This window comes from Eublepharis macularius, chromosome 1 (assembly GCF_028583425.1).
Source record: "Eublepharis macularius isolate TG4126 chromosome 1, MPM_Emac_v1.0, whole genome shotgun sequence".
NCBI lineage: Eukaryota > Metazoa > Chordata > Lepidosauria > Squamata > Eublepharidae > Eublepharis > Eublepharis macularius.
Window position 1 is genome coordinate 99,419,003 of NC_072790.1, and position 72,089 is coordinate 99,491,091.

Genomic DNA, 72,089 nt, shown 5'->3' on the forward strand with positions numbered 1-72,089 from the left:
TGTTTTTTTTTTTTAAGTTTGGATTGTTTCCCCCCTTCCCCACTTATACGGCTTGCAAGGAAATGGGGAAAAAAACAATTTCTTGACTCTGGAATGCTTTCCATTTTGTTGCTCAGTTGTTTCTTACTGGAATTAGTTCCTTTATGAGGAGTAGGGGCTGAATGAGTTAACTTTTTTGTGCAGATTTTGATAGGTCAGTGGAGGTAATGTTGAGTTTATACAGTAAAGCTTGTCCTGATACGATAGAGTACCATACGGCAAATATTTTCAAGTTTAAAGAAATAGCATTAGCAAGGAGCCAAGACATAATTTATCGCACCCACGGGCCGTCATTCCAGTCAGGGGCCTGTTATTCCAGTCCCAGAGCCCTTCTGGTACACCCAGGGTCCGTCATTCAAGCATAGAGCCTGTCATTCCAGTACCGGAGCCCTTCTGTCACACCCAGGGCCCGTCATTCCAGTCAGGGGCCTGTCATTCCAGTCCCCGAGCCCTTCTGGCACACCCAGGGCCCGTCATTCCTGTCAGGGGCCTGTCATTCCAGTCCCTGAGCCCTTCTGTTACACCCAGGGACCATTATTCCAGTCAGGGGCCTGTCGTTCCAGTCCCAGAGCCCTTCTGGCACACCCAGGGGTCGTCATTTCAGCATGGGGCCTGTCATTCCAGTCCCAGAGCCCTTCTGGCACACCCAGGGCCCGTCATTCCAGTCTGGAGCCTGTCATTCCAGTCCCAGAGCCCTTCTGGCACACCCAGGGGCCGTCATTCCAGTCAAGGGCCTGTCATTCCAGTCCCAGAGCCCTTCTGGCACACCCAGGGCCCTTCATTCCAGTCAGGGGCCTGTCATTCCAGTCCCAGACCCGTTCTGGCACACCCAGGGGCCGTCATTCCAGCATGGGGCCTATCAATCCAGTCCCCAAGCCCTTCTGTCACACCCAGGTGTCGTCATTCCAGTCTGGCGCCTGTCATTCTAGTCCCAGAGCCATTCTGGCACACCGAGGGCCCGTCATTCCAGTCAGGGGCCTGTCATTCCAGTCGCCGACCTGTAAATCCAGTCCCAGAACAGGTTATCTGAGCCCAGACACTTTCCTTCAAAATCCATTCCACGTTTTCTTTGCACCTCTTTTTTTGCTCTACTGTGTTTCAATGGAGCCCATGCAAGTCAATGGGTATTCCAGTTTCCCATTATTTCCTATGGGCATTCAAGCCTCTCCCATTATTTCCAATGGGCAATCCTGTCATTCGTTTTAGTACATCCCTTTCTGCGCTCACATCTGTGCAGGTCAGGATTGCGCAACAGGAAGGGGTGGGGATAAATTCTCCATGTCATTGGCTTTGAATTGTACATGCAATAAAAGATTCATGACCCTTTCCCCATTCTCTACAGTTTGTAAGTTTCAAGTGGTCACAAGATGTTATTTCCCTTCTAATATGCAGTATTGAAGTAAAGCTAAAAATTGGCAAGCTCAGCGTCTTCCTAACACTTTGCTTAAAAGCTACAGGACACAGAGGGGGCATATAAACCCTACGATATATACTTAAAAATGCCCTCTGTGAAATATAATTGCTATTGTCCAATCCTGCATACGTTGCTGTGCGTTGAAATCTAGCCCCATGTCAGTGCAACCGTTAACTGCATGTTTGTTTATTCAGACTTCAAGTATGATGAATAAATAAAAACTAACTGTTCTTTAGACACTTTCCATCTGGAATAAATCAATTTATTGCTAAAACGAGGATATTGGCCTTGCGCCAGTCACTCTAATGGTCTTCAGCTGTGCCCATGCATGTTTGTGCGTTTCCCAGGCCTTTAATCAGGGAATATGTAGAAATGCTGTTATATAGATCTCCTACTCTAGATGAGCTTCCAGCAGGGGGCAGCTTTGCTCGGACACTGCTGAAATAGGCAGCTCAACCAGGATCTGTGGGGAAAGAATCGGCAAGGCCAGATCTTGAGATGTACCAGCAGTACCCCAAAACCTCTCAGGCCCAGCACATACCTCAGAAGGGAGGCAAGGCTCAGACAGCAGACTGCACCTGGGTACAGGCCAGAGGAGGAGGCCAGTAGCAGCTGGGGCCTGTGCGGGCAGCCTCTTAAAACTTCTGAGGAGGGCAGGGCAAAAAAAGAGAAAGACTAAGGAGGGAGGTCTTTGGCACAGATTCCCTTCATTCACTTTGAGGCCACTCCTGAAAGGAGGGTGTGGGGGGAACCCCAGGGCCAGCCCACTCTCGGGCCACCCCCATTATTAGGCTGACCCAGGTTTTGGGAGGGGGATGCTAGATTAAGGAGGTTTGGGAGAGGCAGCTGGCAGGAGAAAGAAGCAGAGGGAGGAAACGGTGCCACAGTAGCTCGTGCTCCATATTCTGAGGTCCATCCATACCTGGACCAAAAAAAGGAGATGCTGGAGGGTGCCACCCCCACCCCGCCAGCCTCTGACCCAGTGCTGGGGGAGTCTGACACACACCCCTCACTGAAGTAGCCTGGCCTCATTCACTGAGAAGAAAAAGTTACAGGGTTGTGAAGGGTAGGGAGAAAATGACAGTGGTATGTAGGAAGCCACTCCACGAGATGCCCATCCTGACAATAAGTGAACTTAAATTATTGTACGGTCAGGCCTAAAAATTTTTTGCTGGTATCACTCAACAAAACAGTTTTTGCTTTAATGTGGTCTCAGAAGAACACTGTAACATAGTATTCTGTTTTAGAAATAACTTTATTATATTTTGAGCCACTCGTAATTTAAATGACCCTCTGGGAAAGCACCCCCCCCTTTTTTTTTGCTGTATAGCACTGCATAACATTTTAGTTAGCTAGCATTAAGTTAGGCTGCTTGCTTCTCTATACAGTGAAATATCCATTAAAACCTTCATCTGTGAGATCAGATTGGTCAAGAAAAGTGGAAAAAACTGATCGAGTTTTGGTTTCAGTCTTATATTGTAGAACTCCATACTCCACATGTTCCTCAACCTTAATAAGATCAATCACCCTGAAGTGTTTCATATCCCAGTACTTGTGGTTTTTAAAATAAATTGCAATATATACTCTAATCGTACAGGAGGTCATTTTTTAAACTCAGTTGCATATTCAGGATGAAGTAGAAAACTTACATACATGGTATTTTCTTACATTTTCACCCTGGTTTTTTGCTAGTGTTCTATTCCTGGATTTTCAAAGAGAAATACTTTATAAAATGGCAGGGGAGTTGTGGCAGCTGATGCTATACACAATCAAACCCACTTAATATTTCTTTGACCTATTGTGGGTCTAGTCAATCCCCATACTAGATTATATTACTGGGCATGTGATATGTGGAACAATCTTGTTGTAAAGGTAGCAAGAAGAACCCCCTCCCTGGATGTTATCCTGAGAAGCTGTGGCTATTCCAGAGCAAGGAAAGGCAAACAGGAAGGAGAGGCTGGTGTGGAGCTATTGATAAATGATTAAGAAAGGAAGAGGCCTAAAAAAAAACTTCTGTGGCCTCAACTGAAGGGAGTGTCAGGGAGGAGATGAAAGACAGAAGTGGCTCTTTGCTAACTCCTCTCTTTCAGAGAGTACAGAGAAGTGCTGAGAGAACCAAAGCATAACACAATAGCAATGAATCCCCTCCCCCTTATCCCTCCTAAGCTCAATGGGCATAGCGGGTATTGAAGCCGATACATGTCAGTGAAGGGAGAAATGCAGACACCTCAAGAACTGGAGAATGGGCAAGGGCCTTTGTTTTAAAACCTCTAGTCATATGAATACCTTAAAATGTATATATGCAGAAAATATCCCACAACTCTGCCATGTCAGTCATGAAACTGAAGACCTGGAGAGCCAGGTCCTGCTCTGCAAAGTGTCCTGGGGCTTACCTAACTTTCCACACAATGCCACATTTTGTATGTTTAAACAGAATGAAACAAAGCAATTATTCATAAAATCCTCTTAGTATTCTGCTCATATTTTGTAGTCTTTAAGATCATAAAGACAAGATTTTGCTCTTCAGGCCTCTGGGTTGATTCCCATCTTCTGCCAGATGCAGTTCTTTTCTGCATGTTCCCCTTCTCCTAGAAAGCTGGTGCTGGTGGTCACAGGACCTGCATGAAGAAAAAGCCATGCGGGATTGTAGGCTGCAATAAGGAAATGGTCCCTCCCCCATCTTCTGCCAGTGTAGCAGCCTTGATGCTATATGAGTAGATAAGAGGGGGTGCTTTCATTCAATTACTTTCATCACTGCCACTCCCCTACTTCTGGCTTGCATACTTTTTTGTCTACTCAGGTCTTGCAACCTCCAACATCAGCTATTTGGTGGTCAAAATGGACTACTGAGTAAAGGGATTTGTGGTTGTGACTAACAGGACACCACCCAGCCAGGGCTTATATGAATCCAGAGAAAGCATATCCTGATCCAATGGTTGACTGTAATCAATCACAAGGCATGTCTGCACATTTATTTTAAAGTATTCTCGTGTCACTTCCAAAGCCTGTAGAGGTGTATGTTCAATCCATATACATTGTTTTAAGATTTTAAGTGAAATGAAGGGAGGGAGAAAGAAGTCTGGTGTAAGACCTTTTTGAGGCAATGGTTTTACCTGTGCAAAGCAGATATGACTGAGACTGTTTTGCTAACAGAATTTTGTTAACAGAATATCATATTCGGTATTCAAACAATATGCACGCCATCTGCAAACCCTACAAATTTAGGTTTCCATAAGAAGTTGTAGCCCTACTTTTTCTTAAATGACCAGACTTCTAAGAAATGAATCCAAAGCCTAACTCTGCACCTGTCACTTACAAAGAGATCACTGCTCAATTACAATAGTTTTTTCCTCTGCTCTGCAAGCTCTGCCTTAAGGCTTTGGTGCATGAAGGCACCAAATCACAGTCCTGCCTTTGTTGTCAACACAGGGTTGTAAAATGAGGTGACAAAAGAAGGCAGAAGGACAGGAAAGATACAGCTCAAGTATTTTTTATGAATCTCACAAAACACCTCTTAATATAAACATGATTTGTTCCAAATATTACCAAGATACTTCAGAGCAACTCCAAAAGATTTTCTGTAAGTGTCTTGTTTTTATATCTCCTTTCTTGATATGGCAAGAGAGTTCATAGAATACAGCTCATGTACTATCGATGCTATTGGATACTGCCAGTAAAGGAGCTTAATACAAAACATGATAACTAAGATGAAAACAGCACTGTTAGTTGTCTAAGCCACGTGTCTCTGGGCTCAGCATCTCAATCTTTTCTGATGCTGTACCACTCTGTGCTGCAGGATGTTTTTCTGTGCCACTGTTGGCACCCAATTCTGTAGCTTCTGCCCAAGTATTTGTCAGTGGTTTTCCAAGAGTTTCTGGCAGCATCAATGTTAATAATCCACTCAGAAAGGCCATGATTCCAACAATCATCTGAAAGAAAACAGTTCATTAAAAAATGTTAACTGCAAAGAAAAGGGAAAAACGTGTTGATCTATTGGTAGGAATACGCACACCTGTGGAAACTGCACATATTTACAGCTACTTCAAGTATTCAAGAACGAAGCTAACGTTGCCAACACACTTTCAAGTTTATCTTACTATAAGAGCTAGAAACATGCTTTTTTCTTTTAAATGAGCACTCAAGGCACTGACTTCTACAGTGTGATCACTGAGTTGAGCAATATACACAGATAAAGGCTGGGGCTCAGGGGTAGATGTATTATTTATGCAGATGGTCCAAGGTTCAGTCCCTGACATCCCCAGTTAAAGGATTTCAGATGTTGGGAAAGACATTATATGCTTGAGACCCAGGATAGCTGCTATTAGTCATAGTAGACAACAGTGAACTGCATGGACCAATTATATAATATGAAACGAGGCAGCTTCATATGCAAGTCCCCAGTAAACTTGCACTTTTGAATATATAATTATAGGTATACCTACCTACAATGATTCAAAGTGGCTCACAAAGAAAAAAATACAAACAATATAGGCCACAAGGGAAAGAAGTACAAGTGTCCTGCAAGCACACGAGGCAGTTTCTGCACCTGTCTGCCTGAGTAGAGGGCTGACGCAGTCAGGCTTGGCAAGCCTAGTAAAATAGACACTTACCTGTGGCATAAAAATCCAAACACTTGACAGATAGACACAGAAAGGTGCCACCACACTTCCTACACGGCACATCATGCTTCCACTTCCAACAGCAAGGGACCTGAGCAGTAAACAGACCACTTGTTTTAAACAAAGACTGCCAGGTTTTCCCACAGCTCTAACTGTAAGGAAAAATATGTTTCCCTTACCTTACAACTGTTGGATAAAGCTCTGCCGTATACAGATAAATAAGGCCAAACGCAACACCTATTGCAAACTTCCCGACCATATTTGCTATGATATTTAGTATTCTGAAATCCTGTTAAAAGAAAACAAAATTTATAAAGCAATCCTCCCATTATATTCCAGATTTTTATATTTACGTTATTTTTAGTCCAGCTTTCTTACTGAGGCTCAAGGCAGATTATGCAGCGTAATTTAATACGATCAACAGCTGCAACATTCGGTAAATGATACAATAGGGTGTAGACTGCAGAATTTTGAAAAAAAGCAGAAATCTGATACATAGCTGAAACAATGTTGAAACAAAACAAGCAATTTGACATGACATAATAAATGACAATAGCAGACAGTGTACAATAGTATAGTCTACAGTCCCTATTTCTTTATCAAATCATCTCCTTAAACCATTTCCTTACAACACAGTCCTATTACCTGGGTAAGAAAGCCTTCCTGAATAATTCAGTTTTGCATAGTTTGTGGAAAGCCAGGGAGAGGGGAGTTTTTCTGACCTCTTAAGGCAAGCCATTCCATAAGGTGGACAGACTATTCAGATCATAAGCATGATTAACACTATGAAATCTGCTCACATGGATAACAGTTCATAATTTATGTTTTCTTTTATTAGCCTATTTAGTTCAAGCTCTGTATTCAATCATGAAAGGACAACATTTTTTATAAAGATTTTAGAATTCGTATTGTGAAGCCAAAGGCTGCAGCTTTATTTATTAAATTCCAACTAAGCATACACAATGTCACCCTCTGCAAAGGGATATTGAATTAGTATTGGATCTGCTCTGTACATGGAACATTGTGACTATTTACTTAATACGTTTTACAGTACTTGGCCCAATATTTTAAGCTGCAGCATCAGCAATGGCTTACAATTGGTTGCAGTGACAATCCTTTGAGCCAACCAAGCCAAGATATCATCTTAGGGTTTTTGCAGCGTCACCATAGCCAGATACCGTCACCATAGCAGCAGCATCAAGCTGCATGACAGAGAATTGGGCTGAGAGGGGATGTAATGGCCTGGGGACAATTAATTTCCACAACATAGCTGAAGGTATTTTGAGCCTTTCAAGGTCAGCTTAAACAGCACAATCATTCGAACCCAATGCATACACGTAAGCTTTCATAATTGAACAGGCAGATCACAGGGTGGATTTGAGCTCCTTGCACTGCAGAACAAGATGCAGTGTATGCTGTGCATTTCTCAAGAGGATACAGGTGCAAGGCACTAACCTGAGGTATCAACATTAACAGAGCACAGATCACAGCACTTGATATGAGGAATGGGATCAACGTATTCCTTCTTCCCAGTTTGTCCATTCCTATGCAAGCGATGACATATGCAGGAAGTTCCACAGCACCTGCCATTAGGCAATGAACTTTATTTTAAAATGCATAACCCGTAGCTATTTTTATGCTTTGCATAATTTTGATTTGCTGTCTATAAAATAGTGCTGTTTCTTTAAAAGATTTGGCATCATGTAGTGCCTAATAGCATACATTTGCTCAAGGAAGCCCAAGTCTGAAACCAGCCATACATTCACAATGTGATAGCTCAGCTCTCCTCATTTGCAATGTGGGGATAATAATGACAGTCTGCCTTACAGTCTTGTACAGATGGCTAAGATAATGAATGTGCAATTCATTTGCCACTTAGGAAAAATGCTGCATGCACACACTAATTACTAATAACCAATTTTCCATGTGTTAAACCGTTACCGGCAAAAAAAATATATGCTGCAGCAGTTTAAAGAGGCACAAGCTTCATTTGCCTTTAATAGGCACAATTGCCTAAATGAATTAAGAGGTGACCTAAATAAATACACACAGAAACCCCCTCAGGATTGCTGGGTAACTGGAACTTTTATTATTTCCATCCTAATCCTAAACACATCCAAGCAACAGAGAAGCCTATCAAACAAACTGAAATACTTTGATATCTAGTTCATTTCAACAGAAGTGACTGGTTCTCGTGCTTAACTTGGACTTGAAAGTATTTTAGTTTGGCTGGCTCATCCCTTGAGTGTGTAGCTCAGAGAGGTCAACCAGTTTGACACATCTCTTCTAAAGATATTTTGCCAGTCTTGTAAATTAACAGTTTCACAAATAACAACAGCCAGAACATATTCACTATGTATTGCAATAAAAAAGCTTCTTCATTAATTTTTCTTAAGCAGATCCCTAAAATATCAACTGATAATGCCACTTGGAAGGTATGTGGCAGCTCAATCCTGTCTTCTGCTTCAGAGGTTATGGCACAGATACTTGTGCTACAACACAACCCCCTATACAAAGCTGTCCAGTTTCTCAGAGGCCCTCTATCCTTATTTCTGTATCTCTTTGCCAGCACAGGTATGCACCAGTGCTTGGTTGTTAGGGCTCGCTTCCAAGTCCATTAAGATGCTGTCCTAAAGGGATATAGGCTGGCCTGCATTCTTTATTTTCAAGATTCTTCTATTCTCTATGAGAGGGAAGGATATAGGAGACTGGGCATAAGGGTGTATAGAGGTACACATTTACACACCCCTATGCAATGCTGAACAGATGTTGACCTGGCTGATGCCTTTTGTGTGGTCAGGTTTCTGAACAGCTTTGCATAAAAGCCCTAAGTCAAGCTGCCTGCAACTCGACTGCACAGCGCTATCTCTGTGGTCAACCATGCAGGTGAAGTGCTGCATTTGAAATTGAAATGGCTGATATATTGCAATTTGCATGGGAGAACTGGGCCTAGTTTGGAAATCATTCATGATAGTAACAATCACTAGACATTTATAAAATAAATGATTGTATCTCGTTTGCAAGTAAATTATACCAAACAATATTTACCTATGAGGAAAAGATTTAAATATTCATTGCCTCCAAGGTTCACGGAACTGAGGGAGAATACATAATATCCTAAACTCCCAGTGAACCAAACCAGCCAAACTGTAATGGTCCTTCTTGCAATGTGCCAGTTACGAAACAGATCTAAGATGTTGTGCTTCTTCATGGGAGAATGGTCATTATCACCAGTTGTGCTACTGACTAGATCGCCTTGGAGTGAACACAGTTCAGAAATTTTACAAGGAGTGCTTACTTTATTCCACCTTGCCATTACATTAATTACTTTTTGGGCTTCCTCATATCTTCCTTCCGTGAGCAGCCAGAAGGGAGTTTCTGGGAGTGTCCAGCAACACAAGACAAAGGGGAGAGTTGTTATGGAAAGGCATATCTGGTAGACCCACCAGGTCGCAGCCAAATAGCCTACCAGGGCCACAACCATAATCCCCACAGCAAAAAATGCATGGACATGCATGGATGCCCACGTGCGAGCCTTTATGCCAATAAATTCCGTCACATAAACAAACACTACAACCAGATAACCGCTTGAAACCTAAGGGGGGGGAACAGAGAAAGAAAAATGTTTTTAGTGCACAGTCTTTGTATTACAAGAATAAAAGGCAAAGATTAATGTTAAAAACTTCAACCAACAAGAGCTAATATAGCAAAGTGGCTAGAGTGTTAGACCAGGATCAGGCTCTAATCTTTGTCAGGGTCCAACAAGACATAACTGAGACCACAGATCTGCATTAGTCTGTTAGACTCCAGTTATAGCTGCACCCATCCCCAATCAGATCAGGACAATGTGGGGACGGGAGGGGGGGGGGAACCATTCCACTCCGTACATAGATGCAGTTTCTGTAATCAAAACTAAGGCCAAAACACTTTCATTAGTCTTTTAAAGGGGGAAAGAACTGATCCCCTTCTTTAGTCAACCTTTTGTCTTTGACAGGGCTATAATACTGCAGTGGCCTCACTCGCAACTAAAGAAAGAGTACAGTGGTGAAAGGGTTACAACCTGGTCTCTCTCTCCCCCCAGCCCTGCAGCCACAATCCAAAATACTGCAGTGCAAAATAAGCTTTAAAAGGTATCAGGATTATCCAGTGATATGTGTATTTCAGCAGCTCATCTGTTTCAAGAGTTGGTTATGAAACCCCCTGATTGGTTTTCTCAGCCTGGCTAACCTCAAAACAGGCAAAACCCAGGACAATCTCAAGTCCACTGCCCTTGCTACCTGAAAGTGTGTTAAACAAGTATTTTCTGCTGCTCAAAAGATTTATGAATCAATGAGCTTCTAAGGGAAGGGAAGTGTGTTATACAGGTGTAACAAAATAGTAAATATTTAAGTCCCATTGATTTCAAAACAGAGATGTATATACTTAACTCTGTGGCTGATATTAGTGCTTAGCTTTGGCTCAGCTGTGCCATATACATTGGTGTGTTCTATATCAACTTGTGTAAAATGGATAGGCACAGATAAAATCTACAGATAAAACAAGAAGTAGTTCCTGTGTGTGAAGAGTTACATATACACAGTGAGGTTCTTAGATTTAATTTGTTTTACAGTGCAATTACACTCTACATATCCTAACTCTGTTTACGATTGCACTGTTACTCGATTGAATTGGTCTATTGAAATCCCACTGAAATCTATTTAGTCCGGGTTCAAATAATTTGGTATAATAGGATTGAGGACTGCAGCCATGCACTTTTGGTGCATTAAGGGAATTCTGTTTTACAAAGAAAGGAAGAATAAACATTTGTTCTTACCATTGCAAGGAGGAAACGGACAATCACAAAACTATAGTAGTCAAATGTGAATGCCACTGCAATACCAAATAAAAACTGTCCGGTACTTGTAAACCATATTACAGGTCGTCTCCCCATTCTGTAAAATGCATTAAAACATAACCATAATTGTTGATATTGCAAGCATGGCATTAGAAAAGAATTTACAACTATTTAATCATTGCCCTGCTTAAACAGAACATCCCATGAAGTTGTTTTACCACAATAGTCCCAAATTGTATGCTTGACAGGAAAGAACAGAAATAACTGAAAGACAGGATAAAACAGATTTCTATTTATCTCTTTTTAAAGAAAGGAATGATTTCTGTTATTTCTTCCCCCTTGGCACAGAGCCCATGGCATGTAGTAACAGACTGCATCCACAGAGCTGGGATTCTCCATTCTGTATTCAGTGCTACAATGGCATATCCACATAGGAGTTTTCTCCATCAGCTGCCATTTTAACCATATTTATAGTCCACATTTCTCACTGAGACACAAGGTGGATTATGTAGTATAAGTCAATATGATCTATGGCTGGGATATTCAATAAACAATGCAATAGGATATTGGATAGTGGAAAATTTGAAAACAAACTGAAACCTGATCCAGAGCTAAAACAATGCTGAAACAAAGTGTAACCAAGCAGAAATCTGACAGAGAACTAAAACTAAAACAATACAAAGTGTAAGCAACAGAAATCTTATATAGAACGAAATAATACTGAAACAAAGCATAAGCAGTTTAAACATGACGTGTTAAACAATGGAGAAATTATCTAGTAGGAGCATACTTACAGCAACAGAGAGTACAAGGTAGTATAATCTACAGTCACTATCCATTGACCAAAGCATCATTCTGAGCCATTTTGTTATAGTATAGTCCTCCTACCTGCATACAAAAGCCATCCTGAATAATTCGGTTTTGCACAGTTTGCAGAAAGCTAGAAGTGTGGGAGCTTTCCCGATTTCTTCAGACAGGCTGTTGTATAAGATTGGAGCCACTATAGAGAATGTGTGTGTGCATGCATTTGTTGATTTTGCCCATTTGCACGGTGGCACCTGAAGATAAGCAAAGCTGCTATGGGATCATAGGGAAAAGATGGTCCCAGATATATGAGGGACCAAGGCCATGAAGAGCTTTGTAAGTGATAGCCAATACCTTGAATTGAGTCCAGTAATTGATAGGTAGCCAGTGGAGTAACTCTGGAATGGAAGTAATATGCATGCTTTGCCAAGCTCCTGATAATAACCAAGCTGCAGTAATCTGCACTAACTGGAGTCTCCAAGTGGCCTTTGAGGGGAGACTTATGTAGAGTACATTACAGTAGTCTAGTTTTGTTACCATGGCATTGATCCAGGTGGCAGCTGTGTCAAGTTAGGGAGCCATATTCCAGGCTAGACTGATTTGGAAGAAGGCATTTTTTGCAGTTGCATTAAGATGCTTCTGTAGCAGCACTGCTGAAACCAGTATAACCCCTAGGCTCTTTACTGAGTCATGAAGGGTCAATTTAACCCATCAAAAGTGGGGAGCACAATGTCCTTCATGATCTCCACTTTCCAAACAAGCATCTCTTCCATCTTGTCTGAGTTCAGTTTCAATTTGTTCACTTTTAGCCATTTGACCACAGAAGTCAGGCAGCAACTCAAGACCTCTACTGAATCACTTCGGAATTTGGATAGTGAGATACAGAGCTGGGTGTCATCTGCATATGTATGACATCCAATCCTAAAACTACAAATTATATCTCTTAAAGGCTTTATATAGAAGTTGCATAACATGAGGTATAAGATTGTGCCCTGTGGAACCCTGCAAAATAACTCCCTCCCTCAGTTGGTCGCCCACAACAACCTTTCGATTCCATTCCGTGAGGAATGATTTAAACCAGTTCAAGGCACATCCCCTGATACTCACTTCTGCCTCTCAATATCTCAACAGGGTGGCCTGATCTGCAGTATCAAAAGCTTTAGATAGCTCCAGGAGGACCAGTAAAGAAGCATGGCCTTTGTCTACATTCAGAGATCATCAACTAAAACCTCCAGAGGCATCTGTGCCATAGCCCAGCTTGAAACCAGACTGAAAAGGGTCCAGAGTGCAAGATTGGTTTATAAAGGCCTGGACTTGGTCTGTTACTGCCCTCTTGTTCACTTTGCCTAGAAAGGGCAGATTAGAGACTACGCGATAATTGGTCACATTATTTTTGTCTAGGGATGATTTTTTAAGTAGTGACTGAATGACTGCCTCTTTGAGTGGCCGTAGGAAGGTGCCTTGAGTTAGTGACTAGTTTACGATAGACATCAAGGGATCATTTATGTGGTCCTTACAGTAGCTATGACAGGTGGATCCAGTGCACAAGTAATGCCACAATCTTGTTCTGGTAGTTCAAGTCCTATCTGAGAGGCTGGTCTCAGAAGGTGGTGCTGGGAGATTCCTGCTCTGCCCCTTGGCCATTGGTCTGTGTGGTTCTGCAAGGTTCAATCTTATCCCCCATGCTATTTAATATCTATATGAAGCCACTAGGAGAGGTCATCAGGAGGTTTGGGCTGCAGTATCATTAATATGCAAATGATACCAAGCTCAACCTTTCTTTTCCATCTAATTACAAGGATGTTGTTGATGTTTTGAACAATTGTTTTGAACAATTGCTAGGAGTTAGTAATGGGCTGGATGAGGGTGAACAAGTTGAAATTGAATTCTGACAGCACAGAAGTTCACTGGGTTAGTAGAAAAGCTGCACGGGAACTTGAGATCTCTCCTATCTTGGACAGGGTTATACTTCCCTTGAAATGCCAGGTTTGCAGCTTGGGAGTGTAGCTCAACACTGCAGTCACCTTAGAAAACCAGATGGCTGCTGTGGTTCAGTGTACTTTTGCCCAGCTTCAGCTAGCGTGTCAGCTGAGCCCATTCCTAGCTCATCCAGATCTAGCCACAGTAACCTATGCTGTAGTTCAGGGCCGGCACCAGAGTTTCTGGCGCCCGCAGCCACGAGCGCGCGAGCTGTGCGTGTGCACACCACTGACTGTGTGATGACCTCACGTCATCACGCAGCGCGAGATGGATGGGGCGGCGCGCGGAAGCTTCTCTGTGCTCCGCACGCCGCCCCAGCAGCTGCTCGCAGCTTCTGCATCCAGCTGGGGCGTGTGGGGGCGGAGGAGTGCACAGCAGAGCTGGAATGGCTGGCTGCAGCAGTAGCTGCAGCCAGCCAGCCCCATGCCACTGCCGCTGCCACTGCCACGCGCCCCAGCCGGGCGCAGAAGCCCCGAGCTGCTGCTGGGGCAGCAGCACAGGGCTGGCTGGCTACAGCAGTAGCTGCAGCCCAGTCATGCCAGCTTCGCTGCACGTGCCTCAGCCCCCGACACCCCCTCTGGTGCCCCTCCAGTTCCCTCGCACCAAGGCAACCGCCTACCTGGCCTCCATGGGCATACTGGCCCTGCTGTAGTTACATCTAGGCTGGCCTACTGCAATGCACTCTGTTTAGAGCTACCCTTGAAAAGTGGCTGGAAGGTGCAGCTAGTGAAGAATGCTGCAGCTAAAATGCTGGGTGGGGCCAGGTATTGGGAGCACGTGACCCCCAAATTCAAGAAATTACACTGGCTACCAATCTGCCCTCGAGCACAATTCCAAGTGAGTTCTAGTCTGTAAAACCCTATATAGCTTCGGACTGGGGTATCTAAAGAACTATCTTTCCCCATACATTGCTGCCTGGGATTTAAGCACTCCTGACTGTCTCATCAGCTAAAAAAGCTCACTTGGTGGGTACACAGAAGCAACTGAAGACTTTTTTATTTAAGCCTGCTTTTAATTAACCTTGTTTCTGCGTCTATTGAGAATGATTTTAAACTTTTTATTTATTTAAGTCACCTTGAGTTCCAGCAATAAACATTTTAAATGCATAATCAACAATAATAATAAATAAATGGTACCAATGTGGGCAAGACCTTTAAATATTGTGCACCTTCCTGTCCAGATTACAAGCTGACTTGCCTGGACCGTGTTCTTTTAGAAAAGAGCATAATAAACCAAGTTTGAATCACAGAATGCTGAGGATGGGGGAAATGGATAATTAGACAACAACATCACGTGGATGCTCCCAGATTCTGTGAATTAGATCTGATCAGCTTTTCCACTGGAGAAAAAAGGACAAGTGATCCCCCACCCAAAAGGCCTCTGCTGGGAATCACAAGACCTGCATGGACAAAAACCATATGGGATGAGAAGGTGAATTCCACAAGATTGAATAATAATGCTGGCTGGATCCAACCCTGTTATAGTATCAGGAATCATGCATATCACTAGGTTCTTTATGCTTGCATGCCTGATTTCAGTTGTTAGATTAGGATCATATGACTGATACAGAACAGATGCTTGGCAGTGTCAGCTCTATCAGTCCCGAATCCCGATCCCTTGTTTTGAGGGCTGGGGACTGAATCCAGGTCACCTTTAGCAGTTCCAACCAGTGACATCACCAATAAACTTTTTAGCACTGTGCTGATCAGCAGGTAGGCCTCGCAGTTACTGACACTTAGCACACAGCACAGGTCGTTGGACTCCACTGATAGACTTTGATGTTTCTGTCTGCAAGGTTTTGTTTGCTATTCTCAAAAGATGCAGATATGTGCATTTGCAGCAAGTACACCAGTGTGGAAACATTATCACGGCTGCTCTTTCAGCTGGGATTGTGTTCCATCTCCTCCAAACCTTTTCCTCTGCCCCACAGAGTCCATCAAGAATCACCACGAGCAGAAGAGAAGGGGCTGAAAGGCCAATACTTCAACTGTTTAATGGCTTTTCTTTTTAGAATTTCCCCACCTGTCCTTTTGGGGGTTAGCCACTGAGAGAAAACTTTTGGAAAGGAAAAAAGAATTCTGTATTATGACCTTCCCCCAAAAGTGGAATGATGCAAACAAAAGCCAAGGAAGGATTTGGATTGAATTTGTGAAAGATTTTCTTCTGTCAATGAAACCTCTCACTTAGCAGAAGGGAGTCCCTTGTGTCTAGCCTTCTGTGTGTGCAGAAGTGTGAAGGAACTGAATTTCTCAGTCACTTTAACTTTCTCTTATTCTCTATAATATATAACTTTCATATAATATTAAATTCAATCCCTTATGTTTTACTCAACTACCATTATTCGCTAAATTTACTGATATTATTTATGGCCTGGGCTGCTTCCACACAGAAATGGTTCTCCATGTAGCTCTTGTTGATTCTGTGAATGCAGAGGTATTTGCAGGGACAAGACAATATCCATGGATATCCATGGAAGTTTCCCCTGCGTTTTCTGTGTCATACACCTCTGTGGCTGTTATTTCCCTCTCTGCCACTGGAAGACTTTTTTCAGACTTTTAAAAAAAATCAACAATAACTATATCACTATAGCAATATAATAATCTACTGCAACAGTATACTCGTTTCTGGCTTTTTTATTTTTAAAGCAAATGTCCAGTTCTTTTGGTTGAGGAGTTATAAGCAGAAACACACTGGATGAATGTTTCTCCTTATAACTCCACAACCAAAAGGGCTACAGATTTACCTTTTTAAAAAATTAAAGTGGGGAATAAGTACATTGTTGCCATGCTTTAACACTATAGCGCTAGAGCTACGGCCCTCGGGGAGGAGAGAGGCAGCCATAGGGAATAAGATAATGGAAACAGTGGTGATGCCCATAGAATTTGTGAAAATACACACCTCCCTGTCTAAACAATATCCATAAGTGCTTTGACTGTGATTTTTCAAAACAGATCTTTCCAAACTAGATGTGAGAAAAATAAAAAAAGGAAAATGTAGAAGGACAAACAGGCAATATTATGTGGAGGTTCCTGAAACAACTACACACTTAAATCTAAAAATACGTATATTGTTTAGAATAATTCTAGAACATATTTTAATGAAAATATAATGGAAACGAGTTACAGAGGCTCACCAGTTTTTAACTTGGGCACAAAACTATGAGGATCTGCTAGATGAGCAGAACATGCTGTCCATAAACAACAGGGGGAAAGCTAAAATCAGCATGCTAAATGGAAAAGCAAACAGCAACATCCTGGCAGAGAAAACAATACGCCTAAGGAGCAGTCCCTTTCTGCATTGCATGATACTGGAATGTGCTGCATGATAGTAGTCTGCAAAACAAAGATTGGACAGCCTATTTTGACTAAGCATAAATGCACAGGGCCTTGTTCATTTTATTGCCTGAAGATGTAGTATTGCAAATAGAGGAATGCAAAAGGCCATATTGTGTCTATTGAAGAAAACAATGAAAAAAGATGGGACAACGTAATATCCTATATTATTCACATCAGTAATATGGAATATGCAAACATTATGGAAGATAACGAATTATTCAGTATAGTGAAAAACGAAGCAGATTATAATGGATTTCAAATGGATGTCCCCCATTAAATAAGAAACAAAATGTCATATGAGATTCAGTGAAGGTATCAAGTGATGCGCAATGGCAGAAAATACTAACCTCACATATACTTATGGGGTCAGAATTAGTTGACTCTTGAGGAAAGATCTTGGGGTCTAGGTGCCTAGCTCACAGAAAATGTCTATTCTGTATGCAGCTCAAGAGAAAAAGGCAAATTCTATTAGGGACTATTACAGTATAGACATGCAAAAATAATTTTCCACACATTGTATGATTAACTTATGGAATGCCATAAAAAGTAGTGATAGAACCTAACTGGCATAGACAGATTAGTGAAGAAGAGATTTATCAATGGCTATTAACCTTAATGGCTAAATAGAACTCCATGTTCAAAGTTCATTAATACTGGGAACAAACAACCAAGAAAGGTTCTTGTCTTCATGTTTCTTGAAAGGCTTTTGGCTGACCATTGCTCGAAAAAGAATGCTGGACTACATGAATCTTTAGACTGATACAGCAAGACTCTTCTTATGTTCAATGGGAGCACTAGGAATTTGTATGTGCAGAGAGGGAAGGAAGAGAAAGGGAACATAACAGAAACAAGAAAGGTGGAGGGTACAAAAAAAGGAAAAGATTTAACAGAGAATGGATTAATAGAAAGGATTGGGGTTGAGGTATATCAAAAATGCTTCCAACACAGAAAGGAAGGGTGGTGCTTCAGAGAGACTGGGTCCACTTGCAATAGATGGAGTGGGACTGGCGTTTGCAGAGAAGGCTGAGATCTTGGGGTCACTCATGGACCCAGTCCTGCTGTTTGAAAAGCAGGTTAGTGTAGTGGCCAAGAGTGCCATCTGTGAGCCGCATTTGGTTACCAATTCTTTCCTTTCTTAGACCCAGCTGATCTGGCCATGCAGATCCATTCTTCTGTAACCTCACAGTTGGATTACTGTAATGTGCTTTAATTTGGCTGCCTCTGCAGACATCCCAGAAACTGGTTCAGAATACAGCAGCCCAACTATTGCCAGTTCTAGCTATTTAAAAACTGCTAGACTGGCTGCCGCCTGACCTGAATAGCTCGATCTAGTCAGATCTTAGAAGCTAAGCAAGATCAGCCCTGGTAAGTAACTGGATGAGAGACCACCAAGGAAGTCTAGAGTTACTACATGGAGGCAAGATTTGGTGAACCACCTCTCTTGTCTTGAAAAGTCACTATAAGTCGCCTGTAACTTGATGGCACTTTCCCCCACCACACTGGCTGCCAGTTTGCTTCCAAATTCACTTCAAGGTGACAAGATGTTAATTAAAGCCTTTCACAGACTAGGGCCCACATATCTAAAGACAGCCTCTTCCCCTATTTCCCTGTCTGCCAACTATGGACCTCAGGTTGTCACCTACCAGTTGCTCCTCTACTTAAGGTAGCCTGCATAGTGTCAGCCAGAGTTTGTTTCTTTCCTATAGTAACTCCCACCTTATGGAACAGGCTCCCTGAGGAGCTGAGGAGGCACAATCTCTAGACATTTTTTTGCTAGGGCTTTTGATGGGGGGATAGGTTGTAGGCATTTTAGGGAAGGGGGTGGTTTGAAGTATTTTATATGCTTTAATTCACAATTTATAAGCTGCCTTGAGGTTTGTATTTTTTACAAATATTTAAATAAACAAACAAATAATAAAAGCTGATACAAATATGAAACTGTTCCTCTGAGTAGTGGTGGAGAGTGCCCTCAAGTCATAGCTGACTTATGGTGACCCCTGGTGGGGTTTTCATGGCAAGAGACTAACAGAGGTGGTTTGTCGGTGCTTGCCTCTACAACCCTGGTCTTCATTAGAGGTTTTCCATCCAATTACTAACCAAGGCCAACCCTGCTTAGCTTCTGAGATCTGATGAGATCAGACTCACCTGGGCTATCCAGGTCAGGGTAGGCAAGAAATTACCCATATCTTATTGCACACAACTAGCACCTTATTTAAACCAGGTTTGCTAATTCATGTATACTCTTAGCACATCAAATATTCTTAGCACAGATTGACACTGTACTGGCATGCTAACTTTGTACATATAATGGTTAAGAACCTGGAGCAGTGAGTACCAGGTACATGCAGCAGTGCTTGGGCAAGTTCTTACCTGAATTGTGCCCAAGTTTAAACTGAGTGTGAATGAAAAGCATGGAGAGAAAAAAGGCAAGGGTTCACCAAAGAATATGGACAAGATGAACATGTAAGAAGCAGCTGCTTGATCCAGATAAGATGAGGCTACCTGATCTGGTATGAGGTCTAGGTGTCAGAGGTTAGGTGGATTGGTGTTCATTCATTCAGGGCATTATACACGAGGCTATCTCAAGGCCACTCAGTGAATTTCTCTGGTGAGTGGAGATTTGAATCCAAGTCTCCATGCTAGCTTAAGCAAATTCAGTACTATACCTGTCAGCAATGTCTCCAAAAATCACAGCTCCAAAAAGGACTCCCAGCATGAATGTGGGCTGAGTTAGTTTTGCAAGCCATTCCCGCTGACAGACTAAATCCCACTCTGTGACAATGGTGCTCTGCCATTTGGTCCGGTCATAGATGAATCCATCAGTACATGTAAAATCAGTCTTGTTGCCATTGTATTCATAAGTGAAATCCAAAACATCCTCTCGTCTGGACCTGCTGCATTGATTAAGTTCCCAAACTTCTCCATTTTCCAGGTGGACCACTATATAACTTTGTGTTGATGTCCACAGCGTCCAAACATCCTCTATTTTTGAAACAGATGAATTGTAAATCAGAACACTGCTCACATTTCCAAGGACACTGCATACAAATTTTGGCGTAACAGCCAAGAAGACAGAAGCTAAGTAGTGGATGCCACAAGAAATAGACTGAAAGGCAACTGCCAAATAAACCCACGCCTGGTATCTGAAAATGAACATAGATCACTTGTTAAAATTATATTTACCATACAAATTATACTGTTACCCACTGAACATACATATTTGTTTATGAGAAAATCCCATTTATTTCAAGCACCTGAATGATAGCCATCTGTTGGAGAAGATGCAGATACAAAAACAAAAAAAAGAGTTTTGTGACACCTTAAAGACAAATATATGTATTGAGATATAAGCTTTCTTGGACTAGAGTCCACTTCATCAGTTATATCGAACATGTTCAAAATTAAATAACAATAAGGACACCAAGGTGTTACTGTGTACGAATTCAGTACAGGTTTATATAATCATAAATATATCAATTAAGTTTTATAGTATTTGTTTTACAATGTATTCACTGCACAAATAATATACCAACAATAATAATGTTGTAATCTAGTTACAACTAGAGTAAAAAAATCCAACTAACAATAATACATGCAATTAATGGATTCCATTCACATAAATAACAATTTTCCAAAAGTTGTACTTTGAGCCCCAAAACATAAATATAACAAGCTTTCCAGACGTTGTTTCCCATTTTGCATCTCTTCATCAGATAGGACTTTTCATGATGTGTCATGAAAGAAACTAGAATGTAGACTTGGAAGTAAACAATCAAACAATAATGCAAACATTAGCCATAATACACATTTGTGTATTTCAAAACAAGTCTTTTGCTGATTATGATTACTATGTTAAACAGTAAAGTTTAATTAGCTTTGGTTACAAGCAGATTACAATGCACCTGTTGTAAATCATCTTGAGTAGTGTTATTTAACATAGTAATCAGCAAAAGACTTGTTATTGTTATTCATGTGAATGGAATCCATTAATTAGTTGGTATTTTTGACTCTAGTTGTAAATGGATTATAACATTATTGTTATTGGTATATAATCTGTGCAGTGAATACACTGTAAAACAAATACTATAAAACTTAATTGATATATTTACGATTATATTAACCTGTAAAGAATTTGTACACAGTAGCACCTTGGTGTCTTTGTTGTTATTTGGTTTACAACAGTGTTCCTATTTGTAGTAATTCACGTGTTCTAAATTGGCAGATTATACACACAAACGGGCATAAAGAAGAATGGTAACAGTGGAGTCAAAAGGCACTGAGATGCAAAAAATAGACAGTGACACAGATTCAACAAAGCTTCTGGACTAAAGAATATTAAGCATCCCTAATCATACTTGTGCCTCCTGTAGTCCAAAGGTTAAAGACTAACAAAATCAGACTCTTTCTTGACTTGATCTGAGGGGGTGCAAGCAAAAGAGGTGTGTGACTTAATCAATCAAAAGTTGGAAAACTGTATATAAATACTCCTGCTGTGTGGTCAAGGTCAATAACAACTTTCCCTAGATCATATGGATTTGCACTCTCCGTTTAAGATAGGATACAAAACCTTACCATCATGTGCAAAAGGACCATCTTAGCACTTTGGCCATTTTTAACAGTAGTAGAATTCATTGTGAAATTTTCTGGTTCCTTACAAGATGATAACGCTGTAACGATTTTAACGTTGAGTGTGCCTTTAAATGCTTGGTGTGGTACAGATGAAGAATGGGGGTGAAAGAGAGGGATAAGTGAGTAAGATGATTGGCTGATGACTGAGAGTGGGCGGAGTGAACTGCTGTTTTTTGTTACTGAGCAGCAGGGGTCATTTTGTAGAAAAAGAGCTGGAGGAACTAATTAGCATAACTCATCAGCATAACTCATTAGCATATGCCACACCCCTTGACATCACTGGAAATGTCATTGGCGTAGCTGATTCGCTTATGCCACACACCCTGACATCACCTATCCTGGCTGCTCTGGACCCAATCCTGGCCATTCAGGGCCGAAATTGGGCCCAAAATGGCAAAAAGGGGCTGAAAATGGCCAAAAAGGGGCCCAAAATGGTCAGGATTGGGCCACTGCTGAGCGGGAGAGTGATCCACCACCCATCAGAGACCCAATCCAGGCTGTTTCGGCCCCAATCCAGGTCGAAACGGGCCCAAAATGGCAGAGTCAGGTAGGCAGAGCCACCTGGCATGTGACCTCTTTGGGGAACTGCCAGAACTGCGTTCCTGCGCGTTCCCCCTCAAAATGAGCCCTGCTGAGCAGAGAGAGAACATTCAGTCTGGGCAGAACAGGCAAGCTGTGTGCAGTCTGAAACTGTCTATGCATTTCTGAGAGAAATATTGATCCTAGTTCAGTTAGGCAACCTGTGTGGAAGCCTGAACTTTGTGTGTCTGTGAGAGAACATTCATTCTAACTAAAGCAGACAAATTGTGTGTGCGCCTGAGAAAGTCTATGTACATTTGAGTGAGTGATTGATCTATCTGAAGTAGATCTATCTGAAGTGTGCGCGCGCCTGAGAGAGATGGTTTATGTATATCTGTGTGACTGAGCATATGAAAAGAAACATTAAGAACCGATAACTATCTTTGAAACCATCAAGCTTAAGAAATAGTATCAGAGGAGTTAGCCGTGTTAGTCTGTAGCAGCAAAATAAAAAAGAGTCCAGTAGCACCTTTAAGACTAACCAATTTTATTGTAGCATAAGCTCTCGAGAATCACGTTCTCTTCATCAGATGCATCTGAAGAAGAGAACGTGATTCTCGAAAGCTTATGCTACAATAAAATTGGTTAGTCTTAAAGGTGCTACTGGACTCTTTTTTATTATGAAATAGTATGAAAACAATACGCTTCTTGTAAAAGAAAAGTTTATTTGGGGGGATTTTTCCATTCCAGAGTATATATTCTTCCTACATCTCACTCCTTCCCTCAGGGCCACGTAGTCCCATGAAGGAGCCTGATGTTTGGACACGTTATTAAAGAGGAAATTTAAATTAACTATCTTTGAATATAATTACTGGTGGCAGCAATCTACCCAGAGGGTGTAAGAAGAGGGTTAACGGCAAAATCTAACTAAAAAAGAAAGGGAGTCAAAATAAACACCCTCACAAAATAGAGTTCTTCGAGCAAAAGAAGGAAAAGTGGGGTGTTGCGCTAGAATTAGAATACAAGCTGTTTAGAAAATATGGTATTCAGTATAAATCACTTTCAGCCCAACTACTTGGAATTTTCAAACCACTCCCTGAGGTGCAGACACATGCGTAGTTCCGCTTCTTGCCTCATTTGTAGAGATGCTCACACAAGAAACTACATCTACTTTTAAACACTGAACATTAAAAATATAGAAGTTTTTAAAAACTGTAACAATATAAAATTAGTCCTTATCTAAAGACACCTTATCTGAATAACTGTGGTCACAGGGCAAAGCTACATTGAACTGAAAATCTTTCAGCATTCATTTCCCAAATGTTCTACAGTTCAAAATGGCTGGCTCAGACTGACAGGCTCCAGTCCTTTCTATGCCTGTTCAGGTACATGAAAGATTGATCTAAGGTAGAGGTTCTCAAATTGTGGGTCAGGAAGGACCCCAAAAGAGGTCACATTTCTCTTGTAGGTGGTTTGCAAAGCCTGGTGGGGGGAACAGCTGAGGTGCCAGAGGAGCAGCTGAGAAGAGGCTCTGCAAGGTTGGAGAAAATTTGCCTTTGCTTCTGCATCATGGATGAAATTGTCATGAAATGCAGCCTATAATGCTATATGTTTATACTATATAATATACTATAATATACTACAAATACTACATGCTCCGTGGCACAGAGTGGTAAACTGCAGTACTGCAGCCCAAGCACTGCACATGACCTGAGTTTAATCCTGGCAGAAGATGGATTCAGATAACCTGCTCAAGGCACTCAGCCTTTCATCCTTCCGAGGTCGGTAAAATTCCTGGGGGTAAAGTGTAGATGACTGGGGAAGGCAATGGCAAAACACCCTGTAAAAAGTCTGCCAAGAAAATGGCGTGATGCGACATCCCCCATGAGTCAGTAATGACTCAGTGCTTGCTCAGGGGACTACCTTTACCTTTTACTATATAATATACTATAAATACTGTACATTTATAAATACTAAATATAAAAAATAAAAATATAAACGGTGTGAGATTTCCATGTTTTAGGAGAGTAGCACGGAGTTAATTTTGCAAGTGAGTACCAAAAGAACAGCAAGTTTAAAAATGGGCCCCACTTCAACAAGTTTGAAAACCAATAAACTAAGCAGCAACTGTAAAGCTTACTTGGTAATGCCACAGTCCTATAAAGCTTCTTGCATATGCTTAGCTATAACAATCTGCAGGAAATTCCCTCTTTACCAGGACTAACTGGTGTGGGGAAGGGCAATCCTTTCCTGCCCCAGCAAAAAGGTCTCAATCCAAATTAGGCCTCCACAGCTGCTTTTAACGGGAAAAAAGATACCTGGCAAACCAGTCATGGATCTCCAGCATCTCATCGAGGTGTGGCAAATAAGGCATGTCACCTGTCCTGCTATGTCACCTGTCACCTGCAATCTTACTGCAGGGGCTGCCTGCCTGCAATACATACATCAGTTCTGCATTATTACACTGCGGCACAATCAAGGAACTGCTGTGGGGTTGGGTGCAGGAATAAAACTTTCTCATTAACCAAATATAACAAAAATGTGGTTCCCTTCAGCAGATAAATTATTATTGATCTCCAAAACCAGAAAGCAACAAAATGTTCATAAATATATACTCACAGCATGACAAACACACAGTCATCTGGAATGACTTCAATAAAATACTAACCATTTCAAGCAGGCTAAAATATACAGCAAGGGAAAAAGAAATACAAAAATTCCATCAGAAGGTGTTGCATTTTCCTGCTTTAATCAGAAAACCTCAAACCACAGCACCAAAAATACTTTTCTTACTTCAGCTGCATGACAAAATTGCATACTTTCAGACAACCTGGATTCTGTTGGGCAGCGCAGTTTTGAGGGGTGTTTTCAGAGTGAAGAGAACTCTCAATAACTGATCACCAATGTAAAGTGTTGCTTTTAATGTTTTTTTAAAAAGATGGAAAATGTTCTTTACACAAGCCAAAGCAATTTTGTACAAATATATTCGTAAGTTTCTTCCTTTAGTTTACAAAATTATCTGAAAGCAGAGTTGGGTGCCAATGAGTTTGGCAGGCTGTAGTGCATGAAGACTTCATGCTACTTTGTCACTGGGTGTCACAAAAGCCTGGCTGCAGCAGGGCTAGCCCAAGGGATTTTAGTGCCCTAGGCAAGTGGTGAGCCAGGCAGCCCCCGCCATGAGCCCAACAGACACAGAGCTGCTGCAAGCAGAGCCAGGCACATCCAAAACCAGTGGGGGGCCTTCTCTTCTTCCTTCCCTGCCTCAGGGGATGGGGCAGAGGAAGGCAGGATGAGTGAATATATCTTGGCTGCCCACCAACTGGGTGCAGGCATGGTGCATGGTACTGCCACTTGCTGTGACACACACTTCCTGCAAACGTCCCAGCTGATGCAGCTGCAGCAGTATGGCACATGAGCTGCTGCTTGTCACAGCACAGTAGCCACTGCTCTGAGGTCCTGGCAGAAGGCCCTGGCCTGGTTATCCAAAGTCCAGTTGCAGCAGCAATAGTAGGGTGCCCAGAAGTGCTTGCTGCAGCATGGCAGCTCCTGCTTCTGTGGCTTCTGTGGCAGTCCCTTCCTGATCATCTGTAGCCCCACGTCAGCAGCAGTGTGGTGTAGCATCCAGGGCTGCTGCTTGCTGTTGCACAATACGGCCACGACTCCAAGGCCAGGGGGACAGCTGATCCTGTGATGCTGCAGGAGGGCTGTGTTGGCACCACTCCATATCTTGGGAAGGCTGGCACCCTAGGTAATGGCCTAGCTACATTTAGTGGCCTTTAGTCATCTCTCAAGGTGCAAGTAGTGGCACACACATTCCTATTTCGGCTGACTAAGGTTACTCAGTAGAATATAATTCTCAGTATGAACCTGCAGAGCTCTGATATTTGTTATCCAGTTAAGCCATGCCATTTTGGGAGATATTCCTGTGGTGACTATGACAAGTAGATAAAATACAACACAGAGAAAGTTGTATCTGCAGCAGTTATGTGAACATCTCTCTATACCAGTATCTATAATAGTATGATCTATCTCAGTAGCCTTCAACCCACACCACATATTACAAACAGCAGTACACCTGACCATTTCGCTTTTTGTGCAACAACAGTTTTCTATGCAAGTGACCAAGGTAAGTCATTTGCGCAGTATTACTGGGACTCAGCTTGCTACCAGTAGAGGTGTATGAGAAAGAGGAAAACTTGACTTAGCCCATTGCCACCTCCCAGACCTCCCAGCAACCAAGTCCACTCTGAGGCACTGGCACTCCTGAGCACCACGGGAGCTTGTGGTGCTCCCAGCCGATACTTTCACACCCCATGTTGTGACAAACAAAAATCAATCAAATACCAAAATGCCAGTAACAGTAAACTGTAACAAAGAACCCCCAAACCAACCTGTACCTGACAGGCTGGCTGAGGACTAGAGGCCAGTCACAGAGGTCTTTGGGCCAGTGCACAGGCCCCTGAGATGGAGACTCACCACACCATGGCAGAAGATGGTGGCCATCACACCAAGCTCTCCATCAGAGCCCTGCAAACCCAGCCCAAGAGACTCCGGGACTGAGGCTTGTGAGTACTTAAGGAGCTAACTGAGAAGGGAAGGCTAGCCCAGTTCCTTCAGATCTTGGAACCTAAGTAGGGTTGGTGCTTGGATGGGGGACCACCAAGGAATGCTCTGCAGAGGAAGGCAATAGCAAATCACCTCTGTTTCCCACTTGCCTTGAAAGCCCCTTGCTGGGATTGCCAAAAGTTGATTGCAATCTGACAGCACATATGTACCTAAGGAACTGACTCACAATTATTAACTGGGTCATGAATGATGCCGCAGGCAGCCATTAGATTGGAGGTCAAACTCCCTTTCTCATAATGGACTTGTCAGTACTGTACAAGCCTCATAGGCCAACTGCCACACAAGTCGTGGGTTAGGATGGAATCCTGTAACAGGAACAGCAGGTGGCATTCTGGAGCAAAGAAACTGCAGGTGGGGAGAGTAATTATTATTTATGTATTTATTTAATTTATTGCCAGCCCTCCCACAAGCAGGCTCAGGGCAGGTTACAACAGTATAATAATACGAAAATAGAACATTTGGATTCATTAAAATACATTAAAATCAGACTCATCACTATATACAGTCAAACCCCAGATGGTAGCCACCTCCACTCTTTCCAACATAGCATAAACAGAGGGGAGAGGGGATACAACTGGTGTTATCACTGTGACTTCTCATATGAGGGGACAGATGGTTATGTAACCTTCCCCCAGCAGACCAGTCAGATTCCCAAAGAAACCTTAGGCTGGCTTTAACCATACGACTGGCGGAACATCTCTGTCTTTCAGGCGCCTAAAAGACCTAAGGTCTTGGCAGGCCTGGGTATCCTCCAACAGAGAGTTTCACCAGGTTAGGGCCAGGACTGAAAAGGCCCTAGCCCTGGTCAAGGCCATTGGAGCCTCCCTGGGGGCAGGGACCACCAGTAGTTGTTTTCCTGCTGATCTAAGTGATCTCCAGGTACATACGAGGAGAGACGGTTCCTCAAGTATGCTGTTCCCAGTCCGTTTAGGATTTTTAAAGTTTAAAACCAAAACCTTGAACTTGATCTGGAACTCCACGGGGAGCCAGTGCAGTTGCTGCAAGATCGAATGTGTGCCCTGTATGTTATACTCATCAGGACACGTGCAGCAGCATTCTGGACCCGCTGTAATTTCCGGGTCAGACCCAAGGGGAGCCCTGCGTAGAGCGAGTTACAGTAATCTAGTTTGGAGGTGACGGTTGTGTGGATCATTGTAGCTAGGTTGTGAGTTGACAGATGGGGTGCAAGCTGCCTGGCCTGCTGAAAATTTTAAAAAAAATGCAGACTGGGCAACTGCCACAGCGTGGCCCTCTATCGATAGGGAAGAGTCCAGCGTCACTCCAAGACTCCTGGACAATGGAACAGGCACAAATGGTGCCTCATCAAAGGTCGAGAGCCAGATTCCCAAGTTCAACGGCCCACGGCCCAAGTACAGGACCTCCATCTTCGCTGGATTCAGGCTCAGCCAGCTTTGCTTCACCCATCCAAACACAGCCTCTAACGCTCTCACCAGGACATCCAGGCAGTCAGGCTGGCCATCCATCAACAAATACAGCTGGGTGTCATCCACATATTGGTGACAACCCAGTCCGAAACTCCATACCAACTGGGCAAGGGGGCGCATATAAAGACTGAAGAACAAGGGGGAGAGTATCGCCCCTTGTGGGAAGCCGCACACCAATGGTTGGCATATGGATACCCTCTCCCTGAGCACCACCCTCTGTTCCCAACCGTGGAGAAAAGCGACAAACCACTGCAAGGCAGTCCCTTGAATTTTCACATTGGCAAGGCAGTGGGTCAACAGGTCACAGTTGACTGTGTTGGACACTGCACCTCCTCCCTATTGCTTTTCTGTTCCAAATTCTTAGCTCCCAAAGTTGCCTTCTTAAAATTGATATGAGACAAATGTTTTACTTAGGCCTCACATCCTTTTTAAGTGAATGCCCAATGAGACTTCTCCGGCACAAGTCACCCAGCAGTGTGGGGTATTTGAGGTATGTGCTCAGCCACCAACCGTGTCCCCAGCACTCCCTGAACCCCTGCATGCTTTTGAGCTGTTCCAAAGGGACTCAGTTTTTGTGGCTTGTTTCCAGCACTCCAGGTGAGACTGTAATTGCCCAGGTCCTGTTACCTAATTTTACCTTGTGTCACTGCGCAGGAATCAGCCTTTGCCACAATAGATCAGGGATTGGCTAATCATTATGCCTGTGCTACACAGAAAGGCAGACAATGTAAAGGTTCTACAATAATATTATTTTCTGATGTTTTTGGTAAAGAGATTACAGTTATTAGCTCTAGTTGCACCAGTCTCCTTTATAAATTCTCTGCATCTGGAAGAATATAGAATAAGCATAGTTTTAATAACAAAAGCAGCAGGATAACAAGTATAAGTTTTTCTTTTTCATGTATTTTTCATTCCTTTGCTGCATTTTAGTGACTATTTCTCTATATTTTAGAAGACATGCCTAACAGGAAATCTTTAATGCATAAAGTATTAAAGCTCATTCAGACATCATGGTTTAAGAAAATGGCTTAACGTGAAATGGAGTCAGAAAGATGTATGCTCATACTTTTTTAACGAGTACATATATAAGAAAGCAACAGCCAACATGTTCATTTTCTCTATCCCACCTCCCAGGTCTACCTATTTTTCTGAATTGTTGTAGTTCTGGGTTGCTTCTTTAAGAACTGGATTTTGGTACAATTACACCTAACTCAAAACATAGTAATTTTGTGTCAGGTGAGAATGATGAACGTATGTTTCAGCCATCACTTAGCAAGTTTCTGCACCCCAAAACTGTAGGGTTAAAAGTAACACACACACACACACACACACAAGGCTGGTACATGAAACAGCTGGGATGCAGGTGTCCATAAAAAAACACATATTCAGATTTTATTTATGAAATGTGTATCTAACCCTTTCTCCAAGGAGTGTCCTGCAAAACTATTCTAGATAGTTTCTTGAGAGTAATAAAAATTCAACACAGGTGGTCTGGAATAACCACCACTGAGTCACAAATTGTTTTTTCATACTAGCAGCTATCAAATGATATTCGCCCAAGACATCACAGAGGTCATGTTTTAGCATACAGGTTCACTTGGTAGAGTTAAGCAGGCAACATGTGCATTAATCAAAATATTCAAGTAGTTTCCCACCAAAGGGATTATAAACAATGGTACTCAATTCAACTATTCTGGCAAGCACCAAGATATATGAAATCAAATTTTTAAAACATGATATTATTTAGAACCTGCACAACAGCCATCTTGCAAAAGGCAAAAGCCATAGCTTCCAAGTACAACCCTTTTCACCTAAAGATTTTAGACATATGAATGATTTGTGGGAATCCTCCCATTTTAAAATTTGTACATGAGTAATGATCTGCATGCAAAGTATTATAAAAAACTTGTATATCAAAAAAGTAAAAATGATTATTGATAGAAAATAATCAAAGTCAGATTTTTCTATTCTCGTTAGCTGAACAAATAATATCCAAATAAGTCAGCAGCACCAAAAACATAAATTACTAAATGCAAAAGAGTAAAACGATTATTTATTGCAAAATGTTTGCAATATTATTATTCTAAAACATCTCCTACCTAACTATCATGAGCTGGGCAAGCAAAGGTTCTAAGATGATGATGACGACGACGACAGAAGTGACCCAGGATTTCTGGGCCTACCATTATTCATCTTCATCCCTTTGTTTAATCCATCGTCAAAGAAAAATTATGCATTGACTCAAAATGCAGTGTTAATCATATTTACAATTGTACAACAGCAATCTCTTTAAAATATTTTGCTTGGTTACATAGTCAACTTCAATAGCTGGAATGGAAATTTAGCTATAATTCATACAAACTATAAGAAACTGGAAGGATACTTTTCCTGTTTTCTTTTTACACTGAAATACTATCAAATGTTATTTGCAATGAATAGCTGCAAACCCCCATACCACTAGACCAACATCTTTGTTCTGGATGTATGTGCCAGCAATTCTGGCTGTGTGAAATTATCAAACATATCTAAACTTCTGCTATCAGAATAAAGATTTAAGATCTAGGATGGCTAATCTGTGAGCTAACAAAAACAGAACAGGCTTCAGAGTGGGACAGAGTGCTTTGCTTTGCAAACAAGTTAGAGATACTAACTAATGTGAAAAGGCAAGTGACTGAAGAAACAATACATATGAAACATACTCAAAGCAACTGCAAAGAACATGTTTTCTTGGCTGAAAAACAAAACTGTAGTCCAGCAGCATTTTTTAGATTAACCAGAATTTATTCCAGTATTTCTGATTCAGTAAAATGAGCTCTGACTAAGGAAAGCTTATGATGGAATAAATTCTTATAGTCACTCAAGTGCTATTGGACTTCTGTTTTATTTGCTGCTAAGACTAACATTGTTTCGTGATTCCTGGCATATGTATTGTCGAAGGCTTTCATGGCCGGAGAATGATGGCTGTTGTGGGTTTTCCGGGCTGTACTGCCGTGGTCTTGGCATTGTAGTTCCTGACGTTTCGCCAGCAGCTGTGGCTGGCATCTTCAGAGGTGTAGCACCAAAAGACAGAGATCTCTCAGTGTCACAGTGATGGAATGGTTCTTGTGTCCCTGCAGCGTAGGAGAAAGGTTAAAGAACAGAGTAGATGTGCTTTCTTGTTCCGAAGTGTTTCCAATCTCCGGGTCTGTTGGAATGTTTCCTCCCCGTAGAGGTGTTCAATGCATTGTCGAAGGCTTTCACGGCCGGAGAACGATGGTTGTTGTGGGTTTTCTGGGCTGTATTGCCGTGGTCTTGGCATTGTGGACAAGTTTACATCGGGACCACAAAGCGTAGCATCCAGACAAGAATAAAAGAACATGAAAGACACTGCAGACTTGGACAACCTGAAAAATCAGCAGTGGCTGAGCATAGCCTCACTCAAACAGGGCACAGTATCTTATTCCAGGACACCAAAATACTGGACAACACTTCCAACTAGTTTGTCAGACTGCACAGGGAAGCCATTGAAATTCACAAGCATAAGCAAAACTTCAACAGGAAAGAAGAAACCTTAAGAATGAACAGAGCATGGTTTCCAGTTCTGAAAAACACCAGGCTAACAAAACATTCTATCCCCGACAATAGCCCTGCAGAGAAGATTAGCACATCAAGTACCAATCCATATGCAAAAGAACCTCCTCAGGATACAGTGAAGCCTCCCGCCATTAGCATTCCACACCCTGGGAAACTCTTACAGGATGACTCAGCTCAACCCCACCCCTCCTGAGTAGATACAAATGACCTACATCTTTTCCACACTGTGACACTGAGAGATCTCTGTCTTTTGGTGCTACACCTCTGAAGATGCCAGCCACAGCTGCTGGCGAAACATCAGGAACTACAATGCCAAGACCACGGCAATACAGCCCGGAAAACCCACAACCACCATTCCTGGCATAGTTTGGCATATTGTACTGTTTTAATTAATTTTAAGTAACCTTTACAAACTGTGATAATGGATTTAACTGTTTATTAGTTGATGTTTGGTAAATTGTGACGGCCTATGGCTATAGACAATAAACTCTTTGGAACTTTGGACTAACATGGCTAGCCTGTGGGAATTTTCTTAATCACAGTTTCTAAATATGCTTTTTCAGCATAACTGTGTCCAGGAGAATTACTTAATCAGATTTAGGACTAATCCCTGGTTATATATATTTTTTACTCTTTATAATGCAAGACATCTGCTCAGAGTACAATTTTCAGCAGGAAACAAGCATGAGAGGGAGAGCGAAAGATTCTTAACATTGTCCTTTTTGCCACTTACTCCTTGCATTGGAACATGAAAGTATCCTCTCTACCAACAACTTTTTGCATTTCTTACTTGGACAAACACACCTATGAGTTACTGATTCTTGTGTAGATGAATGGCAAATCTAGGTTACAACCAGTATATGCAAACAAACACACTGAATACACACACACACACAGCTAGTGAGAAACTAATTTTAGATTTCGTAACACACTGCTTCTTGTTCACCTCACTTCCCTGTGTGGTGAGAAGTTCCAATGTTCAGATTCTTTTGCATGAGAGAAAACTAGAGTTATGGTGCAATCTTAATATTTGCTTTGTGGTATTTGTTTTATTCCAATAGAGCCTAAATCGGGCCAAATATCCTCAGGGAGCAAACCATGACCCCCCTCCCTTCTCCAAGACTCCCCCTCCCAAGTTTCTGCTGACTTCTGCTAGAAACTCAGCTCCCCATCCGTCAGTCCGTTGGCCCCCCTCCCCAGTAAAGTCCTCTTTCTCATCTCTGCAGGTGCATTGCCCTTATAAAACGAGCCAGAGAAACATAAACTTGTTTTGTCCTCCATGGTGAGCAAGCGGTCCAAATTATCAACACTATTGTGACACAATTATTTACTTGGAAATTATCCAGCACAACATTTAAAAAAAAAACCCTCTGTGGAAAACTCTTACTACTTTACCCTGCCAAAGCAAATATACTCGGGGAGAACCGTTGAGTCCTAAAAGCACGTAGTCCGAGAACTCCACCAAACACATTTCTGAATTCTTCCTTTCGCACAGAGACATATACAGAGACCTCCCCGCTCCCAAAGGGCTTTGCCGCACACCGACAGAGAACCGGCTGTCCCCCTCCCCAAATCACGCACATTCTACATTGATGTGAGTGTTGCCCCTAACGCTTGTGCCGAGAGCCAGACCTAACACGGGGGGGGGGGAGTTCCTTGGGGCACATGAAGCACAGTCGGTTCTAATCTTCCGTGATAGCCCCTCACTTTAAGAAACGAAGGACTGAGCGCAACGCCGAACGCCTTCTCTGAAAACTCTCTCCCTCCCTCAATGCAGTTTGCACGCGGGGACTCGAGGTCCCTCTGGTGCCCACTACGAACTCTGTCACGTGTCTCCATATCCCGAATACCCAGGACACGGACGCTCCCGAGTGTGCGTGCGCGCGTCAAGTCGCTGCCGCCTGGAATTCCCTTGCTAGCCCTCCTCCTCCTCAGTAGAGTGTGGGGCGGGCGGGTAGGACTAGAGAGCCCAAACTGATCGAGTGCCCGCTCTTGTCCCCGGCCTCCGGTCGCCGCGTGGACTCTTTTACCTGCCGAAGTGTCCCAGGGAGTCAAAGAGGAGCTCGAAGTTGCGAGCCATGGCGGGGGCCGTAGCCGGTGTGCGAGAGGGCAGGACAAAGTCCCATCTCAAGCACTTCCCAGCGCCCCCACCCCGCCTGCCTGGAAGGGGCGGCTCCTTGTTCCTCCCACCCGACTGACCCTTCAGGCAAGCAAGTGGGCCACTCTAAAACCCTCCGCAGGCGCTGGAGCCGGTCCAAGTCCGCCTGATTCCCTCGCGCCGCCTGTAGACTCCCACATGGGAGGAATCCCAAGGGGGGGGGGGGCAGCAGCCAGTCGGCTAGCCGGTCTCCTCCAGCCACCCAAGCACCCCATGGTCACTGTAGCCGTGAGGCCAGTCATCTCAGCGAAGCCCGCAGGCCTTTCCTTCCCTCACAGGCACTCGCAGAAAAAGCAGCTTCGGGGTTTCCTCCAACCAATGCAACTGGCATGTGTCTCCACTCCCCTCCCCTGTCGCACCACCTTTCTTCCACCTTCCAGCAGTGTTATTTATTTATTTATTTATTTATTTATTTATTTATTTATTTATTTATTTATTTATTTATTTATTTGACTTCCAGTTTTATTTAAATTTTTATTTACTTTAAAAAAATTTTTTTTAAAATTTACTTTACTTTTCTACCTAATGGGGACCTGAAGCAGCTTACATCATTCGGCTAGGCTAAGAGAGTGTGACTGGCCCAAGGTCACCCAGCAAGTTTCCACGACACAGCAGGCAGGCAAGCAAGCAAGCAAGCAAGCCTTTATTGGCATATAGGGCACAGCAGGCAATCCAACCTGTGTTGCCCAGATCATACCTAACCCATCACCCTAGCCAGTACACCACTCTGGCTCTTGTGAGGAGTTTGGAAAGCTTGAAAGTTTGCACGTTGTTTTCTGTAATGCTGGTGGGTCTTAATAAAAGATATGTCATGGCTTCTTTTCTTGGGTGGGAGGGTTAGGCAGTGGTGTTGCTGCTGCTGTTGTTTTGTGGGCCTTTGGTTTATTTTGATTGCAGATTGTTTGATTGTTAAATACAATCCCATTAGTTTTTTGGTTAATGGCTGCTTCACATCAGATCACATAATATTGGAATAAAATGAATTTATATTAAACACACATAAATCTGAAACTGAAGCTAGTTTATTAGATCAGCTTTGTGCTGATAGTTTGCTTGCAAGGGAAAATATCCTTGTGTTTCAAGGCCAATGCACCTGCAAGTTACTCCACACTCAATGTAAATCTATACTTTTTAAGAGCTGGAGTGGGGATAATTAGAGAGAAGAAGGGATGTGAACACACAATGGTAAGGGACAGGGCCTGGACTATAGCAGTGGCACCACAGCAGAGTCTTGCTAAGCAGGAATATAGTCATACTTACAACAAAGCCCGTTGTGGGGAAAAAATACAACGATCTTTAGAAAGGGGAGGGCGGGCAGGCAGGCATTCGTTCCTCCTCCGTCACTGATTCCAGCTAGTGAGGGGGGGTGGGCATTGTCATCTGCTCCATGCCTGATGTGCCTGATCTCGGCCACGTGAAGGGGTGGTGGGATTTGCTACCTGCTCCATGCCTGATACATGCTAGGTAAAGGGGGGGCATTGCCTCCTGTTCTGCGCCTGACTACGGCTGGGTGAAGGGGGGGCAGGCATTGCTGCCTGCTGCAAGCCTGATCACAGCTGGGTGAAAGGGGGTGGGCATTGCCACCTGCTTCCCGCTGGGTGAAGGGAGGAACAGACACCGCCTCCTGCTCCGTGCCGGATCCTGACAGGTAAAGGAAGGTGGCGGGCATTACTACCTGCTCTGCTCCTGATCCCAGCTGGATGAAGGGGGTGCAGGCATTGCTGCATGCTTGGCTCCTGACTCCGGCAGGATGAAGACAGGGTGGGCATTGCTGCCTGCTCAGTGGCTTATTCTAGTAGGTTGAAGAGGGCGGGCATTGCCACCTGCTCTGCTCTTTATCCCAGCTGGGTGAAGAGAAGAAGGGCATTGCCTCCTGCTCTGCACCTGATCCCAGCCAGGTAAAGGCGCAAGGTGGACATTGCCACCTGCTCCACTCCTGATCCCAAATGGGTGATGGTGGGGGTGGGCATTGCCACCTGCTACGCCACTAATACCAGCTGGGTTAAGGCAGGGGACGGCATTTCCACCTGCTCCACTCCTAATACCAGCTGGGTTAAGGTGGAGGATGGGCATTGCCACCTGTTCTGCTCCTAATACCAGCTGGGTTAAGGTGGGGAGAGGGCATTACCACCTGCTCCACTCCTAATACCAACTGGGTTAAGGCAGGGAGTGGGCATTACCACTTGCTCTGCTCCTAATACCAGCTGGGTTAAGATGGGGAGAGGGCATTGCCAACTGCTCCACTTCTAATACCAACTGGGTTAAGGCGGGAAGTGGGCATTGCCACCTGTTCTGCTCCTAATACAAGCTGGGTTAAAGTGGGGGTGGGCATTGCCATCTGCTCCGCTCCTAATACCCACAACAGAAAGGTCTACAGAGCATCAATTTGCAATTAATTTGACAATCACTTCTATAGCAAAAAAGTGCCAAGTGCTTTTATGTTTTACAATTCTCACAGAACAAAAATGCACCAACCAAATGGCATAAACTCCCCCAAAGTTTGCAGTCCCAAGATAGCATGGCTGGAGCCTCCACCTTTGTATATATCATCAGGGAGCCGATTCTTTGCTTACTTGTACTTGGGAATCCAATTTGAGATTTATGAAAGATCTTCCTAATTAATTTGAATTGACTGGAGGACTGAGGACTGTGTTGTGTTGTGTTATTGTCACCTATTTCTAATGCTGTGTGTCATTTACATTTACAAAGATTTTGTATAATCTAATTACATTTTGGTACTGTATCTTTATATTTACCACAGTAGGTTGTTGTTCTTCAGTCTTGTTCGACAAGACAGTGCCCTTTTCTTGTGTTATTTCTAGGCTTCCCTCCATGGCAGCGCCCTCTGGTGGTGCACCAGGTTATAAAGTGAGTTGTCTGAAATACGCTTTCTCAATTATATAGTAAGATATGGCCACAAGATGTGGAAAAGGTGCTGAACCATGAACAGCAATAGTGCTTGGTATAAAGCTAGGCCCGACATATATGGATGGTAAATATCAAGTAAGGTGGAAACTCCAGCAGGATTTAGATGCATGTGCTAAAATCTCTAGGAAGGGGGAATTGAAAGATGGCTGGAGGCGGGTGGGAATTCACAGTTCAACTGACAGCATTGTGTGGACACTCCATTTGCCACTGCAAATGCATTTGCAGGAGCCATGAAAGCAATAGGGAGAATCATCGCTTCAATTAGATAGTTGTAATGACAGACAGAAAAACTCCAAAAACATTTATGTAATACCTCTTTATTAGGCCCAACCAAAATAGCCCAAAGCAGTTAGTAAAACAGTGGGCAAAAGAGCTCACTGTTATGTCAAGTTTGGTTGTTCATAAGAAGGTATTACATGCCTGTTGTTTCTGGAATTATCCTTCTGACTAGACACAATCTGCTCAGTTAAAGCAGCTGAAATAGGCATCTCTGCCACTATTTTTAAAAGTACCTTGTAAAAGCCAGCCTTCATTTGGTAATACACAAAGCACCATCTGTAGTGAAGATTTCAGACTCCATAGCCTGGCAAATCTGTTTACATCCTATCTTTTACAAATACAGTTGGGTCACCTGTTATTGAAAGAATCCTACCCACCCCACCCCTCAAAAAATCACTAAAATGTCTGATTCCCAACAGTAGCTTTTCAAAAATTTTAACCTCTTATTGCTTTTGTATTTAAGCATGCATTGCATTGTTTTTGTGGCTTTTGTTGTTTCTTTTTAAGATGGGGGAGTAGTATTTGCAATGGCTGGGGGAATGATGTGGGTATGAGGTCTTAGGAAAAGATGAGAACATACAAATTCAGAAAATCCTGTGGTTACATGGCTGGGTTGTGGATCAGCTTTCTGCTAGTTTGACTCCCACTATTGCTATGAACTTTGCAGGTGCCCTTGGGTAAGCCACTTCTATCAGCACCAGCTCCTCAGATGGAGATAATAATAAGATTGACTTTGAGCATGGCATTAATCTGTTCAGAAGGGTGGTATAAAAGCACACTGTTGTTGTTACTCTCTTTCCCCCTTTTTATTTTTATGTATTAGCAGTGCAATCCTGGGGGGGAGTGACAGCCAGCATATCCCTGACTTACACCAGCATAATGTTCCTTCCTTACACCAACGCAGCAGCCCAGCACTGCTCCGCTTGGATCCTCTGTCAGTGCCCGGTCACAACGGCTGGGTGTGGACGTAACTAGAGTGTAAGTCCTTGTGCCAGGAGGTGGGGCACAACTTAGTTGGCTCCCTAAGCTCTTTTAGGCACGGGAACACCTCCAGCAGAGGTGGAAAGTTATGCCATGAAAAATGACGGCATAGCCCATAAGCGTCCATTGTATGGGAAATGTTGATCCCACACACACCTGGCCCCATCCAAGCAGCTCAGTGGAGCACAGGATGCCAACTACCATGGGGACCAATCCACTTGCACCTCTGAGGCAGCCAAGATCTGCTCCTCATGCATCCCACATATCTTCCTGCCAGGGCGCCCATGACCCCAGGAAAATAATGAGTCAGTAAGAGGCTTTGCTTGACAGCTCCTCACCATGGGGACTTAGAGCGCGAGGCAGGAGAGGGTGTTTGCAGTGGTGGAGTAAAAGTGTGCAGGGGAAACTTTGCAATATCTCTGGCGTGCTTCACACTCACATGCTCAATACAGATGTTCCGTGTTGGGGCTCTGTTCAGACTTCCTCGGCTGGGCTCCCCCCTCAGACAGAGGAGAGAGCTCAGCTGCAGGCCTGGGTGAATGGGTGCCTGTTCTTGTAATCCTTCCTGGCTGCTATCTGAGCCCTACCAACAGAGCCGTTATTTGGACAGCCTGTGACTCGACAGCGCTCCTGAGAAGGCAGCATGAGAAATGGCCCTCATGGCTTCAATCACTTCACAAACAGGTGCAGCTCCTGTCGCAGTCAAGGGAATTTAGCAACACGCAGCCAGACATCCTCTTCACTGTTGGGAGTTCAATAAAGTCTGTGTCAAATAAGTAGTGCCCCCCTGCCTCTTTGCCCACCCACAGATGACAGCAGCTTCCCCCCCCCTGTCTCCCATGGGGTACCCCTTGGCTCATCCTCTGGGATGGTCCCCAGCCCTGGGCCAGTGAATGACAATGGCAGGCATGATTGCCATTACCCCACTACCCCTTTGCATACCCCACCCTATTCAATCACACCTGCCATTGTCATTCACTAGTATTATCATTCGGCTCCTGCAATCACTCCACTCTCCAAGATATAAGGTCAGATGGATTCACATTCTAGCTGTATCTGAAGCAGTGAGCTGTGGCTCATGAAAGCTCATACCCTATCACAAAGTCTTATAGGTGCTGCTGGACTCTTACTCTTTTCTACTTAATAAATGTGATTTATTAGTGATGTTGCCCTTCCCTTTGTCAACGTATCAAGGAACAGAAAAATATTATATGTATTTCACAAGTAAAGAATGGTTGGTTGTCTTTTAAAAAGCAGGGCTCATTTTGAGGGGGAATGCTCAGGAACGCAGTTCCCCAAAGAGGTCACGTCAGGTGGCCCCGCCCACCTGACTCTCAGCCATTTTGGGCCCGTTTTGGCCTGGATTGGGTTCAAAACAGCCAGGATAGGTGATGTCAGGGGGTGTGGCATAAGCAAATCAGTTATGCTAATGACACACTTCCAGTGATGTCAAGGGGCGTGGCATATGCTGATGAGTTATGCTAATGAGTTCCTCCAGCTCTTTTTCTACAAAATGACCCCTGTGAAAAAGTAGTACTTCTAAATAGTCATAGCAAAGAAAATGAAAAAGAACATGCATCCTTTCATCTTTTGTCAGCCTTTACTACTACTACTAACTGGTTAATGGTTTACAGACTAGCTATTAAGACTGTTGACATTTACATGTGAAAATGCAGCCATACTGGATCAATGGCCCATCTAGTCCAGCATCCTGTTTGACACAGTGGTCAACCAGATGTTACAGAAGGTTGAAGTGTCCCCCTGTAGTTACCCACACAGACACCATGGAACTGAGAGGGTTACTGCCTCTGAACTTGAAGATTCTATTTACTCATCTGTCTAGCTGCTATTAAAAGCATAAGAGCAGACAACTCAAATTTTTCTCATGTGCAGGCAACCTTATTTTGAAGTTCCCTACCCTTATGCCTTGTAATTATAGACTTGATGGAATTTTTGCCATTGGGAATATGCTCATATACATACTCTCATTCATGAACCAAGTCCTGTTTTGGTCTCCACATGCTTCTTCAAATTAATATACAAAACGAAATCTAATTATGCCCTCAGGCCACCAATGACTGAGGAACACTGCCTGTTGGAAAGCATTCAAGATGTTAATCAGGCAATTTCTCAGTGAGAGCAAAGGAGAAATAAATCTCGTCTCCTTAAAAGAATGTTATGGTATAATATTACTGTCACTGGTAAGAGAAGATATACACCATATACACCCACCTCACTCAGTCAAGGTATAAACAAGCCTTAAAGATATCAAAACAAACACGCTTACAAACATGATAGGTAGGACACTGCTCTCAGGACACATTTATCCTAAAGAAATCATCGTTGATCAGGGTTTCTGGACTTATTGTTTACATCTGAGAATGCATTGCTAGAAATGCTTATCAATTGAAAAGATCAAAGATTTTAATCATGTTATTACAAGCCCCCATCAGTTACCAGTCCCAGTGAAACTTAATTTGAGATATGTGATAGATCTAAATATGAAAATGTTAGGATATGCCGTTCGTTCAGTGTTCTGACATGTCTTGGAAAACCCACACCCCAGTATAATTTGCTTTGACACACTTGGCTCTGTGTGTTATAGTGCAATGACCTTGATTAACCAGGGTGTTTTGCAATGGTTTTTGATTTCACTTGGCCTAATTCTTCAGCTATTCTGCATGTTAACTTATGCAAGCAATTCTGTGTGCTAGACCAATGAGAGGCCTCAAGCTTTCCTAAAATCTGCAATTTCATTTGGATGTTTTATCTTCTAAAATTAGACGGATGAGTGTGTGTGTTTTCAGTAGTGACAAAATAAATACTTTGCACACACAGAGACACATTTTATTTACATGTTACATTCTCATATCATCCTTCTTTTTATGGAGCTCCGAGTGGCATACGTGGGTGAAGTAGGTTAGGCTGGGAAAGAGTGGTTGCCCATGATCAACTGATGAGCTTCAGGAGTCGGACTAAGCAATATCCCTGGTCCAAATCCCACATTACTACTAGTAGTAACTTCATATATTCCAAAGATGGACCCTGGCACTGAAAAAGATGTTCTAGGGCTGAACTGTAGCGACCCTTATCTCTAGTTAATCTCTCAGTGAGACTTGACTTTGCATTTCATTGTCAAGATTATAGGATTCCTAACTCAGCATTCCCTCTGATATTGCCAGTGGTAAGCATTAGTTCAAAAGATGTTTGATATTAAACTGCTAAATATATTAACTTGATAGAAAAGGTAACTGAAATGGGTATGACTTATTCTGGCTTCATTTTTTATATGACCAGAGTGTTATATGACCCCAACGTTGCACCTGTGGGCTCCAGGGAAGCCACTGATACCTTTTCTGGCACCCAGCAAGTATTTTTAGAAAATGGGCAGGGTCAGGTGGGTTTTTGTCCAGCAGCGCTTCTTATTGGCCATTGGAGATCTGATTGGCAGAACAGATTTTAAAGAAAAGTATTGCTTTTGGCAGCAGCTGCCGCCACAGCACAAGGATCTTCACTGAGTAACTGAAGGCAAGCTGTGTATAAGCAAAAAATACTTTTAAACAATATGCTCATTTAAAAAGACATCCTGTTAAGTTGAGCTTCTACCTGAAATGTGAAAAGAGTTACTATTAGAGTTATGCATAATCTCACATCCTGACATTTTGTGGTTGGTTCCACTTTGTTGGACAGCCATTTTGTGATTGGCTCCACTTTCTGCAGCAGCCATTTTGTAGTTGCACCCACCAACCTGTGTCAGAATTTCAAAGGTGCTGCAGGCTATAAAATGTTGGGGACACTGGTTTAGAGAAGTATCTATAATAGTCAGTAATAATCTTTCACTCTGTCACATTTGTTTCCAACATTTCATCACACTCTAGAATTATTAACACCGGGGATGGAAAAAGCAGAGAGTAGAAGATAGCTCGTAGGGGTTGGATTAGGGAGGTCGAGGGAAGGACTGGAACTTTCCATCTCTCTCCCATCACCTGTCCATAAAACCTGATAAATCTTTAGCCTTCTTAAATAAAGACAATGGCTGGAATGGCACCAAAATCTCCTTGTGAATGAGCAGAAAGAAATTCTGTGCACACACAACACTACATAGATTCTCTGGTAGTGGAAAAATCTAAAATATCAGCAGTCTTCACAACATCAGAACTTCTCAGAGCTTAGGTGTAAGATTCCATTCCTCTGCAGCATAAATCTTGATTTGTTGCATGCATTATCGTAACCAATTTGCCTTTCTGCCTTGCCAAATCTTTCTACACTGTACCTGCTCTCTGCTTGTGACATGTTGTGATCTGGATGGAACAAATTGCTATGTAGGAGGCTGTCTGCTGTTGGCTGCTGCAGCATTGGACCGGGGGATGGATCAATGGCCTTGGAGTGCTCTAGGATTCTGTGAAAATGCTAGGAGGGTTGGTGAACATGCATTCTCAAATCAATAAAAGCTGCTGGTAACTCTCTAGTGGCAATGGAAAAGCACTCTGCATATCCTCAGAGGCCTATTTGTTGCAGCTTAGAGTTTGAGAGCTAAATCTTGGCATTCACAGTGGGTCGTTGTATTGAGCCCTGATTAGATTAATCACTCACTGAATCAGGGGGAATGCTAAGGATGTAATATAATACTGGAAGAGGCTCTAAGCTGAGCTGTGAGCAACAAATTTACAGAGGTGGCTTCAGTTGCTTCTTCTCTTCCTTGGCTGCTGTAGTTAACACTTCCCCTCCTGCTGCAATCTGTCAAGATCCAGTTTTAAACTGTCCCAGAAAATGTTTCAGGTTCTGTTGCAGCTGTTCATTTGCAATGGTAGCAAATGTAGGTCTTGGAGGAAAAGGAAAACATGTTAAAATGGGTATTTTACACTTTCGTATGCTCAGGATTTCTCCACAATGATCTTTTTGTTGGCATTTTGAAAGAAAAAAATGAAGCCATTCATTCGTTGTGAATTAACAGAACATTTGAGATGGGTTACCTAGAATAGCCTGTACCCAGAGCCTATCCACCTAATATACTGAGCCAAAACTTACTCTGAGAATGTTTCACTGGCTTCTCGTGTTACGAAGGTAAAAGAGATTGTTCATTTACTTGGTTACTAGTTTTTATGTGTTTCTCCACAAACTTACTAAGGTGGCATTTTACTCAACATGCAAGAATGAATCTCAGCTCTATCTAATCAAAGATGACAAAAAGCACTGTTCCTTTACAAAGAGGAAAGGAGTTCCTTGCTCTTACTCTTGAGCAGAGGATGGTGATGTGATATAACTGGTACACTGAATGACACTCTCTAGGCTTAAAATAGGATTGAAGGAGACAGATACTTTCCTCAGCAGTGATCTCCAAATGGCCTTCAATGCTGAAGCAAGCCCTTCCTCAGGAGAGCCATTTCACATTTCCGTGGGGAAGGGGAGACAGAGATTTCAGAGGGAAGCAAGATTCACTGCAAACTTCAGAGGCCTGAACTTGAGGTATTCAAGATTAAATTGCAGAGAGAGAGAGAGAGAGAGAGAGAGAGAGAGAGAGAGAGAGAGAGAGAGAGAGAGAGAGAGAGAGAGAGAGAGAGAGAGAGAGAGAGATTCTTTAAGAGCATTTGATGTGGTTACTACAGAAATATGTTCCCCTTAAAAATAATGACACGTAGCTGAAAACACAAAGGCGGTCCGACTGCCCTCCAAGCCTCCACTAATGGCAGGAACCTCCTGCCTAGGCAATATTGTTCAGCTACATTTGCAAAAATAAAATAGACACAAACAAACACCATCTTTTTTAGGTTTCTAGAAGTCTCTGACAGCTGAAACTGAAAAGAAAGAAAATTTGGGGGGGGGATGACTTCCCCCTTTAAATTTATGAACCATTTTTCAGCGGAAGTAGATTTGTTTCAAAGTGAGAATGAGATAATAATTGTTGAGGAGAAAGTTCCTCTTCTCTTTCTCCTACTAATAAACCAAATGATATATGTGCTGTAATACATATTTGCTCTCCTCACTTTAAATGGGCAGAGTATATCACAACAGGTGGCACATATGTCCTCAGTCTTCATAGGAAATGTGGCTGTAAGTGCACACTGTTCCAGAAAGATAAAATGTGCTCTTGGAATACAGACTTATCTGTGGAAAGGGGGCAAATAACAGCTAACAAGTTGTAGTGGTTAGAATATTGGACTAGGATCTGGGAGAACCAGATTCGAATACCCACTCTGCCATGGAAGCTTACTGGATGAACTTGGGCCAGTAACACACACTCAGTCTAACCTACCTCGAAGGTTGTTGTGAGAATGAAATGGAAGAGAGGAGAATTATGTAAGTTACCTTGGGTCCCATTTGGGGAGAAAGGTGGGTATAAATGAAGTTAATTAATCAATTAATAACAACAACAACAACAACAACAACAGTGTGCTTATATGTTCTGGACAGGTTAGTGTCACACTCAGAGCAGTGTACAAATTCAGTGTTATTATTATCCCCGCAATACAGCGGGAGAACTGGAGCTGAGAGGAGTGGCTTAGCCAAGGCCACCTGCAAAGTTCATAGTGAGGTACTACTGAAAGGTGAGGTAGAAGGGGCCAGGGCAGATGAGGACCTAAAGAGCAGTGTCGGGTGCCAGGCTGGGCAGCACAGGCTGCATTCCCAAAGCATGGAGGGCTCAGGCAAGAGGCTAGTTTGAGCAGTGTAGTCAAGGTCCAGTCTTAGGTCAAGAGCACAGAGTCCAAAAGCTGGTGGTAGCCTGGTCCAAAGTTCAGTCCAAAAAGCAAAGTCAGGAGGTCCAAAGTCAGTAACCAACAAGTTTGACTAGACAAAGGCATGATCTGAAGGTCACAGAAACAAGGCAAAATCAAAAAGAGTCCAGTAGCACCTTTAAGACTAACCAATTTTATTTTAGCATAAGCTTTCGAGAATCAAGTTCTCTTCGTCAGATGCCTGATACAGAGACTGTGCTACTGGACTCTTTTTGATTTTGCTACCACAGACTAACACGGCTAACTTCTCTGCATCTAGAAATAAGGCAGGCTCCGATGCAAGAGTCAAGGGGTGGCAACTTGTTGCTTCCACTCTTGATAGTTTCTCTTGGCTAAGTTTTATAGCCAGGCACCAGAGGGCTAGGTTTGCAGCCAGCTGCTTGGGAGTGATCCTAGGGCTATCAGCAATCTTGGGGCTATCACTATCAGAAAGCAGCTGGCATCTGGCCAGGAGGCGTGTGCTTTGCTGTCTCTCCTGCAGATTTACTCTTTGCCTTCTCTCCGGTACTCCAGCGTGGGTGATGCTGGAGGGCTAGGAACAACCAACTGGGATTCACCTGTTGCCTCAGGACTGGAGAGCGTTCGGTGGCTTTGCCTTGGCTGCTGGCTATTAGTCCTGATGACGAGCCTGCAGCTCGTCAGCTTGCTTGCTGGTTCCTGGTTCAGGGCTAGCTACCCAGGGCTCCTTTCTCCTGAGGAGTCCTCTTCTCTTGAAGAGCCCTCAGCACTGCTGTGCCCTGACTGGCCCATGACAGGCAGGCTTCAGCTTCTGACATACACAACTTTTGCTTTGAATATGCCTGTCATATATGGCAACGCCTGTCATTTGACCAGAGATTATGCAAACCTATCCTTTTTTTGTCCTGTCACTTGTTCTTGAACAAGTATAAGACTTTCACCTTCTCATGGAAAACTCAGTGCTGTGGAGAATGATATTCTGGCTGCAGGTCTTTCTTTTTTATTTGATTGCATGCAAGTGTAGGTTTAAGGGCAAGTCTGAATCTGAATTTGTATGAATTCCCTCACAGAAGGAAAGCTACTAGGAGTGATTTGGAGTGAGATAAGTTTAAAAGACCCATCTGCATTCACTACTTTTCTACTTTTGCTGTTTCTTTCCTTTTAAAAGATTTTCTTTTTAAAAAATATCAGTATTATATGTCCATTTGTGTATTATACGTGGTTAGAACTGACATTTTAGAATCATATCCCAGGGTCGGAGATGCTACTTGTGGACGTTGTTTTGATCTAACACCAAAGTGCAAAAAGATTGTGCCTTATGTGCTTGACACATACAGTATCCCACAATGTGGTTCAAGATATAGATGTTCATAATTTTTAATACTTTACTGACAGAAATTAATTCATGTGTAGAAGGACAAATAGGTTTTCTATATTAAACCTCATTTAAGAAAAGCATCAAGAGACAACTATGACTTAAGATATGGCTGTCTTACTAATAGCAGTTCAATGCAGTACTTTGTATGTGTTCTTCTAAATGAAGAGAAGGGTGAAGGGAATCTTTGGCCTGTGACGGTTCTTTTTAGTCCTACTGATACCAAGTCTAACTCATGATCCATCAAGATTCCCAGTTCTACTGCTTAAAATTCCTTTAACTGGAGACTCCATGAAGCTGATCAATATTGTTTACTCTGCCTAGCAGTGGCTTTTTAGAGTCTCAAGCAGAGAAAGGTCTTTACAGACACCTGGACTCTTTTATTGGGAGATGCTGGGAATTTCACAACCACAGAGCCACAACCCCCTCCCTTCACACAAGTATTCTTCTAGGGGACACAGAGAACTTGTGCTGAATTTTACACCTCATATAGTGTAATATAGCTTGACACAAATAAGAGAAATTGTGATGGAATAGAATGCAGATGTTTAAAAAGTATTGGAAATATATATCAGAACACTAAAGTTATACCGTTGTTTTAGTATTATGCTTACTAAAACACAGGAATGCTAATAAGAGTATAGAGTCAAAAAGTTTCTGAAGAGTAAATTTTGCCATACATTTCATTCCTCAGTTTCTTTTTACTTGCCTGCTGAGAAGCAGCAGCCATCATGTCAACGTGGAACTTTGCCTGAGGTCTCCATCAGAGGATGATACAGTTAATATGTTCTCCATTCACTGCAGCAGGGAAGGTAGAGGGGTGCCCTATCACTTACAGGTGTTCTACCTAAACAATCAAGATAGTTTCAGGTAGGTAGCCTTGTTCGTATTTCAGCTGTAATCAAGCTGCATTGTATCTTTTACATCCTGACTCCCTTCTTTGCTTCACCCCTCCCATCTCCTGACTGGGATGTAAAGACTTAGAGGATCTTCACCACTCCAGCTTGTGTCTGAAGAACGGAGCTTAGACGCTTGAAAACTGATTCCCTGAAAACTGTGTTGGTTTCTAAGGTGCCACTGGGCTCAATCCTGCTGTTATAAGCAATCACAATTATGAAATCCATCATGTATCCAAGAGACCACTAATTTAAGAGATGTCAGACATGGCCACTTGCAAGGTATATGAACAAACTGTTGCGCACTCATTGATGAGAAACAGATATGAAGAACTAACCCACATCATTTTGTCATTCAAGAATGACCAGATTGGAGTGTTCTTGCCAGTAGTTATAGAGGGATTACAGAAAGTATAGAAAAGGTGGAGTAGTGTTTGTTTGACTTCTAGCTTATGCTGTACTCTGTAAGGTAGGACTTGGGTCAAACTATGGTTTCCAGAGGAGACTCATTATTAGCTCTCCTGGCATACTTCTTAATATTAAAAAGCAACTGAGGGCAGAGGGATTTGGTGTAGTGCAGTGGAGGATCTGGTAGGTAAGAAAGACAGATCCACACTGAGGCATGTCTTTTTTCTCTGCCAGAGCTAGTACATGCTTGAGGGGAAAGGGAACAAGGAGAAGAGTTAAAACACTTTCCCATACACCATGGCTAGCATAGTGTAGCGCTTGTTACATCAGATTAGGATACAGGATACCCATTTTGAATATCCACTCTACTGTGGAAGTTTACTGGGTTACCTTGGGACATTCATTCTCTCTGAGCCTAACCACCCTCACAGGGCTGTTGTGAAGATGAAATGGAGGAAGCAAGAACAATGTTTTAAGCTGCTTTGGGTCCTCAATGCTGAGAAAAGCAGGTTATAAATATCTAAATAAATAAATAAATAAAATCCAAGTCCCAGTGCTTTTAAATATTATATGGCATTTTGGGAAATCCCATAATATCCTGTCAGGAATACATACTTCCATTTTCTGTGTGGTGACATCTGTGAGTTCCAGAGAATATCTGAGGGTTAATAATATCCCTGAGTTCAAGTTCAGACATTACAGTAGTTACATGGGAAACAGAAACATGTATACACCATCCCAGAGGTCTGGGAGCAGGCTGCCTGAATTGTTCTCCTGAGGAACTGTGCTTAGATCATGCACATCAGCTGCAGAACAGCTTACAATTGTAGTGCTTCACAGAATCATCTGAAAAGGTGATTCAGATGGAGGAGTCCAACATGGCAACTCACTAGTAGCTCACTTAGGTGAGCTCTGGAGCTGGTTTATAAATCTGAGTAGAAGACACATTAAATTGGAGACAACTGATGCTAAGGAGCATATTCATAACTATTTATGGCTTAAGAAATCACTAAAATCCATTCAAAAGCAAGAGGGTGTTTATACAGAATTTGAATTACTAATAACCTGTGACTTGAAGCATTTACTAGGAAAAAATTATAAAATTCTATTGCAACATCACACAGAAATGGAACAATGGAACAATGGAACAAGTTAAAAACTGTATGTTAAAATTGATGGAAAATTTTGGAGAAACCATCCCCATGAATCAGTGGGAAGATCTATGAACCAAAGATATTAAATTTACAGATTACCAATTGTTAAGAGAGAATTGGTACAAAATGTTCTTCAGATGGTATATTACGCCCAAAGATATCACAAAAATTAGTAAAGATTATAGGGGACAGTGTTGGAAATGTCAGTGTACGGATACAACATTTTATCACAGCTGGTGGACATGCAAAGAAGCATGAAGATATTGGATAAAGATACATGAAGAGATACAGAAGATTCTCAAGTTCAGATTTGAGCTGAACTCAAAAAATATGCTATTAAATATTTTACCGACTAATGTTACAAAAGAACAGGCAGACCTTTTCTGGTATATGGTGACAGCAGTGAGAGTACTATATGCAGCAAAATGGATTAAAAATCACTGACATTAACGTTTGGGTATAAGCAATTAAGGAGAGGGGCAGAGAGCTGTTATATAATCTAATTGTGCTGTTATATACTTTGAATATATTTTTCTGTTGTCGTTTAAATCTAATTCAAATGTAGTGCTTTGAATAAGTTTCTATGCACTTTCTACTGTCATTCATACCTTTTCCTTTTAAATAAAACTTTTACTTAAAAAGATTCATCTGGAAAGGCCTTTTGTTTCTTGTCCTTTGTTGACAGTGATAGGGCCAAACACCAGATTTTCACAGAGCATTCTTTGCTTTCCTATTCTTCTGTTTAGAATAGCCTGATTTTGTTCATTCATTCACCAGAAGATGGCGTGTGTTATTTCTTTTACACCGAAGAGTGAAGAGAGGGTGAAGCAGTAGGTACCTTCTGCTGCTGTCTCCCCTTCACCACATCACCACTGGCAGAGCATCATGGGCCAGGTTGCTTCTGTTTTTGTCCCCTCCAGAAACACTTCAAACTCCTCAGGAGATACTTCGAAATCCTCAGGCTTATTCTTAAGCACAGCAACAGTTTACCTACCAAGAAACCAGAATCAAAGCTAGGAATGTTACCAGTTTTTATTATTTTGGTAGAAAAAGAGCTTTGCAGTTACAAAGTCTTCCTTCTAAGTTTTTAAAATCACACTTGCATCATCTGGATCTTTTGTAAATTCTCCTTCAGTCTCTTAGGTTGAAGGGGACAAAGTACTCTGGACAGGGTTAGGTGCAGGTGCAGCTGATAGGGAGACATCGTCTCCCCAGCTCCAACTTCAATTTCCATCTGATTCCAGGGATGTTGATATTCTGAACTGGGGCCTGAAGTTGCTAATGGTCTGGATGAGGGTGAACAAGATGAAAGTGAATCCCAACAAGACAATCATTCTTTGGGTTAATAGAAAGGTCGGTCAGCGATGTGTGGCCTCTCTTGTCTTGGATGGCGTTACACTGCCCCTGAAAAGTCATGTTCATGATGGCTAATTGGGGCCAGCTACGAGAAACATGAGTAATTACAGCAATTATACTGGCTACCAATCTGCCCCTGAACCAAGTTCAAGATGTTGACTCTATCCTATAAAGCTTTACATGGCTTGGGATCAGGGTATCTGAAGGACCTCCTTCTCCCATATGTTCCTGTCCAAAAGCTAAGATCACCTGGAGAGGTCCTTCTGAATGTCCTGTTACTAGGATTGCCAGCTCCAGGTTGGGAAATTCCTGGAGAGTTTGGGAGTGCAGCCTAGAGAGGGTATGGTTTGGGAAGAGGAGAGGCCTAAGGGAGGTATAGACTAGAGTTCACCCTCCAAGCAGCCATTTTCTCCAGAGTAACTGATCAGTTGTAATTCTGGGAGGTTTCTAGCCACCATCTGGAGGCTGGCGACCCCTACATGTTAACCAAAGAAGCTCGTTTGGTTGGTACATGAGACAGGGCGTTTTTGGTTGGAGCCCCACAATTGTGAAACCATCTCCCTAGGGAAGTAAACTTGGCCCCCTCACTGTCTTCAGAATCTTCAGGAGACAGCTGAAGACTGTTTTGTTCAGGAAGACATGTGTTTAGCCACTTTTTAATGTACTGATAGTTTTTGAATTATTATTTTAAGCTGTGTTTTTGCTGTATTGTTGTTTGTTCTATTTATATTGCAAGCTGCATTGAGATCCAAAAGGTGGAAAGGCATAAATGTTTTAAACAAATAACCTGATTGTGGCATCTAGACACACCAAGGTCATGGCTAGCTGAGACTCGCATATTTCTCTAAGATAACAAGAGAGGCCCTTTCTGGGACCCCAGGAAGTAAAGTCTACAATATGGTTACAAATTAGAGAGTTACACATCAGTTTAGTAATAAAGCAATATAGCTTCAGCATAATGTGGTACAAGCAATATAACACACAGACAACCATGGCATGGCTGTACACAGACATGACACTGATGTTGTAAAAATCCTGCCTTTTAATGTCTCCTTGATACATTAAGCTGCATAACTGCTCAAGGACTACCTCTTTTCCCTGCCACAGTATTTATTGTCCCTAAATAGCTGCTAAAATGCATTCCCATTAGACCTGGAATTTCCTGTGTTAATATACTGTTCACACTTCCCAGTATATCTGTCTCTTTGTGCAACCCACAGCCAGTATGTGGTTGCCCTGCACAGGGATTCAGTCATGGTTTCTTAATAACACACAAACAAAAGCCATTTCCTACTTAAATCTGAGATGGTTGTAAGACAAAGATTAACTCATGCAAACTAACCACTGTTTCTCCATATGATCCATCCTGACTATCCCTTGGAATGAGGTTGTATGATGAGGGAAAATTAATTTGGAACCAGCAGTCTCTCTTCTGTTGTAGTTTCTGTGACTCCAAAAAGTTACTGTCACAATCACAGACACATCAGCAGAGTATTCAGGTGCAGGTAGCTCTTTTGCAATTCACACTTAACTCCCCCTGATATTTCATATCTAGAGAGGATCAGGAGGAATGATATGGGCTTTCATGGGTGAACCAGCCCAGCGGTTGTCCGCCATGGTGCAACCATTCCAGGAATGTAAATAAAAGAGTGTGCATGCTTTCTTTGGAACAGATGATGGAAAGAAATCTGTCTCTGTGGTTGTTTTGTTTCTTCTCTTGAAAAAAAATTAAAATATAAAAAAGAGTTGTTCATAGGGGTGCTGTGGGAACTTTAATGAAAACATTCTTCCCACAAAGTCAGCATTAAGCTTCCAAGGAATTGAATGACATCTGTCAAATCAGTCCTGACATTAGACCCAAGGAAAAGTCAAACAACTACATTAATCTCCTTCACCAGTGATAAATTTAACCTACTCCTTGATTTAAGTGTTTCCAGGCTATGGGTAAAATGCTCTCATCGCAGACTGAAATGACAATATCAACAAAATTCCAGAACAGCCTGAATAAATCGACAAACATGGCTAAAGACACAGGTAGATGTATAACTCACAAATCCTTTCATCAGATGTTCTTTCACAATAGTAAATTTAGTACAGTTGAAATCCATTTTTATTATCTAACTGCAAATTCATAGGATGTCTGCATCCATTTACTGGCCAGACATTCCTCTCTCTGGAATGCTGCTGTAGAAGACCCTTGATTCCAGCGCATAATAAAATGTTCTATTGGTCACAATACTGGGAGGGAAAATGTGCCTTCTCCTGAAAATGTGATCATGCACATGCACGCACACACATCCAGTGTCTTGAAATTTAGCTGCTCTTGTTAACACTGAGAGAAATTCACCACCAGTGCTACAAAACAAGCCCTGACAGAAATTCCAATATGTCATTTCTACCTGATATTTCAAGGCAACTGGAACAGTGAAAATGTCTTAACTACTAATTGGTTAATCTATACTCAACAAATAAGACAAAGTTCACACTTGAAGTTCACCATAATAATCTCTCAGTTATACTCACATCAGATCCAATGCGCATAATCATCTCTGTGCCCAGTATCAACCACTGGGAGAGCCGGACATACACAGATGGGCAAATTCACATTAGAATTATTCTGTGCAGTGGAGGGATGGGATTTGTGCCGCTTCTCCATCATGCTTTTTCATTACTACTCTCAGATTAGCACACAAATCAGAAATAAGATCATGGTTGTTCTTGCAGTCATTGTCTTCTTTAGATTGAGTGGATTGTTCACGGTTGAATTCTACTTTGGATTCTGAAGTACTGATCTGTCAAAGGGCAAATCCACACTACCTATTTGATTCCGCGTTTTTTTTCTCAAGCGGCGCGCTATTTGCGCAGATACTCACACACTTTCCCGTTCCGCGTGTGCCCCACCATCACCGCGCCACTATTGCGCCTTCCCTCCAAATCACGTGATATTCGCAAAAATCCGTTTTCTTCCCTTTTTTTTTAACAGTGCATAATGGTTGGTATACCAGTAAACCAACCCTAGTGAGCAGCGGTTTGAGCGGGAAAAGAAACGGTCACCAGAGCATGCGCATGTCGCACGGGGACTGTTTCCCTATTGAGTTCCCCAGTTTTCAAGAGTGTGAGGTGCTAAGCTGAGCAATCCTGTATTTCCAACAATGGTCGTCTCCAGTGAACGGCAGGTGCGGGAAACAAATTCAAGATATCGGTATACTGGATAATTGACCCCTTTTTTTAAAAAAAAGGGAAGTGACGTGCGCCGTCAATTCTGACGGCAGAGGATGGAACCACCCACGGTGCCGCTGTACTCAGTAGCGTGTGGAGAACTGATTGCGCCATGAAGACGCACCAGAAGGGTGGATGTGAGGATGCACAGCCTGGTAGCGGAATAAAGGTGATTGCCACAACAGCGCAAGATAAGCGGAAGATGAGTGAGTGTGGATTTGCCCAAAGCTATGAGAATACAGAGAGGAACCATTCACATGCACACCCCAAATCAAGCCATCGGCTGCTTAAATATATTTCTAATGCACAACAACAGTCATTATTTTAATTGCCAGTAAATAATATCATTGTAGTAAATTGGTCCAAAGAAGATATGGGCTGCAATCCTATACATAGTTACTTGAGATTAAGCATCAGTAGAAGCTATAGTGCTTCCTTCAAAGTAAACATGGATATAATTCAGGCTGCATGTAAACACCCTTGGCACATCAAGTTTTCAGAGCAAAATATACGTAAGGGGAATGGAAAGGGGATATTTAGAAGAACTGCAGGATTCAGGAGTCAGTTAGCCCGATGTCTCTATAGCAGTTCTTAAAATCTGACCAATCTTAGCCTCTACACCTCAAGAAGCAAAACTTCTATCCTAAGAAGGAATTTGCTAGGTAGTGACAGATAGTTAAAGCAATTTCTGTTAAAATTTTTGTATTAAGGTGCTGTACTAAGGAACTGTTTTTGGAGTCATGCCAAGAACAAGGTAGCTTGTCATCAAAACAGTAGCTTACTCACACTACTGATTCACAGTTTTGTTTCAGCTGCCTTTTTAGATACACAGAAGACAAGGACAGTCCCACAGCCTTGAGAACAGGCATGTGTTTGAAAGTGTGAAGAATAAACAGAAAGCTAACTGTATTCTAAGAAAGGGCGAGGGGAATAAGCGAGGCTACAGAGCAAAGAAAAGAGCAGTGAAATATGGGAGAAAATGCACTGAAGCCCAAGTAAGCCCTAGGAAGCTCTTCAGAAAGAGTTTATATCTTTTTAAAAACTTATTTATTTATTTAAATTTATCCTGCATTATGTACTAGACAAAATTAGCATTTTAATTTAATTTGATTATATAGTTTAATATTCTATATATCTGAAAAATGTTATATAATTGCTGCACTTTAATAATCTTTGTAATTATCCTTGTAATGTGTATCTATAGTGGGGGGGTTGTTGCAAACTTAAACCCTGTGTTCCCTTTCCCTTCTTCCTTATGTACCCCTTATTGTTTAAAAAATAATTAAAAAAACTATTTTAAAAATTTAGCATTTGTGTCTTAGTCACATTTTCCTCAAAATTGATTTTTCTTTCTTTGGGTTATTTCAAATGACCCATTTTGTTTGTTTGTTTATAAAACAGGTATGCCACCTCTCTAGAGACCTGCCCTACATATTTGTTGTTACAAAGAAATAGTGCGTTAGACCCAGCAATCTAGTCAAACAAGAATCATAGATACTCTCCACTTTCCCCTCTCCTCAGCAGCCCCTCTCTAACCCTGGAAAAGTGGATTGCTGGGGTTGTGGGACCCCCACAGGATAATAGCCACATGGTTCAGTGGACTGAAGCAAAAAGGGGAGAAAAGGGCAAAATTGCTTCCTTCTGCCTCTGTTGTCTGCAGAGTTCCAACCCCCACCCCCACCCCCCATGGCTATTACTCCATATGAATCCTGCAATCCTAGGATCACTTTCCGGGGTTTGAAATAACTGCCAGAAAGAGGGGAAAGTGGAGAAGACCTGCAAATATCATCACCTTCTGCAGACAGATTGCTGGATCCAACCCAGTCCTTTTAGAGATGCATTCATTTATACTGCTAGTATAAATGCTAGTTGATTCTGAGACCACCATTAATATTTGCAAATATCTTGAATTACTAGGAAATCTTAATTTATCATCCAAAAGTATGTCTATACATTTTCTAATCTAGCAGTTCACATGTTGTGCATAACTTGATGTCTCATCCTTTAGTATGCAGACTCCAGTTAAAACATTTGCCTTTGATGCCTTACCAGACAAGATGGACCTGCTGCCTGTGCGGTTGATTTGTGATGATTCATTAACACAAGCACGTTTCCACAAGACGCTTTAGTCATCAAATGATGTACCTGCAATATATGAACCCACCCTTACATTCAGGAGAACAGGATCATGTTCAGAGATAGCTGGGCTATCATTCATTTTATATGAAGAAAGGTAGCTAGGGTCATCTCTTGATACTCCTCTATAGATCTGATTTGTTCTTCTGGCAGTTCAGGGCCACTCTCCTGCCAGTTTAAAATACATATTTAGGACATTTCACCTGAGTCTTAAAATGCACAAAATGGTCAAGGGAGGGGGAACATCCATTTCAGAAAGAAGATGCGTACAAGGCAAGCAAGCATCTAAATTTTTATATCTGCTTGCAACAGATGCATGCATTACATATCTGACTTGATCCTACATCCTTAGGGGTAATTCACATGTTACTGTTCTGAAGGTATCTGTAGGCACAAGCATCACTCAAGTCTTCATACTCTCCAAGAGGCTCCCCAAGAGTCAGCACTTTTTAGTAAAGCAGGACCTGGTATTCTGATAAACTATCCCACATTAACATGGAAAAAATGGTGGCATCCTGGATGGCAGTAGGGTAAATCATACTTAAGCTGTTGCTCTGGATATTGGTGCTATATATAGTTTCTCTTTGGCTATATTAAAAACAAAGTGTCCCTAGTTTGGTTCTCATTTGTGTCTTTTGCTTTCCATATATATGGTGTGGACCTGGCCTGGCTCTTAAAGGATCAGCAAGTGTTAGAGTTCCTTACAGAGTCTGCTGAATACCTGGTTTAAAATGTTTTTCTTCTCTTCACCCTCTGCCCCCTAACTAGATTCACCAGCAGATGGCACCCAAAGCTTGTGAGAGCTGTAACTTAGCCACACCTTGACTACCAGTGACAAAAAAACTCCAAAACCAAAATTAACCACTAGGTACAAATGTGAATGATCAGCAAATGTTTAACAGAAAGGAAAATTGGGTCCCCAAGTATTGGAATGACCTATGCCACATATTTGGGCTCCTCTTTGCAATAGTAATAATGTGGTTGGACTGTTGGACCGTGCCTATGACATCATTAGTAATTATATTTTTTTTAAATGAAGCAAGAACCATGGAAAATGCCCAATATAATTTTTTTTAAAAACTGTTTATACTTGTATATGCAAAACTAAAGAGAGAATTAGATGCCAAAAAAATACAAAGAATCCAACTGAGTAGAGAGATCAAACTAGATGCACAAATATACCACAGGGAAGCTAAACTTTAGCTATGATTTGCAGAGACTGGACTTTGACTTCAAATTTGAAAGGTTGAATTTCAGGCTCTTTAATTTCACAAGCTTAATCTCAACTGTAATAACAATTGCTGAACTACTGAGGTATTTTCTGTTATTTGGAGGGGAGGGGAAATCAGCCATCATAGCAAACATACCCCTCTGCATAACAGTGCTTCCACGATTTTGTGAAAGTTTTTCTTTTAATCCAATATTTTTTTTAAAATCTTCATACAGAAGCATTAATGATTTTCTGAGCTGATTTAAGACAGAGACTATTGTGCACTTCTGTTCTCCAGCAACAGAGTAGGGTTGCCAACTTTAGGTTGGAAAAGTCCAGGAGAATTGGGGGTGGAACCTGGGGAGGGTTGAGTTTGGTGAGGGAAGGACCTCAGTGAGGTATAATGCCATAGAGTCCTCTCTTTGAAGCAGCCATTTTCTCCAGGGGAACTGATCTCTGTAGTCTGAAAATCAGTTGTAATTCTAAGATATCTCCAGCCCTCACCTGGAGATTGGCAATCCTACAATAGACATACACACCCAAGCAGTGAACAAGAGTATAATTCTTCTCCAATAAAAAAAGGAGGTAGTGAGTACTTCTCCCCCAGCAAGGCTCCCTCCATCAATTCCCAGCTTTCATTTAAAAAGGGAAAGTATATTTTCATTACAGATATAATCCTTTCCCCTTACATCTTGACAAAGAAAGGGGCTAGAGACTTACTTCTTTAAAAAAATGAAAGTTTTTAAAAAATTTAACTCAATACACACAATGTTATAACATTATAACAATAGTCATTTGCTGATTTAAAAAACGCCCTTGGTGGCAGGAGAAGGAAATGGTCCCTGCAAGGACAAGGACAGGGGAAATGACTGCTCTGTGGGTGGGACCAAGGAAGGCTGAATTTTCCAGCCCACACAGCAGCCATCATCCAGGCTTTGGAGGTGATCTTTCCCAAAACTTGGCAGCAAATCAGTAAGACATGAAAAAAAGCCAAGGGAAACCCTGGGAGATGAATGAATGCACCACAGTGCTATCAGGAAGAAAATTCACCAACAGCCTCTAATCCAGAGCAAATAACTGGTGTGGAAACGGTCATGGAGATAACATTTTATTCAAATGGTGCTGGAATGGGGCTAAGCACAGCATAAGCAGAGCTTTCAGAGGAAACATGGAGGGTGTTTTTTTCTTATTATGTGGAAAGGCTTGTGTTTAACAAATACAGGTGGCACCTTTCCAATATTTGTTCCGCAATCATAAGATGCAAACAATCTCAAGAAATGAAACAGAAGCTGTTCCTGCAGGTACTGGTGCCAGTTTAGTTCAAAATTCATTCTGTTTGTGATCCTGTGAACCCCTGGAGTCAGGCAAGCTCAATCTAAAGAACTTCCTTTAAATTTAATGAAACCTTTGTTTTGGGACTGTTCCACAAACTAGTTTGCAAAAAGAACAATGAAAATACTATGCTGAACATTCTTCTTGCTATTTAACATGCAGTATTCTGAACAAAGCAGAATTCTTATAACCTGATCTTGGACTGTCTCCATTCTGATGGTTATGGAGTAGTTTATACTTGCCTATTAGCACTTTCTATTAACTACATCTGTGGTGGAGCATTTTCTCAGCAATGTATTGCCATTCCTCTCTAGGCCTGCAGCAGATTGGTTCACAAGCAGGATTTATTTTCTCACTCAAGAGCCTTTGCACAAGTTGGAAAATGAACTCTGCAAGACTACATGTTGCCAATTCACCCATCAGACCACAGCTGAAACCCATGAAAGCTGTTACCCTCCCCTTAGTTCCCATCTCCACTTAAAAGAGTGCTCTCTCTCGCTCTCTCGCTCTCGTTGACTATACCCTCTAAAAACTCCTCCTCTCAAAAATTCTATCAGCTAGCTTTTACACTGCTACAAAAAACATTTTTTTTCTTTTTTAGCATGTATCCACTGGACATTTCTCTCCATTTTGGTGTCCAAAAGGTGTCACTGTTTTGCAGTGTCCACATAATGGCCAACTTCTAAGTTTTCCCCATCCTCAGTACACTCTTTCTCAAACTTGCTTTGCTGTGATTGTTTTGGGAAGAAAAGATCTAAATGCCGTAACTAGGGATCCCATTCCCCTGGTGGGGCGGGGAATCTTCTACTCCCACCTTTCATCCCCTGCCACTGCTTACCTGGCTGGCGAGTGGAAAGGTGGGGAATGGGCCTGCTGGGTGCGCTCCAGGGGCCAGCTCAACAACATCACTGATATTATTTTGCTGCCTTGAGAGCGCTCTTTTGCTTTGCAGTGGGCCAATTTGAGCCCCAAATGGGCCAAATTGAATCTCTGTACACGAGATGCCAAAGCGTGTGTTCGTCAAGTGCAGGGAGATGCAATGTTAGCTGGGAAGTGACGTTTAAAAAGACAGTGCCAGCACAGATTGCTCCTCAGAGGGGTTTATTCATTTCCTCTTCACCTCCCCCAAGGCTCAGTCAATTTCACCTCAACAGTCTAAAACTGTGTGGGATTACAGCCAGAGGGCAGCGAGGAATGGAAATGGGCTGGAGCTGCCTTCCAGAGCCAGGCTTGGACCTGGAGAGGTTATAATGGGCTGAAGTTTCCCTTCTGGCATTTCACAGCCCCTTCACACAACTCCAGTGTAAAGCAAAGCCTTATGTCTCATGTAGAAAGATTCTACGTTTGCTGAAGCAATGAATATTCAACCGTAAATCCTTGCCACATGGATGCATCCAAAGGGTAGCCATGTTATTCTATTGTGAGGAGATAAAGAGAATGGCCGTTTCCGTAATGAAAGCTGAGCAGCACAGAGGGGAAACCCCCACGGAAACCAAACAAAACATCAATCAGTTAATAAACTTTGAAAGTTCTTAAAGTGCCAGTGCAATATACAGTGCAAACTCTTAACATGAAAAGTATCAAATTCATTCAAATTACATTCATGTACAGTAGCATAAACATTCAGATAAACTCTACAGTAGTAGTTGTAAACATTCAGATAAACTCTACAGTAGTAGTTATAGCAGCATAGACAGAAAGTGTCCAGAAGTATGCACAGACTACAGAGGTAAACCCCTCCTAATGACGATGTTCTTGCTGTCCTTTATTCCATATTCTTCCAACAGGGATATATAAGAAGCTAAGACCTTTTTCCTCCACGCTCAATCTGGGGCCGGCTGCAAATCACAGATTTCGTGCCCACTTCATCAGGAGCGTGATTTCTATCGTGAAAAAGATTATATCAATTTCTCCCCTCAATATATCAACCTAACCCAATTCTCACTGTTCCCAATTCATTTCCATACTCACATATCCCATCCATTATTCTTATTCACAATCAAGATTGCTAATTAGTCAACCTGGAGTCTGGCTGCTGCCTGTTCTTTAACGCATACATAGTCCCCTCATTAAACCTTTTTATCTCTACTCCTTGATTGGAGACTCACAACTTAAAGGTACAGGCTTACAAAATACAAGTCAACTATGATGTATTTTCCCTTTGTATTTTGTTCCTCTGCTACAGAGGGAGAAATTATCAACTGAAGCAAGGGGGAAAGATAGGAATCTCCCCCAAGAATCAGCATGGATGGATCAGATGAGCATTTGGGATAAATTTAGAAGGCAAAAAGTGATGTGCTTAACTCAAGTCGTATTTTGCTTCCATCATTTGTTCCTAGAAGACTTGAAATTCAACTCACCCGTTCCTTGAGCAAACACAATAGAACCATAATTCAATTAATGCAGGACAGTTAAAACCCTTCCTTATTCTTATAAAAGTGTCACAGTAAACAGGTACACAGGAACTAGATGGTGTTTGCAATAAGCTCTTGTAGTCACTCTACACGTTACTTCTTACACAAGTTCTTTGCACACACACATCACCTCAGGGACTGGCTTCTATAAAAAAAACAGCATGCAAATGGGCTCAGAAAGCTGCTGCCAGGAGAACGGGTCGCCGCCCGGGATGAAGCCAGATGCCTGAAGAATGAGCTCCGATCCTGTTTTTCCCTCCAGCCAATATCCTACTGTGGCCAATTCCACATGGCTTACCTGAAGCCAGGACATTGCGCTACGTTGCGGATCATGCCGGGAAAAATGCGAAATATCGCGTTTTCTCGCACGAGTTTTGCGCGATGTCGCACAAAACTCGCACAAGAAAATGCGATATTTCGAGGTTTTCCCAGCATGATCCGCAACGTAGCGCAACATCCTGGCTTCAGGTAAGCCGTGTGGAATTGGCCTGTTTCTAGGAGCTGAACTTGGCAAAAAAACAATGAAGAAAGCTGTGGGAGGCAGAAACAAACCTGCAGACCCCACTTCCTCATCATTGATGGCATATTTCCCAGCTGGAGAAGTAAAAGATGGATCCGGCTTGGACACAAAGAAAGCAGCCAAGATGGCCACCGCCAGCAAGAACGAGGTAAATGAAGGCAAATTGCAAACGCTAGATGAAGAAATCAAAACTAAAATAGACATGCTAGAAGAAAAAAATTGCTTACAGAATAGAGACTATGGCCATTTCCACATGGCTTACCTTGTTCCGGAAAACAGAGAAATCTCACACGAAATCACACGAGAAGACACTGTTATCGTGCGAGAAGACACTATAACAGTGTCTTCATGCAAGATTTCGCTCGAGATTTCGCTGTTTTCTGAAACAAGGTAAGCCATGTGGAAATAGCCTATGTTAAAGCCAATATTAGACCAAAATGAGCGAGAATAAAGACATCATACAGCAAGTATCCCAGACCGCAGAAACAGTTTTGCAACTTGGTCTGACTTTGCAAGACGAAACGTGCACTTTTCAATCTAGCGAAAGCTGGCTCAAAAGCAAAACTATGAATCTTGAAAACAAATTGAAATTTAATAATCTTAAATTTAGGGGCATTGAAAAGAATGCTGAGGGCATGTCGGATCTAGCAACTTTTATCACGGGATGACTAGCTTGCAAGCTCAAATTGGATGACAGAATTGCCCACCTCATTGACTATGCATACAGGCTGGGACCACTGCGCAATGCAAAAAATAAGCTTAACAGAGACATTGTCAGATTTACAAATAGCTGCACCAAAACAAAGCTCTTGAATGAAGCAAGGAAAAGAGGCCATTTATGCTTCATGACTGTAAGATCCAAGTCTTCCAAGATCTCTCAGCTGAGATGGTCCAGATTCGCAGAGACCTACGCCCAACTAAGTTGACAGAAGCCAATATTAGGTACAGGTGGGTCTCATCCACAAAGCTCCAGATTTATTATCAAGGAAGAATACTGCAAGCATCGGTCCCAGATTCTGGCAGACAACTTCTAACAGAGCTGAAACTGTTAAGATTCCTTATCCCCATTGTTACAGTTAGGGACCTCCAGTTTGAGGGCACTTTTATCCCTACACTCACTGCCTAGTGCCCTCAGGTGACCCTGAAGGAATTCCTCCTAGAGAGGACAGAGTTTCAGTTATGTTGCTTTTCTTTCTTGTAGTAGTGTTGAATGGGAGGGTTGGTGGGAGGGGGGATAGGTTTTTAGGTTGGAAGTTGGGGCTGGAGGGGGATTGAAAGCACCTTGACTAACAAGGTAAAGGGCTATTATTTAGACACTGTTTACAGTTCTGTACTGTCACTGCTTGCTTTTCATGCTATGGAGGACACAAACCTACTATTGTATTTCCTTTTACTAGGTCTTTACAATACTACCAAGAAAACTGCCACCGGGGGAGGGAAAGCTCCTGCCTTTTTCCCAAGCTTTTTTCACCCTACCGCAATGTCACCACCACACACACTCCAGGACCATTGCCAGACCAAGTATGTCTCCCTGCCCCTTCCATATCACTCTGACACAATCTACCACATTTTGTAGCGCCCCCCCCCCACTAGTAAATGTTTAATATCTAGACATGTTGTTTCTGTTATCACTTAAGTTTACATTGGTTAATTTAAGGAAGACCTGACCTGGATGGCCCAGGATAGCCCAATCTTGCCAGATCTTGGAAGCGAAGCAGGGTCAACTGTGGTTAGTAATTGGATGGGAGACTCCAAACAAGATCAGGGTCACTATGTAGAGGCAAGTAATGGCAAACCACCTCTGAAAGTCTTTTGCCTTGAAAATCTTAGCAGGGGTCTCCATAAGTTGGTTGCAACATGACAACACTTCACACACAAATTTTGAGGATAGTTGTTCATCCTCAGAAGACTTCTGATGGGGATTTTAGAGATGTGTAGTTGGAAATTTACCAATCAAGATCTGACATGAACAACTGTATAACAGCCAATTAGCATAAATGCTCCAAATCCAAAGATAATTAGTTCTGGTATTCAGAGAGTTTTCAGAAGCCTTGCAACCTGCCATTTGTTTTGGCACCTTGCTGTCTGGGTTAATTTTTGAGAAAAGTAGGAGATGGGAGGAGCAGCAAGAGGAGACAGTGACTCAGTCCATCCAGTTAAAATCATAACTGTTCTGCCAAGCAATAACATTCCAACTGATTGCTCTGTGCACAACATTTTCACTTTCTGATGACATTATTTCACTAGCTTTAGGAAATATGTTCTTTATTAAGCATGGGCCTTGTGGTTACATTAACTATTTAATTTTTTAAAAATGTTTATTTATTTAGAAAAAGATAAGATTTGACAATAGAATGTGCATAGAAAAGCTTATACAAACAGTACTTGCAATTAGTTTGAGACTTATAGTAACTTATACAAGTAACACATCTAAAATTACTGCCCAAGCACTACATGGGCAGCCCAATCCTAACCCCCCAGGCAGCGTCGTCGCTCATGTGCTGGTGTAAATGGGGCACAGCTGCACGGCTCCCTATGGACTTTTGCAGGATAGTCCCGCCGGCGCCCGAGTGTGGCAAGGTGAGATGCAGCAGCCCCCGCCCACCATTCCCCAGACAACCCCACTCACACCAGCCAATGGCCATGCCCCTCCCCTGACATTCAAGTGAGAGGCAAGCAGTGGCACAGCCAATGAGGAGGGCCAGGCTGGTGGCTGCACCTTGGTGTGCCTGCAAATACCCACCACCGCTGCCACCACCAGAAGAAAAAGGTTTTCCCTCCCTGAAAAGTAGGGCTGGATAGTAGGGAGCTGATCTCTGTTGCCTGGAGATCAGTTGTAATTCTGGGAGATCTCCAGCTACCACCTGGAGACTGGCAACCCTAAGTAGTCCCCAGGTTCCGGAGAAGCAGGTGGGGGGAGGCAGGTCTGTCAATGAGTGGCAGGAATGCCCACTGGGAACCACATGGGAGGCTGGGAGGCCGTTTGGCGCTCAGACTTGCTGCTGCGCAACTTGAACACATCACTGTATCTCTACAAAGCGAGAATGGGGGCCGGACCTTGACAGCCATGTCCCAGTACTGGGGAGATCCCCGCCCCAGAGTGAACTGACAGACCCTCCCCACACCAAGTCCATCCCTGCTTCCACAAACACATCCCCCACCCCCTGGCAGCAGCTTTCCACCTGCAGCGACCATCTTCCTGGCTTATCAGATGCCAGCAGCTCAGCCTATCAGAGAATGAAAGTCCTCAGCACCCCCCCACAGACATTCATGGGCCACAGTTCAATTCCCACCCCTCTGCCTGAAGTTACATTGAGGGGGGGAGGGGGCAGGGAGGCAGGAGGGGATGCCGCTTGATACATTTGTGAGGATGTGTGAGTGGACATGTGTGACAGGGTGTTGAGAGAGGGGCTAATGACAATGTCAGTTAGGTATGCAAAACACAGAAGTTTGCTGTTTTTCAACACATTTTATTAAACTGGAGAAAGTGCCACTGTCCCTCGGTAGCCATCGTATTTTGAGCAGGCCTCATTCTGCGCTCCCAGGGGTGGGGTGGAGATGCTGACTGCCTTGAGATATTGCTTTCTGGGCTGGATCTGAATGACACTTGCAGAGGATTTGGGGGGGGGGGCTGAAGCAGACATGCTTGATTGCCTCCTGGCTGAGTCACAACGTGCCTGCAAGGGAAAGACACAGATGTGCAGCAAGTAACTCAGTCGAGCCAAAGTCCACACTCCAACATCTGAGAAGATGCACATAGTAGAGAGCAGCAGTGGGAGCTCCACAGGTGTAGCTATCGACCAGCTGATGCAAGACCCTCTGGCGAGGAAGCACTCTGCCTTAGGGTGATTTTACCTTTAAGGGAGAAAGTGAGCAGGTAGTTACAAACACCTGGTCAAGAGTGGTTTTTTGGGCATCTGCCTCTGGGGCAGGCAGGGGCTGCTGCCACCATCCTCTTCCTCGCCAAGGTTAGCTGTCAGGCGAGTTCCGGTGATGGGGCAGCCAGCAAAAATCAGCAAGCTGGGTTAGCTCCTTCTTACCGGTAAGTGCTACCTCGCTCCTTATTGAGATGGAACTTCAGAGTCCGATAACCTGCAAGGAAACTTGAGTGGTTATTGTTAGCCAGACATTCTGGACTTTGCCCTTCTCCCCTTGAGCGAGTGCAAAGTTCTCCCAGTTTTCTCGCAAAGTCTCTAAAATGCACTCAGTGCCCACCACTGTGGGTATCCTCTCTCCTGCCTCGTGTTCAAAGTACCCATGGCAGAAGGCAAACGGGTAGAGCTTTCAGCCATGTGCTCACTTACTTAAGGTCACGGGCAGTGTGGCCGGATGTTTTGTAGGGTGTGTCTGCAGGTGACTGGGTGCAAGGAGGGGGGCTCGTCCACACCGGAAGCACATGCGGATTGGCCCCCATGGTAGTCCTCATCCTATGCTCCTTTGGGCCATGGGGGCGGGGCAGGGCGCTCAGAGAGGGGGCTGAGTTTTCCCCGTTCAATGGGCACCTGTAGGCTGTGTCTTATTTTTTCGTGGCGTAGCTCTTTTGCACCACTGTGGGCGTTTCTGCTTCTGGAAGGACTTAAGGAGCAAACAAGTTCCGGCCCCGCCCTCTTCCCCGCCCCCTCCTGCACTGACGTGGGGCCCTATGGCTCTTCTCCGCCTCAGTCTGCCTGCCAGGCATTCCCACTGGTGGTGACACGGCAGTGGTAGCATGCCTGGAAGGGCATTTGTGCCCATGTAAGAGCCACTCACACCCATGTAAACCTTGGTTCTCTCCCTATGCACTCCCTCCCCTTCTTAGGATTGGGCTGTTAAAAGTGAGCTAAACTGATAAAGGATAAAATATAAGAATTTTAATAACAGAACTTAGTTATGTTGTAAATCTCCTCTCCTTGGTTACTTATACAAAATTTAATATCAACTATTTTACTAATCATTCTCTGTGTTCCATCCTTTTATCTTTATAATACGTTATACTAAGTTGCCTTGATTAATGTTAGTTCTGGCCTAAATAATCAAAGAAACCCCTCCATTTCCCCAAAATTTAGCTATTGATTTATTATGTACATAAGTAGTTAATTTAACCATTAACTATTTGATTTTGTGGTGCTCCCTTCCTAAGTGTAGGCAAAGTTTAGGTTGTACCTGCTGGCAAGCAGCCACAGTAGATAATGGAGCAGAAATATGTCAGCCTACCTGTTCTGCAGAAGATAGATTTGGCTGTTTTATACAGTCCTGATTTCTATTTGCATCTCATGACCATTGTCAGAGCTTGAGTTGGATAGTGATAATTTGACTATGGAATTTGTATCCCAGTTATTAGACTTCTCTGCCTCTTGCAGAATATGGGATTAAATCTTTATGTGTAGCTCATTTCATGGTAGCTTGCTCCTGAAAATGGAATATCCTTGTTTGTGTCTCCCCTTCCTCTCTGTCTAGTAACTCTGTCCTCATGTTCCAATATCACAACAGTACTTTTTATTTTTTATGTTATTTATAGTCTACTTTCTCACTGAGAAATGTCTCATTGCAGAGACATTTCAATAAACAAAACAATAGGATGGTTTGCAAGGGAACAGCAGGATCTGAGTCCAGTGGCACCTTAGAGACCAACAAGCTTTTCAGAGTATAAGTTTTCGAAAGCTTTTACCTGAAGAAGGGAGCTTTGGCTCTCAAAGGCTTGTACCCAGAAAATCTTGTTGGTCTCTAAGGTGCTATAGGAATCAAATTCTATGATACAGTATATTTTCCCATCCCCACTCCAGACCATTGCGTACCACGGATAGGGACAGAAAAATGTACATTATGACACAGAGATACCATTCTTGGGATGTTCTCTCTTCAGTAACATGCAGGCTGCTTCCACATAGATGCTTAGCTCTGCCTTGCCTTCCAAACCACAGTACATTTTTCCTGAGTGCCTGTTGTAAAATTACAACTGTTGTAAAATCATCCACCTCCTAGGTTTCCCCCTGCCTTGCTTCATTCCCCCCCCCCCTTTGGACTATGATTACCGGAAGGCAGGAACTGGTAGTTACAAGGGGATACCAACGAAAACATGAAGAATCCCTCTGTATGGACATTCTGTCCATGTAGCAGCAATAAGACACAATGGGGGAGGGGAATTGTCCCCCCATGTGAAAGTGCTCATAATCCTGGCCTCAGTTTTCAGAAAGGGGTCTCTTGCAAGCTAGGGCCAAATTAGACATTACAGTCACAAGATCTGCTCATGAATTGCTGATTTTTTTTAAAAAAAACCTTTAAATTGCAGCAGCTGCTTAAGACCATAATTCAAATTGGGGCCGTGGTATATGGAGAAGATCATTTAACTCTCCACCCCACTCCTCCTCACCCTTCAAAGATTATCAAGAGTAAAATATAGGTAGTGTAGGGTGAAGGGGAAATCCCTTTGTGGCAATTCTGGCCGTGGAAATGGTGCAAGGAAAGCTGTTAACCTCTCCCCCCACTCCCATCCCCATGCCATGTTCCCAGTAAGGCCCCGGCCCTGTGTGGTTGCAATTTAAAGTTTAGAAAACATTAGGGGATCTGTTAATGAACTTGCCATTGTTATGTCTAGTCCTTAATTAGTACTTTATGATAAATTCTTAGGCAACACAAAGACATGCTAGGACACAGAAGTAATTGAGGAGTTTCCTTTGAAAACAGAACCCAGTAATTAGTCATATCTGTTCTAGCCGTGTTTAGTAGTACACACAAGCCCTCGTAAAATATGTGTTAAAGATGTGCACACAAATTCACCCTCATCTTTGTTTGCAGCATCTCTTTTTTTACACCCCTGATAAAGTTTAGTAGAATTTGTTTTTAAAGCTACTTGCTTTCATTATTCAAACTGTTTTTTAATGTCCAATTCCTTCAACGGGAAAACTGTTTCTCCCTACCTGGCGTCCACCTGGGGTGAAATTCTCAGGGATTATTCTTCCTCATTAAGGGATTCTCCCAGACAAATTTCAGACAAGTTGGGGAGGGGGGATCCTGGTTCTGTAAGAAATTTAAATTATTTTTTCCATAGTGGGCACACGGAGGTGTTTCACAACCCCAGAAAGCAGGTAGCATAAGTACAGAATGTTGGGTAAGAATGCAAGAACGTGGGACCGTCTCTCTGCCTGGCTGGCAGAGAACGGGAAGAGGAGGAGATGCAGCTTGTAGAGGCACCACCCAACCATTCTGCTCACTCTGTGGTCTTTCTTCCTTTTCTTTTCCCTAAGGACAGACCTGCATGTAACGTGTTGTTGCATGAACCTTTAACTTTTGCTGGAGACTGTTTTAATTAGTTGGAACCAAGCCTACTAGGGTGCTGTAGTATGTGCTACTCATTGCTGTACTCAAGATGGCAGGGAGAGGGATCACTGTAGTAACATTTGCTTCTGTACCTTCCTCAATCCTGCAGCACTTCCTCTGGTCACTAAGAGTCTCTCTACATGAGACGCCTTGGCGTATGTTTGTAAAGTGTAGGGAGATGCAATGTTAGCCGGGAAGTATAGTTTAAAAAGACAGAGATCACTCCTCAGAAGGTTTGTTAATTTCATCTTTGCCTCTGGAAGGCTTTGTCAATTTCACCTCTCCAGTCTAAAACTATGTGCAATCGCAACCAGAGAGCAGGGAGGAATGAAAATGGGCTGGAGCTGCCTTCCAGAGCTGGGTTTGGACCTGAAGAGGTTATAATGGGCTGAAGTTTCCCTTCTGACATTTCACAGCCCCTTCACACAGCTCCAGTGTAAAGCAAAGCCTTTGCCCTGCTGCCAGCTCCGTCTTTTTAAACTACCCTTCCCAGCTATCATTGCATCTCCTGACATGTGTTCTTCATGTGTCAGATGTCTTGTGTAGAGAGACTCTAAGGCACAAATGAACTGTTTGATTCTGTCTGCCCAATCTAGTGGCAATGCTTCTTATCATGGGGTGGGAGAAGTATAGCATGCATGTCTACTGCTTCCCAATCTGCAGCGCTGCCTTATGCTTGCATGGGCAAGTAAAATATTTCACCCTTTGCCTAGTAGGCACAGAACCATAGAAGAGAATCCCAAGCAAACAGGAGCTTCTGCTTACACAGAATCAAATCAAAGCCCTCCCCAAATCTGTGAACCACCCATGGGGTTCATGTAAATGAATGCAATCCTCTTCAGTGGTAAGTTGATGTCTAACTTAAAGATACAGTGACTGGAAAATGTCTCTGTCAGTCACTTAGCCACTGAGTCATTCTCTCCATTCAGTTATTTTTATCATACCTTCCCTCCAAGGAGCTCAGGACAGGGCACATGGTTTGCTCTGTGCATGAGAATAACAGCCCCAACATTAGCCAGGGACTTGATAGCTGAGTGGCAATTTGAACTACCTAGTGACTCAAAATTGTTTACAATCCTGTTCTTCTCTCCTCCATTTTATACTCACAACCACCACCTTGTGAAGTAGTTGCTGATAGTGAGTAGCCCAAGATCACCCAATGTGCTTCCAAGGCAGAGTGGGGCTTTGAACTTAGGACTCCCACTTCCTAACCTGACACAAGTGACTGCAGTTCATGTTTAAATTCAGGTTACAATAACCATATACATTAATACAGGAGTTTTTGATTGGGTTTTAATTAGTTACCACAATGCACATTCATAACATGGAAATATTCCCATCTATATTATAAGACTTATAATAGTTTGCTATGCTACCTGTTTATAACATACTTAGTTTAAACTCAATGGTTTGCATTCAGATTAAACTGGCAATTTCCACTGATTCTCCCTTCCTGGTACAGACACCCTTCTTATGTCATTCTTCAGGGTCCCCTATCACCCAGGAGCTACATTTCATGGAAATCAGCGGGCTACTATGGAGTGAGGAGGAAGGAAATTTCCATGCTGGTGGTGGAAAATTTTGTCTGGATACAACCCACTGTTCTTAAGTGATTGGAAAACTCCTGGTCCTGAAATGAATTTACAATGCCACCCTAAGAAGAGTTACACCTTTCTAAGCTCATTGAAATCAGTTGTCTTAGACTGAAGTCAATTGTACTTAGGGTGGTACTGCTAAGATGCCCTATTAACATCCCACTCCTATGGGTGTGTCCTGTATGGCAGGATCTTTTCCAAGTAAACAGGAGGCTGTGTTAGCCTCATCTGTTTTAGCTAGGGTAATCCCTGGAAGCTTTGGGGGGTAGGGCCAGAGCTATAATTTGTAGCAAGTCTACCCAACTAGTTTGTGAGTAAAATATGGGGGTTCAAGGAAAGAGGTGAGAAAGTGGATGCACTCACTGGACAGATAGAGGCAGCTTTTTATAGATTTATTAATTTTAGACTGGATTATTGGGAGGCTAATTGAATCAAGGGAATTTTGAGGCATTGATTTTGTTGGGAATTTTGTTAAGTACCTGAAGCAATTTTGGAAAGGTGTAGAAGAAATATTTAAATTAACAAAGCCATGTGTGTGTTAGAAGGGGAAATTTTGGCCTGAGAACCTGTCAGGGAACAGGAAATTTGTGGCATATGGGTAAGTCTGAGCATGTTTTAGGTGCTAAGTGCATGTTCAGCAGTAGTAGGGAATGAGGGATGTGTAAATTCTAACCAAGGAATCTTATGGTGCATTGTTTATTTTGTAATTTTAACCATTCTTAAACAGTTTGCCATTCTCATGCTTGCATGTTTTCATTTGTAGTAAAAGATTATTTGGTGCTGTCAATAGCGGGGAACTGAACTGCACTTGAACCGGTCTTTTCAGTGAACAAGAACTGAACCATAATCCAAAATTGCTTGGTTGCATTAAACCTGAATTTGAATCAAAGCCCAAAACAACAACAGCGATAATTGTTTTTTAAAAAAGGAGATTAACAATCAAGCATGTTAGAGACCCATTTGAGGGGGTGGTGAGGGCTCATCTTTGTTCCATCTAGATTTGGAGAAAACCAGGGTTGCACTTACCTGTAACTATTGTTCATCAAGCACTCTTCTTCTTTTTTTTATTTTATTTTTAACTTTTTCAATAACAATAAAAGGGAAGATATTCAATAGAAAAATAAGATATTGTACAAAGATTTTTAGTGTTACATTATCACAAGGATTCTACATCTAAAAGCGATTATAGTTAGAGCTGTGAAAAATAATAATTTGGAAAATTTTACCAAAATGCCTTAACATTTACGTAAACAGTTGTCTACCCTTCCTCCTGCTGAAATTTCCCACCCCCTCTCTCTATCCTTAGCAAACCTTCCCTTCCTAACCTCCCCCTCCCCCTACAAAGAGAGATACAAATTGATCGAGCACTCTTCTATGCAGGCACACAATGGGACTGCACACTCACAGGCCAGTCACAGAGAAGATTTCTAGAACTTTCTAGAAGACTAGCAGTACCCATCCTCCCTTTGGCGCTTTCCTTCCAAAAACATCACATGACCAGGAGGGGGGACACAATTCCCTCAGTTCTCTCCTTGCCGCTGTCAGAGACCCCCCAGAAACTAAGGTTCCAGAGAGTTCACAGCGGGAAAGGAGGGAGGGATGTGTACCTGCACATAAGACCACTTCATGAATAACAGTTACAGGTAAGCGCCTTTATCAGAAGTCCTGATAATGATAAAGTAAAGATAATGAGAGTATATTATATGCTTCACTTGAAAGTATGAGGGATATTGTAATATAATGCTTGTGTATGCAAGCTTTAGAATTAAGAAAATAGGTTATAAGAATTGAATTCAACTTCTATACATGTACATAGTCTCAATGTAGTCTTCTTCTGAGAAAATGTGTAGAATGAGACTGTTAATATGAAATGAATGTTTCTCTTTCAGAAAACTAACAAGTGTATTTAAGCTTCCCCAAAGCATTTTGACCCTTCTGTACCCCCTAGTTCTTTTTCTTTTTAGTGACCGCTCTGGGGCCAGGGCACATCAGGATATCATCTGCTTCCATAACCCAGAACTTTTCTGGCCCCCTATGAACTGTATGGAAATGTTATGAACATCCCCATTCAGGGCAACTTGCTCTTGGATATAAGATCTTCTCTAGAATTCTCATAATTTAAAAATACAGTACAATACAAAAGAGAAAAGAAAACAACAGTGTATATGAAACCTGGTTAAAATATGCAGGAAAGAATACCCACATTATAATATATATGTGGCTTTGTTTGCAATCATGCATGTACTTCAAATGAAGGAAAGCTTTGGTGGAGATATTACTCTCTCTCTCTCTCTCTCTCTCTCTCTCTCTCTCGCTCTCTCTT

At 42.6% G+C, this 72,089-nt stretch overlaps 1 protein-coding gene and 1 long non-coding RNA gene across 2 annotated transcripts; one reads left to right on the forward strand and one right to left on the reverse strand.

Annotated features, from left to right (window-relative positions):
* Positions 1–2,767: 2,767 nt before the first annotated feature.
* On the reverse strand, positions 2,768–33,994 carry SLC22A16 (solute carrier family 22 member 16). The gene is made up of 8 exons (XM_055000243.1): positions 33,848–33,994; positions 19,692–20,168; positions 10,886–11,003; positions 9,121–9,667; positions 7,528–7,655; positions 6,252–6,361; positions 6,064–6,163; positions 2,768–5,382 (listed from the first exon to the last, which is right to left on the reverse strand). Exons 1-8 carry the CDS (start codon positions 33,895–33,897, stop codon positions 5,176–5,178), a joined length of 1,737 nt encoding a protein of 578 aa, XP_054856218.1. The 5' UTR covers positions 33,898–33,994; the 3' UTR covers positions 2,768–5,175.
* A 9,517-nt stretch (positions 33,995–43,511) lies between these two features.
* On the forward strand, positions 43,512–49,331 carry LOC129337785 (uncharacterized). The gene is made up of 3 exons (XR_008597854.1): positions 43,512–43,629; positions 46,925–47,100; positions 47,209–49,331. It is a non-coding gene; the product is annotated as an uncharacterized LOC129337785 (long non-coding RNA).
* Positions 49,332–72,089: the final 22,758 nt, after the last annotated feature.

Coding starts and splice junctions, on each gene's coding strand:
- SLC22A16 (XM_055000243.1), bottom strand. CDS start 33,897: ATGGCTCGCAACTTCGAGCTCCTCTTTGACTCCCTGGGACACTTCGGC. Junction 6,362..7,527: donor TGTTAATGTTGATACCTCAG/GTTAGTGCCTTG, acceptor TTCTTTTAACAG/GATTTCAGAATACTAAATAT. Junction 6,164..6,251: donor CTTTATCCAACAGTTGTAAG/GTAAGGGAAACA, acceptor TTTACTGCTCAG/GTCCCTTGCTGTTGGAAGTG.